Source organism: Diadema antillarum, unplaced genomic scaffold, assembly GCF_040938485.1.
Source record: "Diadema antillarum isolate AM-2024a unplaced genomic scaffold, OU_Dant_1.0 seq00000649_RagTag, whole genome shotgun sequence".
NCBI classification, from domain to species: domain Eukaryota; kingdom Metazoa; phylum Echinodermata; class Echinoidea; order Diadematoida; family Diadematidae; genus Diadema; species Diadema antillarum.
In genome coordinates this window covers 1,151,322-1,223,410 of record NW_027271563.1, presented here as the reverse complement: position 1 = coordinate 1,223,410, position 72,089 = coordinate 1,151,322, and the positions used below count along the sequence as shown (strand labels likewise).

General features: G+C 36.7%; 1 protein-coding gene across 1 annotated transcript; it reads left to right on the top strand.

The window, feature by feature from the left end:
* The first annotated feature begins 14,673 nt into the window (after positions 1–14,673).
* LOC139736501 (uncharacterized) lies at positions 14,674–47,202 on the top strand. The gene is made up of 2 exons (XM_071647251.1): positions 14,674–15,541; positions 46,949–47,202. The coding sequence occupies exons 1-2, from the start codon at positions 14,674–14,676 to the stop codon at positions 47,200–47,202; spliced, it is 1,122 nt and encodes a 373-aa protein (XP_071503352.1).
* The last annotated feature ends 24,887 nt before the right edge of the window (positions 47,203–72,089 follow it).

The following is a 72,089-nucleotide window of genomic DNA, read 5'->3' as shown; positions in this document are numbered from 1 at the left end:
CAAACATACACACGCACACACACACACCCACACACACCCACACACACACACACACACACACACACACACACACAAAACTTATCCATGGGCAGCCTTTATTCCATAGGCTGCATATTTTGTCAAAAAATATTTTAATTATTCTCTTCATTTTAGTAGTTGAAGATGCAAAATGTTATTTTTAAACGTTTCTTTCACTGTCTATTGTACAAAAGCCAACGGAACTATAATAAGAATCATTGCGTATATGAAAATGTAAATATCATTTTTGAAAAATATTGCATAATTTGTGTAAGTATGAAAATCGATTCTCCTTTAAACATAAAGAGCTAATCAACTGCTAATTTGTCTCTCTCCTTTGGTAAATGACTCCTTTGGTATTTAGTGTATCCTGATTCTTCTGATATAAATCATAATTATGCAGATGGTAAGACTGTAAAAGATGCCCAAGAAGATTTAATTCCCTTACCATTGTAATACTCATAACATCGACAGGGTTAAGTCGGAGAAGTAAAGAGCTAAGACTTTGCAGAATCGAAACGGATTTGCAGAAAAATTCCCTGTCTTGCCTGTTTTCCCTTTGCATGTTTAATAGGGTTGGAGGAAAGACTGATTAAACCTTTTTTTTTGAAATCTGTGTGACACTATTTTGCTTATGCTTTATATCAAAACTTTTTTATCGTGGTAGTGAGTATGATGAAATAACTTAAATACCAGGAAAAAAAATCATTGAAATGCACTCTGCTGAACGAATGTCATAGGATCAAAGAATTCGTGCAGTAGAGATTAGAGTACAAGTTAACTGCATGATTATCAAGACGCGTGCGAATACGAATGATAATGGCATACGATTTCATCAGAATGTTACCAACACATTAAAGCTTTAAAATGTTCATGATACATGGCGTGATGCCTTTAGCATTTTATCTTGATCTTTGTATTACATCGCAACAAATAGCTTCCTTTATTAAGGGAAGTGACCTCACTCTTTCCCATTACTTGATACATTAATATCTTTCATGTGAAACCTAGTTTTGATATTGTATCTTTATAGTTTAACCAAACCAAACAAAAAAATGCACTCTAATGTTTTATCAGAACATCGCCTTGTGCCTCAGATTTGTATCAGTTTTACTGATATATATCCCTTACATATCTGTTACTCTACACTGTGGAAGATAGAATGGCACGTATTCAAAACTCGTCAAAATTGGTAATACGAAATGACGATTAGTGAGTGTGAATAACTCTGCATAACGCATTTTGACTTTGGAAAAAAAAAACATGGCTTGTAGACTATTTATAATCTGCAGTTGGTGTCATCGACATGACATTGAAATGTAGTAAAAAAAATATATAACACGTTGAATTACCCCAATCCTGATACACATTTTGATGCTCAAGTAGAATTTCAGAAGTTTGGGTCAATACCCACTAGGCCAAGCGCATGCCATTTAGCGCTGACATTATGAATGAGGGAGAGAGAGAGAGAGGACAGAAACATATTCTGATCTTGGATTTAAAACAATCATAGTACTTGCTAATATGGTCCTGATGAAAGAATTAACATCCCCCGGGCGGGCAGGCTGTCTGATATTGGATGAGGCGCTAGCTAGGCAAAACGTAGGAGAAAGAAGAAAAGAATGTACATGTGTTTCTAAATCGTGGCGATATTCGCCTTAAGTTCATTAAGGGGCAAAAAGTACATTTTACGACCGTTTACGACCATGTCGACATTAACAGATGATATGGATCATAAAACTGGAAGAATAAATCATGCGGAAATAATTTGCATCCACCGAACTGAATGAGCTCTCCCGTCGGGGAAAAATATACCTCTGCGCGCAGTGCCGAAAAGAGGAGGGGTCGGTGGGCGTGACATGCTCACAATGTGAGTAGACAAGATGAAACGTTTATACTAACTGTACACACAAGAATTGGAGATATATCAGCAGTATGCAAATTCTAATCTACTATCTGGAAAAAAAATTGTAATAGGTTAGTCATTGCACTGGAAATGTGTGTAAGCCATGTGCAAACATTAAGAACAATTTACTTGTCTTGATGAGAACAAGTTAAATCTTCGTCGCACAAATCATAGTTTCTACTACCAATGTTGTTTGTTCCTCCGCGACTTAGTTTGATCGTAAATACTGAACACTGTCAATATTTACTTTAAAACATGAAAAAGTTTCATTATATTTACTCCTTTGACAGATTATGATTCGGTGATGACAACTGTCGTGGACTTCCGATTGCGAACACCCTCGCCCACAACATTCTGTTTTTGTATGTATTTGCTTTAAAAAAAAGATTTACAGATCTTGTTGACATCATTTTTGAAGTTATTCATCTTTAATAATGCAATACCAGAATGCAGAGTGGTCCATTTACTCACTCCCCCCCCCCCTCAATGAGCAACAATTTTAGCCTTTGCAACCATTATTGTGTTCTTCTAAATTAGATTAGTCACTTGCTGACTAGCTTCTTTTGTAAGTTTGGCGTCCGACCGTGCATTTTCAACATTTGTTTGGTTTTTTTTTTGGCTGCCGTGCCAAATATGTTTGACATAAGTTACTACATGGGTGGCTATGCATCAAAACGAACAGAAAGTTAATAGAATGTCCTTGGAACATCATGCCCCTACCCCCTCTCTCCCTCTCTCTCTTTCTCTCTCTCTCTATCTCTGATTTTATGATATGCTTTTTATGACACGGCATCTATATGCTGCCCGATAGATGATGCTTTACACAATAGGGAAGTTTAGATGCTTATCAAGTGGGGTATAATTCACAATTTCTTGCTTTTTCCTCAGCACTGTAATCTGTGAATCTCTCTCTCTCAAAAATATTGTTAATTGAGTTATCCTGATGATCTAAGATTCATGTTAACACGTAAATCACAGGAATTTCCCAGGATGTAGGCCTTACTTGTTTACCTCTATAAGACAGAAGAAAACACCCAAACAAATTCAGATTGTAACGAATACATGTCCACAGTTATTGACAAAATATTATTACATTTCTGTGTTTCTTATTGCCTCAAAACGGAGCATGCAATTATTAATCTTTGGTTAGCTCTTAATCTTGTCTTGCAAATTAAAATATGTGTTTCTTCATCAATTTTACCTTTATTTTTCTCAGAGGTTTGTTCATGCCTCCGTCCCAAAGTGTACATACAACGTTTTCTTTTTTATACGTTATATATTTGGAGAAAAACAAGTAAAATGACATATCCATGAAATTGTACAAGAAATCAGAACATTAGAAAACCGGAAGGATAAGTTCCCATTTTAACTATTAACGACATAACAATGATTCTCTTGACATTAAGCAACTTACCATACCATTAATATTTTGATAGTGCTATCGTGCACGCATTTATGCCCTGAGGCTCAAACCCTTAATTGATCACTTTTCTGAAGTTATTTAACCAGGAATAGCATCATGTTTCAGACTTAAATGACAGAAACATTGAATTTTTGTCATTTTTCTGTACACGAACAATGTAAAATTATGGAGGTTATGACATGTTAGCTCACTCATTTGCATATTCATGTCCTCCGTACAAGAACTGTTTTGCAGAAATTAGCAAGCCTTCAAAATGTCATAACTTCCTTGTTTTCATGCGATTTCAATGAAATCTTTACCTTTGAACTCGTAAGATTTTACTGTCTTTTTTATCAGACTAACTTATATTTGGACTGGATTTCCCATTTAAAGGGATGGTACAGTTTTGGTTGAGATAGGGCTATAGGCTTCCAAAGTTTTTGATGATAATTTTATGAGATAATGAGAAACCGCTTATGAAATTTCGAACATATGGTTCTAAGAAGAATTCAAAGTTTATTTGATGAAAATTGGTTTTGAAATGGCTGAGATATCCAAAACAAAGCAAACCTAATAAAAAGCGGGATCCACCTTTTGTTAGAATTGCTTTGTTCTACATTGTTTTTTGGATATCTCAACCATTTCAAAACCGATTTTTATCAAATGAACTTTGAATTGCTCTTAAAATTGTATGCTCTTTAACATTTCATAAAGTGGTTTCTAAGTATCTCGCAAAGAGTTAAAGGCTGAATCCTCATCTCATCCAAAACTATACCATCCCTTTAACATTAAATATTCACAAGACCAACAAAGGGAATTAGTGGCTACCAGGATATATTTGCTTCAGTGACTTTGGTACAGGACAACACAACTAAGCGGTTAGTATGAAATGGGTCACGCCATTAAACATTATTCACCGTATGAAACGTTTACGTATTGGAGCCGACGGCGTTTTTCGCGGCATTAAACTTTCGTAAATCGCAACTAGCGTTCAATGTTTGTGTATACGTGCACTTTCGCTTGCATTTTACTTTTGCGAATCTTGGTTCCTCGCGAAATTCGCGAAGTTTCATGTACGCGAACATGTCTGGTTTTACCAACTTAAATGCGGTCAGTATATTTCTTTTGTGACTGGCTGGTTGAATCCTTACTGAAATATTACCAGTTAAACGAGATTGGGGACAGATATCACAGCTATATGAAAATTAATCAAGATCTCATTCATTCTCCGTCATAGAAAGACTAGTGGACAAAAAGCCACACTGGCCGTATCATCTGTCGAACACTGAGTACAACACCACTCCATGACTTATCTAAACTAAACACAGACAAACTCAACAGTTGGGGATTAACTAAAGATTTCACATTAAAAAAAGAGAAGGATAATTGACGTGTAAATATAGCACAATTACATGAAAGTGTTAATAGTCGCTACCACTTTGGAAATACCAAGAACAATCAGTGACGATAAATGAACCTATAAGACCTTGGTTTTGCTTACAGTTTTGCGAGTCAAACGTGAGTGCCTTGTTCACTCGCGTTATCATGATACGTAGTACTGTATTACGTTTATAGTGCTCTCGCGGAAACGTGCCATTTGATCTGAAGCGCATAGACAAGGTTCACAACATATTTTGTTAAAATACCATAAATGAACGTGAACGAGGATGGTACTTGACAAGTATGTTACCATGAAAACTGTAAATGATCACGGAGAATAGAATATCATCAAAGGACGTGTTTAAACACGGGTTGAAGTTTCAGCAAACAGAAGCACGTAAATGAATCTCCGGCCCTGATATCTTTAAGGGCCGAATCGGACTGTCAGGATGTTTGTTTGTGTGTTCATTTGTTTCATTGTTCACAAGGCGTTGATGGAGGAACAGATAATAACCATGTGCATAAGGTAATCTCTGAAAAAAGAGAACATTTTTAGACACTTTATAGTTACTACACCAATGTCATACTATGAATGATACAAGAAACAATGCTAAATAAACACAACCAATTAGGTAGTAACAAATGCGAACTATGCCGAGTAATGTCATATAAGGAGAGCCCTGATTACCATCAGATAATTAGTGAAATGACAGACGAAAATTAGATATGAGAATTGTCACAGTTGTGTCAGAAATCATTGTCATGCTAATCATGCAAGTACGCATACAACTTTTTACAAGTTCATCATGTGGTTATACATGAGAGTTAAAGTACAAAAGACTCACATACATGATAAACCAAGTTTCGACGCTACACTACTTAAATTAGGCCTACTTGTTGTTTCTAGTATTTAAGATGCACCGTGATGATCATGAGAGTTTCGTTGTGAAATGACGATATGAAATGAGGGTAGTATGAATGAAAGCGAATACGTGTGTTTACTCAGTGGAGTACTAGTAAGTATTCCAAAGCAAAAAAAAAATCGTTTATATTAGTCATTGCATTAGCCGTCTCATAAAAACTGAAAACCTGGCTGGCACTACTGGGTCTCTTTGTTCTGTGGCTAGTATTCTTCGCCCAAGACAATCTGTAGGTAATGATAATGATATGCATTGATATCCTGAAGATACTGATGATGACGTACCATTACTTGAAGGAGCTCCATTTTTTTTTCGTGATGCACGCACCCTATAGGCCTACATAGGCCTAGGCCTTGTGCGTTTTACCTTCACAGCTTTTCCGCGGCAGCTTTGCGTCATATACATGAATTTCAACCTCTTTCAACGGATGCAAAGGCAACCATTACATGTATGTATCACATACATTGGTAGAAAGATATCATGTGATAACTTTAAAACACAACCTAATAAATAATGCTGCTGTCATATTGTAGTTTCAGTAACGATTCAATTATGAAAAAAAAAATGTCACTGTTTAAGTGGCGAATTTTCTACTGGACAAACATTGCATACCACGAATGAGGTTGATTTAAAGATCTTTGCTTACATTACTATTGACTCTTTAAATCATTTTTTTTCTCTCTCTCTGTTCTATTAGACCTACATTATTACCATATCGGCATATTGGCCATGAATGTACACGTTTTACTGTCCAATTATTTTGTGAGATTCAGAAAAGAGTTCGTTTGTGTGTGCAATATATTTTGCATTGTCACAATGCACTGTTTATATTTGGGAAATATGAAACTAAACTGACCTAAAACTACACTAAATCTGTTAAATCTAAGGAAAGCTAAAGCTTTTAATAAGGAATTGCAGATTTCCGAGGAAATGTAAGTTCTGACTCTGAGCATAAAAATCAAGATCGGAAATATCTTAAAGCTGATCAAAACCAATATTGATATAACAACACCCTTACTGAAGCACAACTACGATGTACAAGTATGACGTTATGGTGAGGTCACTCACTACTATACACAATGATTGCATAAAGGGCAATATCATTCCCCATGATAACTCTGTGGAACCTTGGTATTTGAGATCTAAACTAATATCACAGAATAATGATGCAAAGAAAATTATTTTGATTAACATTTGATAACTGACAATGTGCTTAATTCTATTTGTTTGATTCTATATGACTCTATGGAACTTTACTACTTGAGATCTAAACTAATATAACGTAGTAATGATTCAAAAAAAATTATTCTAATTTATACTTGAAAACTGAAAATTTGTTTGATTATAATATTTGTTTGATTCTATGACTCTATGGAACCATAGTATTTGAGATCTATACTGATATAACAGAGTAATGATTCAAGTTCAAGTTCAAGTTTGTAAACATTTACTTTCCATCTTTTCATGTTGTAAATCACATACATAAAGTTGTACAAGGAAGGCAGAACCTCAAAAAGCAGAGCTTGTGGTGAGCTGCCTAACAAAAACAGACTACATCACAAACACAAGAAACAACAAAAACACAATATAATAGTAGCTCCCATGGCAATATGAAGATGAGATATTCAACGAAAATTATTTCAGTTCATACTTGAAAACTTAAAAATTTGTTTGATTCTCTGGCCTACTTCTACATTTTTAAAATACAAACAAAATCATACATAACCTGATATTCGCATATATAGATTGACTTGATTTAATGAAATTCCATCAGTAATATCGATCAAAGGACAAGAAAATGAATTGAACTCGATGGTAAAGCATGATGGATGAGCATTCGGAATCAAGCTGTTTTTCTCCTGTGTTCTTTGGCTATTATCTGCCGTAACTACTCTGATACGAGGGATGCTAGCTTCACCCAATCGCCTATTGAGGATCAATGTGAAACTTGCACACTTTCCCCCTCACCCTCCCCATTCCAATGGAGCTTTCTTTTCATCTGTCAGTTCAAAATCTCTAACTGAGCTGAGAGATTTATTGTATTAAAATAATATTGTGGAGGTTATCTGAGTGCATGCCTGTATGGGCGTGCTTGAGTGTGTGTGTGTGTGTGTGTGTGTGTGTGTGTGTGTATGTGTGTGCGCGCGCGCGGTGGGGTGGGGCGGAAGGAAAATACGGGAATGTACAGTTGTATTACCAAGTTACAAATACACGCCAATTTTTGATAACATTTCTATTTCAAAAACAGTGAGCAGTGTTATTCGAAAATGAACGATAGATTCCCTTATAAATGATAAAAAAAAATCAGCGTGACATAAAGTGTACAATGAATCCTCGAGACATCTTAAGAGCTACCCTGCTGCGATATCTCGACATGACTCGGATAGATGGGCGAGTGAGACTTTTTGTTTTGTTTTGTTTTGTTCTTTAAGAACGTCACCTGGATGAAGTGAATAACTAATCAAAGCTGGCTTCGTTACCACTCAGTAATTGCCAATTGACCAAACAGAATTTTTCACTTTCAGGTCATTGAAACAAATCTCAATAACACGACTGATCGAGTATGATCGAAGTCATATTGACAGCAAGTGTCTTGATTTTTAATTCTGTCTGTTAGCGGTAAGAACCGTGTTCAAGTGTACGCTGTCGCGCCTAATACAAGAAGCCTTCGGTAATCGAACAACTCGCAGTGATTAATTCCTGCTATAGACGACAGTCGTTGAGAATATTAATCACGGCAACAACGGCATAAGGTGGGAGAACGTTCTACTTCAAGCGCTTAAAGTCACACAGTCCTCAGTGACCATGAACTTATTCAGGCTGATGCAAATGATATAGGCCTAAAGACTTTAGAACCTATTATAGATAATGTCCTGCAATTTGGGAGAACGGAATCATGAATGGAAATGGTGTCATTGGTTAGTTAGGGTTGGGTCAGGGTTTCGTTGAAAACATTTGACCAATCGTTACGGAGACAACGGTGTGTGTGTGTGTGTGTGTGTGTGTGTGTGTGTGTGTGTGTGTGTTTATGCTTCTTGAATTGCTTGAGTAAAATGTTCATGGCTGCTTTGTTCGAATAAATTGACACTTTCGCTGGTTAGTTCTCAGAATATGCTAGCACTTTATGGACTGAGGTCTTTGAATAGGTAATATTCTTGCTGCTTTGCAGTCCGTGTCCATAGATGGAGAAACAAAAAGCTTGACCTTAGGGCGCATTGATTTAAAAAAAACGTTCAAGATATCGCTTTTGATGCATATGTGTAGGTCAGTTGTATCACAAAACATTCTGTCAATATATATATATATATATATATATATATATATATATACAATATATATATATTTCTCTCTTTTTTTTTCAATAAAGCCTAAGATTATAACTCTACATGGTTTAGTCTGGAAACATTCGTATTAAAATTATTGTTCGCATTTTGTATCAGTGAAAGTTTGAGGAAAATAGGGCAATCGGTTAAAAAGTTATGAATTTTTGAAAAACGTGTTTAATTTTCTTATAATATAAACAAAATATAAAGAAAATTAAACATACTTTTTTCACTTTTCTAGCATACTGAAAGAGCAGTAGACTTACCTCTTTCAGAAAGCAGGGGGAATAATATTACCCTTGACATATCATGTCAGTAACAAGTTCAGGAAATGTGTACTTTTCATATGAAATGATATTTTGTGGAATTTTCTTCATACTTTCTTTATATGGTAGTTATTATGTGATGTCATGATCCGTAGTAGTCTTCTGATCCAGCGGTCTCGTCACCAAAACTTCAAAAATTCATAACTTTTTGACGGATTGCCCGATTTTCCTCAAACATTCATTGATTAGGCCTATTCTACTAATATTGCTCCATCCACTCAATTAACATGTATTTTGGGGGTTAATTTCCTTTAACAATACTTAACATCAATCATACTCGTTCAAATTTGTACATTGGTTGTTTCTATCCTTAACTCACATTTTAGAACTATTTTAAAGCATTAATGTTATTGTTTTTTGGTTTCATCTGCACAAATGGTAAATTATGCCTTTAATCTATGACGAGAGAGGCAACTATAGGTACATTATCCTGACATGTTTAACCCTGTAGAACCACTGCTTACACACCGTGACACGGTAGGGCGGTAAATGGCTGTAGGGAAAGGAGTTGGAAGTTAGCATTGCCTACACCGCGTGTGTCGGGCGGAGCACAGAGTTGAATGCCGCGAGTGGAATGTAGGTAGTGCGCAGTAATGTATTGTATACGCATGTGCCTGTTCAAAACTGAAGTGAGTTAAAGAGGAATTCCAGACCAGTTTATAAATTAAAGTAACAACAGTGAATATTTAGTCAAAACAGTTCTGGGACAGTTGGTAATTATGCATATGCGAAGGAGTGAGCTGATGACGCCATTACGTCACAATTTTCCATTGTTCGTGCACACACAAAAAAGTGATAAAAATTCGATTTCTCTGCTATGAAAGTATTAAACCTAACGCCATCTCTGGCTGAATAACTTCAAATTATTGATCAGTCGTATCAATAGAAGGATTTGGCAGAGGAGTATAATTCCATTAATTTCGACCAAAAGAAAAAATGGAAATTTCAAGATATTTTGTACAACAAGGCAAGTTTTCAGGCATCATCAACTCACTCGTTTGAAAATTCATATCGCAGCTTCCCACATGCATAACTTCCTTGAGTTTTATCTAATTTTGGTCAAGTTCTTTGCCATGTTTGCGAAATGTTACACTTTCTTATCATACGTCCTCTTCACTGTTCTGGAATTTCCCTTTAAAGACATTATTTACCAATATTGAAGATGAAACAAAAACGTAGCTTCAGCGATTGAAAATAGTTCTAAAATGTGATAAGGGATCTAAAAAACAACCAATATAAAAATGTTTGTTAATACTTAAGTATCGTTGAATAATATTCTAGAAACAATTTTATTACAACTATTCTTCACATTTTGTGGATTATACAAAGTGTGAAGAATAGTTGTAATAAAATTGTTTCTAGAATAAACCGTCTAAAGTTGTGGTTTAGGGAGAAAAAATAGTGTATTAGGATGTTTGTGACACAGATGACCTACACATATGCATCAAATGTGATAACTCGATTTTGTTTTTTTAATCACTGCTCCCAGGAGTAAACAATACCTTTATTCCTTTCCTTACCGGCCATCTGAACAAGCAAATCGCAATCCAGCTCAATGGGATTGTGCAGTCCCTTGTCGTGCGGTACGGATATTTTGTCCACTTTGTTCGATCCCCTTGACCCAGGTAGAAGATAGCAACAACAAAAGCAAAAAACAATTAATCAAACAAACAAACAAACAAACAAACAAACAAACAAACAACCAAATCAACAAACAATTAACAGCTCGAGTATTTCAAAGCACTGACTAGGTTGTTAACCGTCAACGGTTTTGTAAACGCCAAACCTTGTCTAAGCTGGCCAATTTTAACGGATACTAGTATATGTTACTGCATTATGCGATCATTATTCGTGTACCTCACTTTCATCTCGGATGAGAGTAAATGAACATACCATGTAGACTAAAGTTTGTGTGTGTGTTTGTGTGATAATATGCTGTGTGTGTGTGTGTGTGTGTGTGTGTGTGTGTGTGTGTGTGTGTTTGTGTGTGTGTGTTGTTTTTTTTTTTTTGGGGGGGGGCGCTTTCATGAATTGCATGTGGGAAGCATTTGTTAAACATCCTATACTGTTTACCTTTGGGGACAGTGAATTTAAAAATGTTCGAGTTATCACATTTAATGCATATATGTAGGTCAGTTGTATCACAAAACATTCTACCATATAAAAATTTTGCAATAAAGCCTTAAATATAAGGAGATACTCACTATTTTTTCATTAAACCATAAATGTAGACGGTTTAGTCAAGAGACAATTTTATTATAGCTTTTGTTCACAGTATGTATATTTAACAACACTTATTATACTGATTAACTTTTATTTACACTGGTTGTTTCTATCCGTAACTCACATTTTCGAACTATTTTGAAACACAAATGGTGGATTTTTATTTCATCTGCCAATGGTAAATTATGCCTTTGATATGTCTGATTGCCAAATGAGCGCATGTCCATAGGCACCTACACTTACATATAATAGGTAATGAATAAAGAAGTATAATATAATAATATTGAAAATAGGAGGTAGGGCTTAATGAGTACGAAATGATGACGGCAATGAAGACGACGACGATGACGACGACGATGATGATGATAAAAATGATGATGATAAGAATAATGATGATGATAATAATAGTAATAATAATGATGATGATGATGATGATTGTTGTTATTATTATATTATTATTATTATTATCATTATTACTATTATTATTGAAATGTTAATGGTAACATCGGCTATGATGCGAGACTGTATGATTAATGAAAGAAACAAACCAGCATGCTTGCAAGAACACCCAGGGCTCTAATGTAATTGATAACGACAGGTTGTGAAGTTATCATTAGGTCTACAATATTCCTCTTTGTCTTGGCTGTGATGCAATAGCATCATAGCATCATAATAAAATTCTCATCATTATTCTAGCCTATATACTGCACATGTATTATGTGATTATGGAAGTATGGGGGTATAGACTGCGCTTAATATGTTAATTTGAAGAAAAAAAAATCGGAATGTCGTCAGAAAGATATTTGCCACAAGATGACTACCCTTTAACACTTTAAGCCGTGAATGGAACACACTTGCAATAACCTTTTCAGCCGTTAGTGTATTATAAGTTGAAGTCAAGAGGGTAGTTTAAATGAAATAAACAACAAACACAAATCCATTCTCATGTGCTCATTTTCTTATCATCAAACAAAACAATAAGAAGACCCAAATCAAGTGTGTAACTATAACGTAAGCTAAAGATGTATTCATTCATGTAGGCCCTATTTGTAAAGCTATGTATTTAATTGCTATCAAGTAGGCCTACACTTTGTATGTACCATTGTCAAGTATGAAACCAAACTACGCAGCTCCTACATTTCAAGGACTATTTCAAACAAACAAGCATAAATTATCTAGTGAGCAAGGAAAATCTAAGTAAAACGTAGGGTCCTATCTGTCAAGATCGAAATATAATGTGCATTTATACCTGAGTGTATTAGCGGGTATCTTCCTGACCCCTTTTTTTCTGCATAATATAACAGTATATCAAAAGAGAAAGGGCAAGAAATCCCGGTAGATAATCGGGCTAATACTTGGCTGAGATGACCACATTTGTCATTTTCACTCTTCTTTTTATCATTACGATTATTACTACTCTTATTATCACCATAATGATTTTTATTCACATTTTTGTTATCATTAACATGATAAATCATTTGATGGATTCATCATTTCCGTCATTAGGACCCGTATAAAAAAGCCAAACAAACAAACAAACAAACAAATAAACTAACTAAGCCAGCTCATTTATGTTACTTGGGCTTTTGATGCGGGTGAGTGGATACGTGAGATTATCTGTTTCACTTCATGAGTGTACTCGGCTTTAACGGTATCGTTTGAAGCCACTTCTCAGTTGGGTACCTTCACCCTGCAGAAGTACGCCATTTGAAATCAAGAAATGAGTATCGCACAGGTCCTCTGACGAGTGATATAGTGTCTGCACACCTCGAGTAATGTCAATGGATGGGAGGTAGAGGCCATTGCCGCTTGACTCACAGGTATTCATAGCCTGATCGACATCGGGTTTGTTGCTCGGGAGGCAGGGGGTAGACTTATCTCGTACGTGCAGCGGACACCGTCACCGCGTGGTCTCTAGCGACACACGCCGCCGCGTTGGCGTATCTCTGTATTTGTGTGCGTAAGTCTGACCTTAGCCGTGTTTTATGTCGAGATCATCACCCAAATACTTAACGAAGACCGTGACCCCTATGTTGTGGTTGAGACAAATAGGTGTCATCCTCGCAACATGAATCTCTGCAGACGCATGCACCCCCTTGACTTTGTCAAGCGTTCGGGAGACACACAAAGGAAATGTTTGAATGTTATCTATGCATTCAGTGATACGGTGACTTTCGAGATGTTTATTTTCCCAGCAGCTGTGCTAAGACACGCGAGAACTATAATTTATCTCATTCTGATTTAAATAAAAGTTAGAGATGCAGTTGTCGGCCTGATTTTATCCAAATTAGTCCAGAACATCATTCGGAATACAGTCCTTCGTAAACCCTATTACGAATTAATTGGTATTTTCAGATCGAATATTGTAATATTAGCATGATTAGTTCGTGGTGTAAGTAATGATGCCCAGTCAGAGACTTAGGTAAGTACAGAACGCAAGGTGCAAAGACACACGTCACGGGATAAACCTATCTTGGGTAGTCAGAATACCATATGATAATTTTTCTGGTCATCATCACCATCACTATTATCTCATTGGTAACAAGTCGTTTTTTCTTCAAAGATTTGAAACAACACAGACACTAAACCTTTGTGAAAACTACCCAATCCCTTGTGGCAATATTTTTCTCGTGTTTTTGCTTTGCTCGTTTTGCTTCCCCCTTTTTTTTTTGTGAGCGATTAATTTTAGTTTATATGCCTTCTTAGATAGATCAATTTCTGACGCTTGATGGGTGTTTCAAACAATAGCCTTGTCAGAATGATTAGAAGAGAAGACAAAGCAAGTAACAATTTTACTGTTCAAAGGAAAAGGGAGGTGAAGACAAGTGTATCAACTTGCACTAGGAGAAACACTGATTAGACAGCAAAATAATTCTGTTTGTTATGGGTATCATATTTTTTCTTTTGTTTTACGACTAGGTTTAGCCTCGCTCGTTCTAATTTCAAGCTACCCCCTTTTTCCAAGGATTTGATTATTACCAATCGCGTCTTTGTTGACTGGAGTAGGGGGAAGCCTGATGAAACGGAGTTATTGGCCTAGATGAGTCACGTGACAACTTCAAGGTTCCACTCTCTCCCTCTTATGTTTTATGCCTGCAGGGTCGTCGAGGGTTTATCACCGTCTCCGCCGGACTTGCCGTCATAGCTCCGACGTAAAAATACGACCGATATTAAAATGTCCACGTCAACCTTCTGCGTGAATTCGCTGATAAACGCAGGTGATAACGGCTCAGTGGCTGCTCTCAAAGGCGCTGTGCAGGCCGACCTCCACTCGCACATCATCCACGGTTCGGCAAAATGCTCCCTTACCCCAAAATTCACGGACTCGTCGTTACAAGCCGCTTCGGTGGTCGCTGCAACCACCGGCAACGGACTCGGGCCTACGCCACAGGTTTCGGCGACAAACATGTATCCCATACCGGGGGATCAGAGCACAAATTACGCGTCCCCGTGGTTCTACTCGGCTGACCATCACCCGTACTCGTCGATGTCGATGCCGCCCGTGGCCGATGATTTCGACAACTCGGCCTACCATTACGCCATGGGCACACAAAAGAACTTCGAGACTGGGCTTATGGCGGCTTCAGGTGGGGGGTTTTACTCCATAGGTAGACATCAGGCTTATGATCGGTATCCAAACCATGCTAATACTATGTACCACCACCATTCATCAGCAGTGACACATGCCACCGCAATCCCGGTAAGCATAACAGCAGCTGGGACTCTGCCGAGCAAATACCTCACCAGCGATGGGGGCGGCGGCGGAGGCGGGACCAGCCCGCATGCCGGCCATCATCACACGCTGCTGGACGAGAAGCAAAAATACGCCAGCACCGACCCGGTCAGCGTCGGGGGCTACGATATATTTAGCTGCCCGAAAGAGACTCTAGGAAACTCAAAATCAGCCGGTCAAGGTGTGGCGGAAATTAGCCCGACTTACCCTACATCGGGCTCGGCGGCCGGATCGCCCATACCCATCACAAACAGCAAAGATTCGCCAGGATCTGATTCCAAAGAAAACGACATCGGGGACGACTGTGACGGTAAAACAAACTTCCTTGTTATTTGAATGCACATACCTTAAACTGAGAATGAAACAATGTCCTAATGCTGAGCCAAATTCAGATGATAAACATTGTTTAAAGTTGTTGTTGTTGTCTCTTTCCTTTTTTTTTCTCCCGGAAGATACAGTGATTGAATAAATGCCCGGAAGTGGAAGCGAGGAAGTGGAAAGGAACAGCGGCAAACTTCCTCACACTTTCTTTCCCCTCCAATAGTCAGTACTGTATTCTTGCATGTGATAATAACGATGATAAATAATGATATTACAGATTAAAGAAAAAATTGAAGGGAAGACACAGATGGCCCAGTGGATATCTCGAAGGCATGTTACTCACTACACTGGCTGCAGTGTGATGTCAAGAGTTCTTCTTCCGTTTCTGCGGTATTAGATCTGTAACGTCTTCCTTTGTCTTCAATGGGAAGCAGTGGCAAGGCAAAACTATGTGAATAAATGCTATTAGATGAAGAAGATAAAGCTGAAGATGGTATAATACAAAGTTAGGGTCTTGTTGACAACGAGACAAACAATTGATAGGGCAGGTCCAATTTCTTGAGAAAGAGAAAAAGAAACAGAAAGAGAGTGAGAGAGAAACAGACAGACAGACAGACAGACAGACAGACAGGCAGGAAGAGGGAAAGACAGAGAGAAAGAGGGAGGCAGGAGGCGATGCAATAGTACTCCCATTAAAAAAAAAGTTTCCATGCAAAAAAGTAAGTACATGTAAAAGAATTATCTTCATGATTTTACAACGTGTTGTGGTATCAACATGGCTGACTGAGTTTAAACCTATGCGGGGAATTGAATTCAACTGTGTTTTTCTATAAGGAAAATAAAACACAACTTATGAATATTTATCATTCCTTGTCATATTATGTGAGAAAAGCAAAATGGTGTATTATATGTTTGTTTGTGCGTTTACATGTCCCCAACAGCTTTTATTCAAACCAAGGATCTTTAAGAAGCTCCCTGTGAAAACGTTACTTGTATGATGAGAAAATAATGGTATATGGCGGCAAAGTATGTCCGAAACCCCACCATGTCTTGGAGGAAAGTTTAAAAAAGAAGTCAACTCAAACTCGAAACAGCTGAAAAGAAAAAAAAAAATCCCACCAACAAAACACTCAATAGTCTCACCAGCAAGCATCCTAAATAAGGGAGAATTATAGTATTCAACTCTAAATAGCATTATAACCTAGTTACTGTCCACGACGCATTTGATGCTAAAACGATTTGGTATTCAAGGAGAGTTTGAGTGAGTGAGTGAGTAAAAGGTTTCGTTTCTTTTCTATGCGGCATTGTCGAATGCAATGGCAGACTGTCTGAAGAAGAAGGAGGAAAACTAGAGGTTACTGAGTGTTGAACAAGACATGGTCCGACGGGTCCTTTGTCAACTATGTCTGATTAGAGGTAATACACGTGTCCTGCCGTGATTTATCACTGACTAGTAGTATGGCTTAAGATCATTACAAGTCATATTCCGCTTTGTTTGCATCGCTGTTTGCTCAGAAGTAAATGACTAGGTATAGACGGACGATGAGTGTTTCAGTGTTTCAGTTTGGCGTTTGGCGGTGTTTAGAAGAGGAACCGTGCTTCTGAAGTGGCTAAAGTGTAGGGGTTGGTACGGTTTCCTTTATCGCTCGTTCAGGAAAGCAATGCACGCCGCCAATAGAGAATATAATATTGCCTGGGCAACACGTGTGTCAGATTGAAATTACGACCGCTAGGAGGAGGTGGATGTATCGTAAAGTGCAACCCTGTCACTAAAAGGAGGGAAAAGAAAAGAAAGGGGAAAAAAGACAAAAGACGTGCGCCCTCATGAATTAAAAATATGAGTAAACGCGCGCGCTCCGTGTGAATCCCCACCTTCGTGCATGAAGTGCGACGCACTCGGGAGTGTCGTCAGCCAGCCCATAGAAACATGACATGCTTTTGAATGTATAACCATGAGGGTCATAATTGTAAGCTGAATAAATGGCGTAGCTAATGTGATGATTAACGGTTGCTAGGTATTTCGCCGACCCAACTCCTTCCATTTTTGTAGCTATCACTCTGCGGCAACCATAAAGAATAGATCCCTTTCCCAAATAAATGGCCATGATGCTTTTATGTTGGAAATCAAAAGGTTTGGGGGCTTTTCCCATCAAAGCTTGTTTTACCAAAGAAATATTCGCCTTTACTTTGGTCATTGTCTAGAGGATGGGAATGTTTGTTTTCATCAGAAATGTTGAAACCATGCAATATTTCTTCCCAATTTTCCCCTGTTATGGGGACCATCACCTGTTATGTTCGCCAAAACTCGAGGGACGGAATGTTCACCAAAATTAGTTTGTCTGAAAACATGCCTCGTGATAATTTCAGGTTCGTCCTTCATAATATCAACTACCTTTTATAGTACATCCTTGTTTTTGCCAAACAGCAGTACACCATTGATCAATCATGTCCATTGATCAATACAAAACATTCCTTAAAGGACAAGTTCACCTTCATAAACATAAGGATTGAGAGAATGTAGCAATATCAGTAGACCACATCATTGAAAGTTTGAGGAAAATCGGACAATCCGTTCAAAAGTTATGAATTTTTGAAGTTTCTTGTGCAGTAACCGCTGGATGAGAAGACTACTGCAGTCTGTGAATAACTTAGATGTCACATGCGTACAACAATATAAGGAAAGATATAAAGAGAATTTCACAAAATGTTTCCATGTTTCTTGCATAACAAAAGTACACATTCCCCCGAGTCGTCTACCGACAAATGTTATGGGGGAATATTATTCCCCTTAATTTAGGTCAGTAGGCAAGTCGAAGTGTGTACTTTTATTGTGCGAAAAAAGTGAAAATATTGTTGAATTTCTCTTTACATTTTCTTCATATCTGTTGTGCGCATATGACATCACAAGCTGTAGTAGTCTCCTCATCCAGCAGTGATCCAACACAAAAACTTTTAAAAATTCATAACTTTTGCATCAGATTGTCCAATTTTCCTCAAACTTTCACTGATGTGTTCTACTAATATTGCTGCATTCTCTTCAATCCTTATGTACATGAAGGTGAACTTGTCCTTTAAACAACCTTTCTGATTCTGAGTGTGTTATTTGTCGCACCTGGTTGACGCGACTCTATGGTTGCCCTCAACTCCTCCTCTCTTTCAGGCTACAGTATTCATTATTATCCATAATGATGCTAAAAGCGACGACTCTTGCGTATTAAAAGAGAGCTCAATAATTGTCCCCTATGATGCTCCCTCCACTCCCAGCTTGTTTAGATTGGGTTTTTGCTTTTGTTTGTTGGTGTTTGTTTGTTTGTTTTTTTTTTTTTGCTATCGTCAATCGTCAAGGACAAACATTAATGTCCGTTGCTTTAAGTTTTGGATTGTCTTTCACTCTACCCTAGGTAATACTCGTGCTCTTCATTTTCAAGGTGGTTGGACCCATCAGAACACAGCTACATGAAGATGTTTTATAAATCCATGACTTGTTGGGTCAGTAATAATTATACCAGCAAACAAGCGAACGGTGATTACAGTCATCACATAGATCAGGAATCGTAGCTTCGATCACGGCTATTAAAGGTCGCATAATTATGCCTTTGTATCACAAAGCAAGAATAATAATTATAAACACCTATAATTCTGCAAAATATTCTGTAGAGTGAAATGGGATTGCTCTGTGTCCGTTCTCACACAGGAAGTTCATTTGTTTGATTGGCACACTGAATGACCAGAAATGGTCAATACTCAGACGGCTAGGATTTACTTCTCTCCCCTTCCCTTCCTTTCACAGAAATGCGTTCACGAAATGACTCTTAATTGATGGAAACCGCATATTTCTGCAAATTGCCCATTCAAACGAAAGACAGTCGTTGTTTCAAGACACCATAGCAGACGTTAGTCAAGTATATATGATTAGGAAGTCCGACCTAGATTTGTTAATTTTACAAGGTGAAGAGCAAACAAACAGGCTACAATATCACGCCGAACGTGTGCCTGGACGCAGCCCACGTGAGATGACCGGCGAGTTGTTTGCCACAATCATCCCAGGCCACTAGGCGAGGGTCATCGGTGAACAATTAGCATTGGAGGTTTGGAGGAGATTGAGTAAGAGGTGGGGCGCAGTTCCGGGTATCTTGTAGTCTTTAGCCCAGGCTCAATTTCAGCATTAGCAAAGATTCACCGACGACGTGTCAGAACAACGAATTAAAGGCTCGTTAGCAGCTCGAACGAAATTTTTGGTCGTCATCATATTTTCTCCAAGTGTCAGGAGTCAGAGAGTGAGTGAGGGAGAGAAAGAGATATAAAGCCAGAGATTTATGATGATAATACCCTTTGACTGGAGATTACAATCTAAGCATCGCTGTAATCTGAGCACTTTGACACCTAACTCGCCAATAGTTGAGGTCAACGGACTCTAGTTAGGTCTGTTGCATTGCCAGAAAACTTTCGGAGCATAGTTCTCGGATTTTCTTTAACCAGTCATACACGTCTATAGGCTCAATCAAAACCGGAAAAGGGGCAATTGCAAAGGGAAGAAACCTGACAATTTGCATTTGATTTTTTGAAAGCGAATGAATTCATGAGACACTGGAATGCGAAAAAAAAAAGATGTTTGAAAAATACGTCTTCACAGTTGAGCGTCATTGCATGCGATAAAACATTGTTCTATACAACTCAACTGCGTATTGTTTTTGCTTCACTTTGATCACTGTCGTTTTCATGATAATGTATAATTGTTATACATTCCACAATTATTGTTTTCCATACCAAATAAAGTGCTCTTGTCGAAAAAAAATTAAATGAAATTTGAATTGAATTAAATTGACTTGGTCCTGTGAAGATATCAAAAAGACCGAGTATGAAAATTCTGGTGGAAGATATCGCCGTGATTATGTTCATTTTTCTTCTATTGATAGGAAAATAGAAGCAATGTAATAACAACTCGAACTGGACAATGTTGGTATAATAAGATGAAACACGATAGAATAAGAAGAGAGAATTTGCCATTTTGAAGATTGCGTGTATATAATCAAATGTTTGGGCTTACACAAAATGGTTCTCTTATTGGTGTTAATCACATTTGGCTTTCATATGATCATACATTAATGTGTAATTCAGCTACATTTCCACATGAAGTGTGAAATGAATAGATGTAATTCATTCTTTCTAACTTAATTTTGGGAGGTTTAGTGATAATTTTGAGTGCAGGTACATTGGAGGATACTTACGAGGCAATATCGTCAATCTCTATCATAATTGTCTTTTGCCAATATCACTCGTTTTTAATGTCTCATATTAGTGAGACCTATGCCATTGTCTTTGCTAAGTGGTATTGCTCATCAAAAACATCTTGAACATTGAGTGCTTTGATACTCTCATAGAGTCAATGGCACAAAACAATTGATTTTATTAAACAAGGATTTTTATGTTAATGAAGTTCATGTTTCAGAACACCGAATGGTAATAACAGAAATAGAAACAGAAAACTGACTCAAAACTAATGATTATGGTCAAGATTTTGATTATTTAGATAAAGTTTCCTGCAAAAACTGTCGAGGATTGAGATTATCGCAAAGCATTTTACATTTTGCAAGAAGGAGGGATAACTCTCTCATTTGAACTTTATCTATTTACATGACAGTAAAAATAGTTTTTTTTTTGTGTGTATTATTTTTGTTTTGTTTTTGCAGACTTATCTTATCAGCATTATGAATATGATTATCATTTTTGCTTCTCATTATCATTTTAATAGTTTGGTGCGTTGTATATTTGCTTTTCCCCTTAAAGGTTAAGGGCAAATGATACATACAAATCTATATGAAAAAAAAAGACAATAGGTAATGAATGAAAAAGGTATAATCCATTTTACATCATTATTACATTGACGTGTGATGTTAATTGTTCAAGTTCAAGTTATTTTCACAATCTATTGAAAGCATGACTATGTAATAACAGAGAACGGATTTCCTTTCACTTGGTGAAACAACCTCGTCAGCCAATGGTCGGTTTTTCAGAGGGGTCCACCCTGTCAGGTGAAAAAATTCAAATAATAAAGAATACAGAAAGCATAACAAACAAAAAGTAATTATTAGAATAATAATCATATAAACTGCTTTTTAAATTCAAACACAAATCAGAACCCCCAATTCAAACGACAACAAACCAAAATTCCAAACAAAACAGAATTTGGACAGAAAATCGATATTTCTGGTACATGGCAGTGCATTGGTGAAATCTTTTTCATTAGATTGTACATAAATTGTTACTTTTTCGTCGTCCTTTAGCATAAATGTCATCAAAGAAGATTATGGACGATATCTAATACTAAATAGTGCCATGAACAATATTTTGATAAAAACTTAGCGATCAAGTTCAACACAAGTAAGTTATATGGAAGTGAAAGTGAAAGCAAAGCAAAGAAATACAAGAGACCGCCATTATAAGCATATCTGGAGTCTGATAGCGGTCTCAACAAAATAATTGATTGAGGGGAGATATCTTAAACATTGAACAGAAGGGCAATTCCCCCAAAATGAAACTTTTTTCTACAAATCAGACATCTGTAATAATTTGAAAAATATATGAGCTACAGGGATAAATGTAGGATCAAATGCTAGAACTTGTCAAGTTCTTTCATATTAATGGTATTTTGATACAATTGAAATACATCAATTTAGGCATTCTTTTCTTCAAACCTCCATTTTGGGGCAATATTTTGACATTTTTGGTAACAGCCAACAGTTTTTGACTCTATTTGTGACCGTGCATCACAAAACGAACAAAAAGTCGCACACACTGATTTTGTGTGAGGACTGAAAATAGGTGAAATGGGTCAACCTACTCGATCTTGACTTTTTCATATTTTCTGAAAGAGCAAGTCTTCTTCTACATTATGCTAAGATTTGGGATCATAAAACGGGCAGGAAACTATGTTTTTTACCAGTTTATCTCGAACATTTTTTTGGTAGAATAGTGTGATTAGGTGTGTCTTTCAGAGCTGCCAACTAGTACTGATTTTCAGTAATTTCTACTGAAATTGGAGAAGAATACTGAAGGTTGCAAGCAAATTACTGATTTTAGACATCATTGTCTGTGATATATTCTATTACACCGTTAAGGATTACTGATTTGCACTCAAAAATGGTGCAAATTACTGATTTTCAGCCATCACAGTACTGAAAGGCTTTTACAAATGTTGGCAGCTCTGGTCTTTAGAGTCCCCTTTTCCTTTCTTAAAACCTTGTACACACTCTACACTTTCAACTCTAATAACTTTTTAAAGGATGATGCCACTGCTTTAGAAGTTGGTATTAATAATGGACAGAATGTGTTGATAAGGCCTGCTCAATTTCAGTTTAATCTGATAATCCCTTCATTCTTGTTACTCTGGTGGTTTACATCCTGTTTTTTGTCCCATTCATCGCACAGCCAGCACAGCTTGGTAGAGATTAAACGCTTAAATAGACACTGCACTGCAGAGCCTCTATTCTCAGTTCACACTTTTCCTGAGTGTGTGCTTTCTTTCCAATATTTATATAAGTTAGGAGAGTCCATTTGATTTGAGTTACATATCATTTTAAAGCTGAAACTCTGCTCTTTCAGAATATGCTCTTAACTAAATTTCATGTCTGGCGACTTTCTATTTGTTTTGTGATGCAGGGTCACATTTACTCAAAATTCATCAACACTTCATAGACACTATTCGTCAATTGTATGTTTATATTTTTTCTTCTGTTTATATTCTCCGATTATTAGTTTTATCCATTGTTATCTGACTTTTGAGGCTGCAGGTGTATTAAATTAATTTTACAAATTTATCTTATCATCGTTGCCTTTAGAATTATCATAATTACTTCTAATTATCATTTAGTGTAATTCAGTTCCTTAAAGAACCAGACCAATGTTCTGATGTGATTAAAAAGAATGGGTAGTTTATAGGACCTAATACCTGTATAGGAAAATGCAATTTTATATTGTGAGGGCGTTTGTAATTCATTTTTCAATTTCAAGTTATTTTCATATCTATAAAAAAAAAAACCGACAATGCAATTGCAGATAATTAATGTAAATCCGTTGTGTTGATCACCATCGTCGGCCGAAGGATAGTTTTCAGAGGGGTCACCCTGTCAGATTAAAAATTTAAAATAGTGTACGTAATGAATACACAAAGCATAGCAATAAAAATGAATATAGGCTTATAAACTAATTTTTTTTATTAAATACAAGCACAATAAAGAGAGAGAGAGAGAGAATAAAATATTGAGAACCGTAGTATTTGTACTTGACAGTGCATTGATTATTGCAAAGTTGATTATTGTGTAATTATATTACGCTTTTACAAACAAACCTATTTAATTGAATTGATCTTGTTGTTCTTTTTGTAAGTGTTAAGCGTCAGGCATAAATCATCAAAGAAGGTAAGAATCTGGCCAAAAAGTGTTGATTTTGGTGGACGATAATAATGAGAGTGCAAACCAAATAGAACACAAAAGCTATCAAGCTAAACACTAGTAGATAGTGATATGGACCCAAGTGAAAGTGAAAGGATATCAAACCATTACAAGAGGCCGCCACAATTTATAGCAAAGCTGAAGTTGAATGGCTGTCTTAACAAAATAAATGATTTCGGGAAGTTATCTTAAACAATTACAGAGGCTGTACGCGCGCACACACACTTAACTTTATACAAAGCTGCCTTAAGAAGGCCGTTTGTGCAATAAACATGCATTATACATTGTCTCTGTCATACAAGGTTATCGTAGGTTTTTCCAATCAAGTTGGAAGTGTTCGTTTATGATTTCTATCATTCCAATTTAATAATATATCATATTGTATGTTTGGGTTTCCTAATATTTTACATTGAACAAACTGCCCTTCTAGAAGGACGTTCATGTGCAGTCCTCTCTGGCTTCTCTCTGGAAAACAAAGACAGATTGCTGGAATTAAAACCACTGCCTTTGAATAAAATGGGTGCATTTCTTTTTGTTCTGAACACCATTATACGTGTATTGTTCTTTTTATCGCACTCCAACTAGTTTTATCTGTATGTATCTAATTTTCGAGGCAGCATGTTAACAGTTTTCTATCATCTCGTCAGCATTGTTATTATGATTAAATCGCAATTCCTTGTAGTTATTGTATTGGTGTATTTCGGTTTGTTGAATATCTGATTTCCCCCTTAAGTTCCCATATGATACATTCAAATGTAAAGACATGATACATTCAAATATAAAAAAAAAACTAGGAAAAAGGATTCGAATATTCCATTTTAGAGACGGTTTTTATTAAACATTCCAAATCTGCATCTTTCCAGTTTTTTTTTGTTGTTATTTATACAATGAAAGACATTGTAATAGCAGAGAATAGGGCCTAATTTCCATTGATTTGGTGAAAAACACTCGTCGACCGAAGGCTGGTTTTCCAGAAGGGTCTACTCTGCCAAATAAGAAAAAAAAATCAAAATAATTTTACATACTAATTACCAAAAGCTTAATATAAAAAGGAATATAATTTCTTAAATACAAACTCACATTCTCAAAAAAAAAAGTTGAATAAGTAAATCTATATTTCTGGTACGTGACAGTGTATTCATTACTGCAAGGTTGATGGTATATACTTTATTGCGCTTGTATCACATACATGCGGATCTATTTGATTTGATAGTAGGCATTTAGGCCTATATTTGATTATATATATATATATATATATATATATATATATATATATATATATAATTCATTATAAGTATGTTGGACATAATATTCTTTATCAAAGCACGGTGGACGACATGATAGTTCAAGAGGAATATCCTGCTATCAAGCTGAACTGACAGTAGTAAGCTATATGGAAGTGAAAGTGAAAGAAGGCAAACAAATACAAGAGACGGCCATCGTAAGCAAAGTTGGAGTCAGATTGCGACGTCAATGAAATAAATGATTCCGGGAGCTTCTCTTAAACATTTAAAGGGGAAATCCAGTCCAAATATAAGTTAGTCTGATAAGAAAGAGTAAAATATTACGACTTCAACGGTGTAAATTTGATTAAAATCGGATGAAAAATAAGGACGAACTTTTATGACATGTTGAAGTTTCGCTATTTTTGGGGAAACAGTTCTTGAACAGTAAATATGAATATGCAAATAGCAAAGTTAGCATGTCATTCCCTCACAACTTACCATAATTATGGTTCGTACATAAAATTTTGAAATTTCCAGTTTTTCATTCAAAAGCAATTATGCCCGAGACTCAAATCCTCATATATCTAACTTATCACTATTCTGAAATTATTCAACCAGGAATAATGTCATGTTTCAGACTTCAATGACAGAAACATTGAATTTTCCTCATTTTTTGTACATGATCAATGGAAAATTGTGAGGGTATGACATGTTAGCTCACTCATTTGCATATTCATACCCACTGTACAAGAACTGTTTTGAAGAAATAAAACTTCAAAATTTCATAACTTCCTTATTTTTCATCCGATTTCAGTCAAATTTTTATCGTTGAACTCGTAAAATTTTACTCTTTTTTTATCAGACTAACTTATGTTTGGACTGGATTTACTCTTTAACAAAAGCTGAGCGGGTGCTCACACACTTTTCATTATACATGGCTATCTTTCTATAGGAAGGCCGTGAAGAACATGCATTACACATGTTGTGCAGGTGTGTATTTCTGTTTGTGGTTGATGTAGCGTGTAAGTGTATTTCGAGTTGATATAAAAACACATCTGTGTTCATGTGCGCCTATGTGCTAAGCGTATACGATAATTATCAGCGCAGCAAAAATGAATAAATGAAATTAATTGAAAACAACAATGCTTCTGCGGTATCCAGGTATCTGTTGTTGTATCTTTTTATTTCATTTTGTTTATTTGTTTTTTTTTGGGGGGGGGGGCTTGGGGGGTTACTTACTTCATGCTTGTGTAGTGACAGAACGCATGTTTTTTTGAGAGGCTTGTTGTGCAGACGATCTGCGGTCTAAAGCGTTACTCGAACGCTCTTCAAAGGGATGTATCGCGTTGAGATGTGGCGGGATGATGAATCGATGCTCTTGGGGGAGCGCTGTTCGGCACTCGGAGTTTGTTGTATTTTCGCTGCTGTGGCGTATTACAGCCAAATTACCTCGCTATCAGTGGCAAGTGTAGCATTTTTTTTTTCTAAGGGAGCAGGAATTAGCAAATGGGAGAAAAGAAGAGGACGGTAGAGAAAGGTCAATGACAGAGTAAGGCAATTATTTACCTCCGAGATTTGTAGACGCAACACTCGTCAGGCAGCTGAAAGACTGAGTGAGTGCGGTTGTGTGTGTGTAGAGTTGTAGTGTTGCCCATTTAAAACGTGGGTCCTGTCACAACAAATGGAGGTTTAAGGTCAGACCGGGGCTGCTCCCACATTAATAACCCGCGCCCGGGTTGCTGGGGAGTGAGAAATCCGTCAAGACGGCCATACATCTCACCGACCGAGATGCTACGCTGCTGTTTTTATGCTCCCCTTGCTGTCACCTTCACCCAAAATAAAACCTAGTTTTTCTTGAATGAATGAAGGGAGTAGAGTACAGGTCGAATCGAACAATGCCCCACTGGATCTTCCACGTGCAGGCGTCACTGACCTGTGGTCATCGACCTTGCAAATATGGTCCCATTTCCAGCCGATAGTAATATATATAACGGGTAGTTATACATAAAGAAACAAAAACGAAGAAGAATTAATGGACGAATAAGATATTGGTATCGAAAGTATCCGACTGGTTGTGTGCCATTTGCTCTAGAATAGAGTATCGCCCCTTTATTATCTAATGACTCGTTGATGGCTACTTTGCCGATGTCTGTATTGTTTCTCTTTCATTGAAAATGACAGCATCTTAGTCACTAAAATCAGATGCGCACAAGCACCAACGGCAATGATTCAAGTATCCAAAGTTTAGTGATATCCAAATGGAACTCACCGATTATGATTATATTCCAAGTTAAAATATTTGGTCTGCTCTCTGTTTTAAAGAAATATGTCTGTTTTAAAGAAATATGTAGGCCCTTTTTGCTGTTTCCTTTCCTTGAGGGATATTATGATCCACCAGCTGACCTCAGGTAAATACAGCAATAATACAAACGGGTGTCATTCTTGACAAAATGCATTTTGTATTTTAATAGATTGATTCAGTGAAAGGTTTGTGCTACCGTAAATAATTGTCAAATACAACAGAGTAATGACAGAATGAGTCATAGGCTCTTGTTCATTTGTAGACATGTATTTCTAATGGAAAATACAATTACAAATATTATTTTACTCAGTAATCGAATATGTTTGGGTTAATCTCAGGATTTAAGCACATTTGTTTTTTAATTAACTGGAACAACTTGCACCAAAGGAACGTTCATATTTGTAAAAAAAAAAAGAATAGATATTATGATATTTTATCAAATGTTTGAAAACAAAAACTACTGAACGAGTCATTATGTGTTCATACATTTATAGTATCGCCGTTATTCAAAAGTTCTTTCAAATACAGTTTCCTACATTCAATAAAATCAAGGTGTTTTTCTCAGGACAAAAATTGCCCCTTTCCATGCAGTTAACTTAAAGGGGAAATCCACCCCAAAAAATAAATAAACTCTAAAAGAAGGAGAGAGGGAGGGAGAGAGAGAGAGAAAAAAAAAGAATCCGTACAGAATGTTCCAAAAATGACAGAAATTGGATCGCATTAAGGAAGATAATATGATCTTTTGAATTGCACATTTCTTCGGAAAACATTTCTTGACCTGTCCTTGTTAATATTTAAATGAGAGAGAGTTGATAATGTCAAGCCCTCACAATTTGTCCAGTATGTTAAAAATGAAATTAGATTTTAAAATGCTATTCTTAGCTGATACAGGTAAAACAGATTTCCATACCTATATAATTTATCATGATTACATGTTGGTTAAAATTTGTTAATTTTTATTTTGTGTGCCTTAAAGGCAAATTTTAGGTCTATACAGCTAAAATAAGAGATTTTTTTTTTCGGTCATTTCTGTATATGTGACCGTGCATCACAAAACAAACAAAAAGTCGCACCCCTTGACTTTACGTGAGGACTCAAGAAAGGTAAAATTGGTCAACCAAGTCAATTTTGAGTTTTCTATATTTTCTGAAAGACCTATTCTTCTTCTACATGATTCTTGAGTTTGGGATCATAAATTGAATGGGAAAGTGGGTTTTCAGCAGTTTTTCTACAACCCCTTTTTTTGGTAGAGTATTGTGATCAGGTTTTTCTTAGAGACCCCTTTCATTTCCTGAAAATCCTTTGCACCCTCTTCACTTTCAACTCTAATAACTTTTGAAAGGGTAATGCTACTGCTCTGCAAGTTGGCATTTATTATGGTCAGAATGTGGTAATAGACCGTGCCCAATTTCAGTTTAATCTGATAATCCCTTAATTGTTGGTGCTACAGTGGTTAACATCATGTTTTTTACCCCATTCATGGCACAGGCAACACGGCTTAGGGAAGATTAAGCACTTGAATAGACCCTGTACTTCAGAGCCTCCTTTCTCAGTTCACACTTTCCAGAGTGTGTGCTTTATTTCCAACATTTATATAGGTTAGGAAAATCCATTTGTATTGAGTTATACATCATTTTAAAGCTTAGACTCTGCTCTTTCAGAATCTGCCCTTAACAAAAAAATCATGTCTGGCGACTTTTTGTTTGTTTTGTGGTGCAGGGTCACATATGAAATGAATAAGAAATTGTGAGAGCATGACATCATCAACTCGCTGATTTAAATATTCATTACGACTGGTCAAGACGTGTTTTCCGAAAAATATTGAAATTTCAGAATGTCATAACTTCCTTATTTCTTATCCGATTTTGATCATTTTGCATTGTTTGGCAGAACTTTTTTTTCTCTTTCTTATGAAATTGATTGAATTCTGAAGCGGCTTTCTTCTTTATGGTGTATTCTACATGGTGATCAAGCAAAAGAGGAAAAAAAGAGAGTAATATCCAGTATTAAGTACATACTTCCCCCTTTTCACATTAACACAGCATGGGACATTTACAGCTGTTAATGAGTGAACAAGTAGAAACTAATGTTTAACATATAGGGGAGACTGGGGTAATAGTGGCCCTGGGGTAATTATGGCTCCTCAACATAAAATGTATGATTAAACCATCTTCTATTTGTTGAAATAGCTTATAACTGTAGTATGTGGAAGGTCACTTCTTACCACTACTTTGCTCCAACATCCATTCATTTAGCAATTAACATCTTGATAGGAGGACCTGTTTTGTCAGTACATGTCAAAATCACTGAGTAAAAAGTGAACTCTTCACTTTATTAAATTAAGTGTCACATCTTCTATTCGTTTCCAAATTCTTTTTCATAATGTTATTTCATAATGACAAACCTTGTCTGAAGTGATTATGAAGCAAATCATAAAAATTTTTATTTATTCTTGAAACAAAGGGCCATTGTTTGAGACATGCCCATCGGGGTAATTGTGGCCCCCCATAGAAAAGCACTGTTTTGCTATGAACATTAATGGATATATGCAAGGAAATCAAAGATCTAGTTTAAAATCACAATTAACATGGTTCATTACTGGGATTTATCAAATGAGCATACTGTGTAATTATATTATTATTGCAGCTTTGTTTTGGATATTTTCAGGAGAAGGACTCCATCTCTCAAGATCATCATGCCACAAAATCCAAGGCCAAATCTCAACAAAATGATAGACTCTGACTTACACTTTTTATATTCAAATAATTAAGATATAAGAGATGCAAATAATGCTTCAAAAGTGAAGAAAATGGGGCTGAAAAGGCTGTTAAGCCTTTGGAGCCTTTTGGGTTATTGGTTTTTTTAATCAGCCATATGTTGTGGAATTGACTTTAATAATATTCATTGTTTATGTATCATGTTTAGATCACAGTTTTCTGTTGTCCAGCATATCAGGACCAATTGTGAATTGGTCGAAGTTGGATGAACTTGACTTTCTACATTAATTTAAATGGATAAATGAGGCATGCTATGATTAAGAAATCATTCCTTTACATGCTCTCATGTAGTTCACATTTTTATTCATTATATCTTTATATAAAAGGGGGCCACAAATACCCCAACCCACGGGGAAATTATGGCCCCACAAAGTCATTAAGTTAATTGTAATTGATATGCAAACGGAAAGTTTGAGGTTTATACTTTCTTTAGGATATTATAGGTGTATTCATTGACTGTATATTTGCATAATTAGAATATTATTGAACTTTCTATTTAATGGTATTAATAGAAAATATGAAAAAGGGGGCCACAATTACCCCAGTCTCCCCTACATGCTTCATGAAATTATGCTGCACCTGTTCAAAATAATATAATCGATGTAAACTTTAGCCATGCACACAGAAAAAAGCAGGAGAGTATGTTTTCAAAACAATTCCTGATAAAACAGTAACACAATAATTTTTGTTCAGCTTGGCTTAGGTTGTACACTTGCCTATTAGTCTTGGCAGCTTTTGAATTTATGAACATTTATTTTGTATCATTTTGACTTTTGGTAGTTATTGCATTTGAAATAACCATCCTGATTGGTATTTAACTCAACTGAAATGTATTTAGAGTTTGGCGATTATTGCGCATTGTTTTAACGACTTTCGAAACCTGCATACGTGCAGAGTAGAATAGCATTTTAACGTCAGTTTTCTAAATGTGCAATGAGACGTCCTGTGGCGATCTGCTATCACTTGCTCTAACTCCATGTTGGATAGTGAAATAAAGTAGCTTTATTGGCACTGGACTATTATGTTGAAGTATACTCTATGTGTAATATCATGAATTCCCTCTGGATGTTGATTATAGTGAGTTGTGTATACGGTGCGGGTAATGTTCAATAAAGTTTGAAGGATCTTTGTGATGTTGCTGGCAGTTTTGTCTTATATAAATTCTGTGCAATAGATACTGAATACGCGATTGTGAAAATGATATCAATGACTATTAGGCCTACACTTTAAGAAACGCAAGTACGTTTTGTGTGTGTGTGTGTGTGTGTGTGTGTGTGTGTGTGTGTGTGTAACTCTTCTATAGCCCTTTTTACACTTGTGTTTCTTAACCCCGTACTTTCTCTGACCCAGGACTATCGTTAGTCCCGTACCAATTTTTTCAGCTTTTTACACTCGCCAATAAGTCCCGTACTAAGCTCTTCTCCGGGGCTAAGGAGAAAATTGACCTTTTTACACTCGTATTTCTTAGTCCCGTACTTTCCAAACGACATGAATATTCATGATTACGCTGTGCACTGTACACGTACACGCACTTACCGGCAGCACTTGATCACCTCGTTTCTGATTGGTCAGTGGGGGTCGGACTTCGTCTCCGTCGCTTAGCCCCGGATTATTTTTTCGTTCTGTTTACACTAGCTTGCTTGGCACCGCAATTGCGGTGCTAACCCTGCTATTTTGCAGGGCCAGATAGTACGGGACTATCGGTGGGACTAGCCCACTTTGGCAAAAACAAGTGTAAACAGAAAGTGGGCTAAGGAAAGTCCGGTACCAACGGTGGGGCTAAGGCCCCCCTTAGCCCCACCGTTGGTACGGGACTAAGCAAAAATTTGCAAGTGTAAAAAGCCCTTATGTAGGCCTATATGCATATAATATGTATGTATATAGGCCATGTATGATTGCGTGTGTTTATAACGATGTATAATGTTTATATGCAGAAAATATGTAGGCCTATACCTATATAGTAAAATGAATGATTATAATAATGTTAATGAAACAAACCACAGAGAAAAACAATGATACTGGGGCCTAGCAAAAGCAGTAAGTACAGAACAAAAACATTAGTATACAATAGCCGGTATGCTCTTTGTTCGTTAGGTTGGTGTAAGCCATGGCCCAGAGAAGTAATAATGATAATAATAACAATAATAACAATAATGATAATAATGATAATACTACTACTACTACTACTAACGATGATAATGATAATGATGATAATAATAATAATAATAACAATAATAATAATAATAAAAATAATAACGAGAAATGCAATGTGACAATTAAATGAATGGATTAAAAATATAATAAAAAATGCTTTGAAATGTGTAGTCCTATAATGTTTCGGTGGTTTTGTTCGTATCCATCGAATAATGATTGCTTAATCATCCACATTCCTACAATACCGACGTGTACAGCAGACAAACTTGTCCAAATGCCTGATGGGAGCAGAAACCATGTTCGCGTGTGCTGATTGAGAGTTCAGCTATCAACATAATCATTGTTTCCTCCCCCTCGGGCAGACTACACCAATGTTCATTTCCGATCGCGTTGCCGTTTTAGATTATTCCCGAATTCCCCAGTGGTTTGAGGAATGCATCGATGTCATCACAAACATTGCTGACATGCGATACAGAGGTACTGCATTACTGCGAGTATCATCCAGTTTTAACGACATATTTTTCGTCATTCATTCTCGTTTGTCATGAGGCCAAGACATAAATTGCCATAAAATGTGGATTGGAAGAACATCCAGTCTACGAAATTCAGTAGGGTCCTATACATGTAGACATGATACATATTTTGATTTTATTACAACAAAATTATTAGTATGTTTGGTGGTTTAATATCGATGCATAACCAACCAAAAGTATTGCTTTTCATTGATCCATCGTTTATTTGAATCAAGGAGCTTTTGACATCATTGACAAATGCAATGTCAATAAGTTTGAGACATGCTATATCTAGCGAGCGACTTACCCTATAACATGTAGGCCTATTTCCTTTGTCAACAATGAAGCCCGATCTTCCCGTTTGAAATCTTTGACATGCACACAGAAGGCGAAATAGTCCAGTAAATGTGTATATCGTGTAAGAATTGTGCCTATGTCAGCGTGTCCTTGCGTGCAGAACTTTGGTATTATTATTATTATTATTATTATTATTATTATTATTATTATTATTATTATTATTATTATTATTACCTTGGGCACATGAAACATGTATTGTCTCAAATGGCGAATTCGTGCTTATTTCGAAGAGTTCTGATGTAGTGCATGGTTGTAAATTATCTCGGACAGAAAGCTAAGAACTAGACCGTAATACGCGGACTATCAAACAATTTGACATACCCTGTTCGAGTCTTGTGATTATGATTATGATTAACAAATAAAATGGCTGAAGTGTGATTAGTATCAGTAGCACGATATTACGCTAGGCATACTGTATCATAATCAATTTGCTGTATACGACCTCAGAAGATTTACTCTGTCACCAAAGTAATAGACTGCAGGGTATTTTATCATTATTGCGCAATTAATGACCATTTCTCACAGAAGTCTTACGAAGTTTTAAGGTGTGTATATATATATATATATATATACCTATTATATATACGTGTATGTCATATAGGTACATATACGTATGTTATATGACTATATGTACGTTATATGTACATAAACATTGTACATAGGCCTGTGCATAAAAAAATACCTTGATTGTACGACGTATTTTAAGGTATTTTAACTGTGCTTGAGCATCCGATTCAAGTCATATAGTCCCTATTTGGTAATAATCTAACATATTGGTGAATGGTTTATAGTTTAGTAACTTTGCTCAATATGTGGGTAAGACTTATTGTTGTTGTTCATTTTCCATCTGTGAAGATGGCTGGATAGCCCATATTCAGCTACACTAAGCTGGTCTTCCATGGGGTCCAGTTGGATGTGGGGTAGGACCACTTCACCGGGTTAGACACCCTGCTCTTTGCGATGAATGAATGAAGCGGGATCTTTTACGTGCATGAGCTGTGACTCTCTCATACACGGGACCTCCATTTTATGTCCTATCCGAGGGACATTTTATGTCCTATCCGAGGGACATACAGTGTATGTGCTATTTGTGTCCAAAATTTAAACAATAGATACTTGTACTTCTTACTCACATCTTGATAGATTGTTCGAACTGACGCATTTTCTGTGATGTGGAGGTTTTTTTTTCTTCTTTTTTTTTTCTAAAGTCTCCATTTGCTCGATCAATTTCAAGCTCAAAGCGTGTCAGCACCATATTAGTTTCGTCCCATAAAAGTTGTATGTCACCTGAGGTTTTGAATGAAACGAAATATTCTCAGAAGTAAGCGCGAAATGTCGTGAAGGATGAAAGTATTAACGCGAAGGAATTCTACCCCGATTAGCCTGCACAGCGAGCGGTGAGCTGTTGAAAACCAGCCCGCTGATTACCCGGTCAGGCACTACAGGGTCACGTTCGATGGAAGACGCAAGGTTGTGGCCTGAATGTATAAAGCCATAACTTTATTTGCGCGGGATATCGAGATAAAATTCACTGATAATCTCCCTTCAAATTTTACCACTTCATTTTACGTGTCTTGACAACATAAATGATCAATCCAAGACAATAATTTACTCAAGGAACACGCGTTATCTATATTATTTGTATGTTTCCACGGATTAACCCCTCTCAGTCTCAAAAGTACGTTGATATAAGCTGCAAAAAAAAAAAACAAAAAAAAAACATGTAGGCCTATATAACTCAATTGTTATATAGTTATGATCAACGTGGCGGTTTCAAATGCGAAAGTACATGTAAAAATACTCACGAGGCTATTTCAATGTTGGAAAGCTATGTACTCTTTCAAACGGCTTGCCTCACAAATCAATATTTGGCCTTGATCTTACCATTGCTCTTACCATGTAGCTGTAGCTTCCTGATCTCACAAACATCGTCCACCAACCTTCTTTTATCAACTCCCCTCAATTGTCCGATAGATGTTACAGATTGCGTGATCGTTGTCATACAGAATAATATTTGTCATCAAATCGTACAGACATCTTGATTTCGAAAATGGAAAATTAACTAACAGTTACGTTTGGGGGTTGTTCCTGTGTGACTGTTGGCTTTTGTCCTGTCTCAAACAAAACGATGCAATAACAAGTAGGTCTGTAAAGTCATCCTCTGATATTACATTAATCCAGACATTTTTATTTTAAGTAAAGATCTCATATCTGAAATTCCCCTTTACTTGATTAGAACTACCTGCATTTTGATTTTTGTAGGCAATACTGTAAATGGGAGCTAAAAGAGATAAAAACGTTATATTACATTAATCAAGACATGTTTATGATAAGTTAAGATCTCATATCTGAAATTCCCTCTTTCTTGATTAGAACTACCTGCATTTTGATTTTTGTAGGCAATACTGTAAATGGGAGCTAAAAGAGATAAAAACGTCATAACCATATTGTAACATCAATAGATCAGGATAGATTGTGATTTGTGTTTATATTCATCTGTAATTATATGATTATACTTATTATAAATTGTAAACAATGCAATGGTATATCAATAAGATACGAAAGACACCGTTAAAGGTTTTGGGGGCTTGATGTCTCAAAAATAATGCTTACTTTTGGTGACCGAGGCTTACGATGATAATCATCGCGGAAAAAAAGAGACAAATGATATGGTGCTATCAAAACATTTATTAAAACATATCTCCTTATCGAGTTTGATGAATAGTCTGTTCTACCACCACTGTCTTTGGTAAATATTAAAAGTGGTGAATCCAAATTTTGACAGGTTCTAATTTTCTTGTAGGAATTGATGTTTTATTTTAATTTTTTTCCCTTTCAAATAATTCCAGAGGATGTGAAAAATACAGAATGTACTTCTCAGGTTAGTGAATAATTGTTTTGATATAGGCCCTACTTTTCTATAAGACCGGATGTTACTGCCCACTGCGGTATCTATCACTGGCTTGTATGTTATTTATCATATCATTCAATATTCTATTTTGACGAACAATGAAGGAGACTTCAAGATGAGTTCAGATTTTTGCATTTGAACATCTTTGAATTGGTCATAGGCCTGCTGGATACGGAGTATCAGAATTTATATTGATTGGGATAAGGAATAAAAATAATTTCAAAATTCATAACAAATCACAATAAACAATGAAAGTGACATAGCAACTTCACATAAGAACGAATGTTTTGGTTCTCAACGAAGCAGAACGAAATGAACAAACATGCATAAATTCTACACAGGTGAAGTTGATAAGCAATGGCATTACACTGCTGCTTATTAAGGAATATCTAAGCCTGCTATGTCGTCATCCTTGTTCACTCAGTGTGTTATGTTTTGGGTTGTTCAGAGTGTTGGCTCCTCTGCTCAAGCACGACATAAATTCCACTAATCTATACGTGGCATTATCGATTTATGTACTTCATGATATGAAATTATATAAATCGTCTGGTATGTCCCTTTAAGATTATGATCCTATGCTTCTAGACCGGGCGGGTTATTGCATTATAAGGCATGCTAACGTAGATGTATGGTATACACTTTGCGTCAGTAAGCGCCGTTTCGGACCCGTGTCTTTCCTGAGAGAAGATTAAGAAAAGACTAGTAGAACTATCACCGTCAAGTGTTGCTCCTTAACCCATCAGAAAGGAAACTTGACAAGGTGAGATAGAAAGCAGACCCTCGGGACGGGCATTACAAAGCCATTGATTATCACCAACCAAATACATCTCAATTAATTGTGAGACTCCACTCGGCTCTCCCTCTCTCACCGGTCTCCAAAAATTGCGTCGAACATCATATCACATTTTCCTTGCTGCTCTTCGCACTCGCAGTTTTAATATATAAATCTTACTTCCGTGGATAAATATCGATGACGTGAGAAAATGTACCTGTTTATGTTTTCATCACACCATACCGATTAATAAGGAAGGATTTCAGTCTAAAATGAAGTAGAAACATAAACGAGAAGGGCATGAATAGGAACCCGCAGCAGTGTTGATTCGAAGTCAGAGGGTACTGCATTTGAAGAGAACGCGCTCTTACTCCGATCAGCTGTAATTGAATAATTTCCCCAAAGCCAGCAGTCTGTCGCGAGTCGACGGGGCGGAGGCCCGCGCGCTGCAAGCGATTTGTATACTGTTTGGGTAGCGCCGTATAATTTATCACCATGCCTGTGCGCATTCTTAATTAATTTATATCCAGATATTTCAGCCGCAATGAAAGGGATCTCCCTGTCTCTTTCTCTCTCTCTCTCTCCTCCCCTGCCCGATGTTCTTCTTAATGACTCTAAAAGCTAGCGACCGTTTTGTGTCACATTACAGTGGATACACCGTGAAAGACATTTTGCTTCTGTTGTGTCAATGTTTGTCGATCTAGTCCCAAGAGCAGATCATTTTACTTTTTTTGCCCCTATTTGCCCTATTCAGTTACACATCTCGGCACAGTGCTGTTACATTTCACACGTATGAATACTTAATTTACTTTAAAAGTTTAGTGTTATGATCATGCTTTCCCTAATATATCTTTTCGCTTGCTCCTGATCCAACATTAAAATGAAGGCTTGGGGACAAAGGAAAATGTCCGTGTTGAGCAAGGAAATGTCCTAACCAATACAATTGCTATGATAAAGTTACTGAGTGGTAGTCTTTTATTGTGTTTTTATATATCGATTTTTTCATGCGAGTGAATTCGGTTTATCTCTTCCAGTTTTGAGACAGGGTTTCTTTTTCATTCTTTTTTTTTTAATGGAAGGGTCAGACCTTCGTGAAAACTAGGAATAAATAAAGTGCATAAAACGAACAAAATAAAAAGGCTTGTCTTTCTGTCTGAACCGATGATTATCAGGGGTCATTTCTTAGCTGCGGACATGGAAAGCAAATAAATTAGTGACCCGATTACAGCCGTAGCTGTGGTAGCGCATCGTGAGCGCGATATAAATCTCTAATTTGGCACGTGTTCCGAGAACCATTTCAAAATTATCCTTTAGTTCTTATTGAGAGTTGCACCAAGTTTTTTTTTTTCTGAAAATGTTTGAAATATCCATGATATTCATAGGATAGGGAAGAATATAGATCTATCATGCACCTATAAATTGGCAAAATGTAATAATGTGACACATTGATCGATATAAAAATGACTACAAATTACGTAATGTTGACCAATATAATTGCGATTGTAAGTCGCTTTCCGATTGATGTGATTATGATGGCAAAATAATTGTATTGTTATCCAATGGCACCGAAGGATGTTCTCTGAACGTTTAATGATACAGAATCTGATGATAAAAATCTATATTTTTGGATCAGTGCTATAAAAGAAAACATTCAGCAAATCTGTGAAATTTTTTATTGGATCTTTTTTCAATTTTAGAGGTGTCTTGAATTGTTGAAACAGTTCCTAGATTAACATTATTTTAAAATTACATTCTGTCCGCTCTGTTTAAAAAAAAAAAGAAAAAGGAATCAATAGATAGTGTCAACATGTGTTCCTTTAGACAAATAAATGCATAAATAAACGAATAATACCTAGTAACATTTTGGTTGCTAACACTTCCCCCTCCCCCTCCGACCACCTATTTTTCCTCAAGGTCATTGCTGGCTATTGCCACAGTAGCAACAAAGATTTTTTTTTTCCTTTGTTAGTTTCTTTCAAACGAACTGAGATTAATTTTGTAAGTGTACCAGTATGATACTTGTTCGGCCATTACGTTGCTACCTCATCTAATTTGCATGAGTAATTATCTAATTTTACTATTACTACAGAAAAGACGTAAACCTTCACGTTCATGCTAACTGATCACAATCATAACTCTGATTTGATTTGATTTGATTTGATTTATTGATTCTTGTATTATCATTGTGTATTAACATACTCTGCCACTCAAAACGCGAATTTTACATGATCATTATTTTGTTTTGCTTTTCTTTTCATCCTGTGTATACATCAGAAATGCATTAAAAGATGCGATGTTGCGCATAAGTTTAAAGTGTCGATGCTGTTGGTGTCATGTTATCAGAAGTGGAGGTATGGAACTCTAAGGGGAAGAAAAATCACAAGAAACGTTCTTATCGCACATATTTTTTTTTTCTAATTTTGGGAAACATGAGCATCAGAAATTGTGCAACTGTCTTGGAAGCTAATTTAAGTGTAGGTCAGTTGTATCACAAAACATCATATGAATTATAAACATTTTGCAATAAAAAATAACAAAATAATATAAGGAGATTTCACTATTTTTCTAGATAAACCATAACTTTAGATGGTTTAGTCTAAAAACATTCTTATTATAAGTACTGTTCACATGTTGTATGAAATACTGATGCAAAATTTTACATTGGTCGTTTCTATCTGTGACTAACATTTTAGAACTATTTTGAAGCACTAAAGCTAGGTTTTTGCTTCATCTGTAAATTGTAAATAATGCCTTTAATGGTATCGTTCAATAATTCTGGTGTAATTGAGTACAACAAACTTACCATTTTATGGAAATTAAAAATTAAAAAAAAACAAGAATCACACAGCACGCATTCAGAACATTATAAAGACAATGTTTTCTGTAGCGGTCATATCTTCTTTTCTTGGATGAAATCATTTTTTTTTTTTTTTTTTTTTTTGGGGGGGGGGGTCATGGCGGTTAGGAAAAATCAGGGTTTTTAGGGGGGCAGTTGAGAGATTGTCGGGCGACATGAAAAGGGAGACGGCATATTTTGAAATTAGGGCTAAGCACCCCAAACATGCTGGAATGGCCCATACGCCCTTGGTACGCCACATTAATCATCCATCGAGGCCCTTTCATTATACCAAATTTAAAACGAGGGCGGAAAAGTATTGTGGGGTGGGGGTGATCAGGTACTGTATACCTTTGCATTTTGAAGTCCACTGTGAAATACTTGCTTCATGGCAGTATTTATACTTCCTCTCTCCCTTTCTGTCTCCCTCTCTCCTTCTCTCTTTCTATCTCTCCCTTTCTTTCCTGCTCTCCCCTCTCTCTTGAATAAGTCCTGTTCTTCAAAGACACGAGTTTGGTTTGTTGTTCGCAGAGACGGATCACCGCTTGCCTCCCGAATGATTATCCTAAAGTCATTACGTTCTGAAAAGGCACTTCTTTTTCATAATTTTACCGCCAACGGAAATCAGCGAGCGCACCCGACTGCCCAAACATAATAGATAGTATGCTGAACTACACATTTTATCCACCCTTTATGCATATGTTGTAGTCTCTATTAGTGGATATGACAACAGATTGATATAAACTCAGGCAGACCAAAACCTTAAAAGTTCCAGGTCATTGATAAACAATCGTGTATTCCGCATGCCTGTAGTCTGTAGTCGCTTCCACAAATAGGACCTCTATAGCAGAAATCGTCAGTCTTTGTTCTTATTATTTCGATGAGTAATTTGGAGCTTTACGTTTTTTTTTTGAGACTTGTCAGCTTGGAACAATTTGTGATAGTTTTCGTAGCGAAGAAAAAGGCCGGTATCAAAAACGAAAAGAAGTGGGTCTGATTCTGCACACTAAACGTTGGTCCTTCATATCGTTCATTCGGCCAAGAACAAGCATACAAAGTAATGTGACGTAGTTATTATATTGACATCATGTCTCAAAACATTAAAAAAACCTTTAAAACAATAATCGAAACAGAGAGGCACGTATACTAACGGTCTCAAGGTCTGAATTCAGTTCAGTTCAGTTCAGTTCAGTTCAGTTTTTATTTCTGCATTTCAAAATCAATACAAATCAACAAATCGACAAAATACTTACATAGTCATTTACACAGCTAATATTCGTAACGTTTGGATCTTACATACATTTACTCTTTTTTTTTCAAGAACGAATATCATATATGAAAGAAAGCAATAGGAAATGATAAAAATGAAATGCAGGGGACCATCATCATAAGCTAAGCTTGACGAGGAAGATGGCCCCAGGTAAAGAGATACATAAAGAAAATTCAGAACTGTGGTCCGCGGACATAAGACTCCGTATAGAGCAATCAACAATTGAATATCTGAAAACGAATTCTTTATGTTTGAAAGCTATCTCAAATTGTACATGTTTATGAGTAAGTTATTTGGAATAAATTAATTCGATAATTTACCTGGGGAAAGCAAAACAAACGACTGCGTATACCTGCCCAAATTGTGCACATTTTACTTGTCCGCGAAGAAATTGAAGAAAGAAAAAAAATACCAAAATCAATTCAAATACAATGATAATATTTTACACTTCATTCATTTCTAGTCACGTGTGATTTCGGTTTGACAGTTATCTCTGACTCTCTTAAAGGGATGGTACAGTGTCAGTTCAGATGGTGGTTCAGCTTTTAACATTTTGCGAGATAATTAGAAACCATCCATGAAATATGAATATTTTATTAGGATCGTTTTGTTTTGGATATCTCAGCCATTTCAAAACCAATTATCATCAAATAATCTTTGAATTCCTCTTAGAATTGTGTGTTCTTTCATATTTCATAAGAGATTTCTCATTATCTCACAAAAAAGTCAGAAACCTGAAGCCCCATCTCAACCTATACTATACCATCCCTTTAAAGGCACTTATTTTTATCATTTGCAGATTAAAAAAAAAAACAGTTTAAGTGCTTCAAAATACTTCTAAAAAGTGAGTTAGGAATACAAACAACCAACGTACTGGAAAAGTTAATCAGTTTAATCATGTTAAGGATTGTTGAATATACAAAATAATATGAACAACAGTTATAATAGAATTGTTTCTAGGATAAACCGTCTACAGTTATGGTTTATTGAGAAAAATAGTGATATTTTCTTATATTTTAGGATTTATTGCGAAATTTGTATATGGTAGGATATTTTGTGATATAACTGACCTACACATATGCATCAAATGTGATATCTTGAACATTATTGTAAATCACTGCTCCCAAAGGTAAACAAGACCTTTAAAGACACTATTTATCATTTGCAGATTAAAGGACAAGTCCACCTTCATATACATGTGGATTGAGTAAATGCAGCAATATTAGTAGAACACATTAGTGAAAGTTTGGGGAAAATCGGACAATCAGTTCAAAAGTTATGAATTTTTAAGTATCTGCGTAGTCACTGCTGGATGCGAAGACTACTATAGTGTATGATGTCATATGCGTACAACCATATAGAGAAAATAAAAAGAGAATTTCACAAAACTTTACTTTTTGAATTAAGTGAACATTTCTTCGACTTGTTACTGACATATGTTAAGGGTAATATTATTCCCCCTGCCTTCTGAAAGAGAGAAGTCAAGTGTTCTTTTGTTATGCGAGAAAAGTGAGAATAATTTTCTTTATTCTTTCTTTATATCGTTGTACTCATTTGACATCACAAGCTAAAGTAGTCTTCTCGTCCAGCCTTGAGTGAGCAGAAACGTCAAAAATTCATAACTTTTGAACGGATTGTCCGATTTTCCTCAAACTCTCAATGATGTGCTCTACTAATATTGCTGCATTCACTCAACCCACATGTCTATGAAGGTGAACTTGTCCTTAAAAAAAAAAAAACGGCTTTAATGCTTCAAAATAGTTCTTAAATGTGAGTTAGGGATAGACACAAGCAACGTTAAAATGTTAATTAGTATAATGAATGCTAAGTATTATTACATACACAGCATGTGAACAATAGTTTTATCAAAATCGTTTCTAGACTAAACCGTCTACAGTTATGGTTTGTTGAGAAAATTATTGATATCTCCTTGTATTTGTGGCTTTATTGAAAAAGTGTTATACGCTAGGATGTTTTGTGATACAACTCAACCACTAGATGCATCAAATGTGATAATTCGAACATTTTTTTTTTACTCACTGCTCCGAATCGTCAACAGTGGTTGACCTTGTAAACAGGAAAAACAAATATAATTTCCAAAACAAATTCGGTAGAACATACAAGTCAAATTCGCTTAACTCTGTGTTTGTTTGGTTGTTTTTCGGGATATTACTGGCATTACAAATCCTCAGAAGTATTCCCCCGTAGTTTTGATCCAGTTATAATTTATGATTATAAGATCATGGTAGATCTAGAGTTGAATTGAATGTGCTGTTGTGCTTTAAACACAATGTGGTAGGGTAGTTTAGTTTTTGTCATATTTCGGATGTTGATGCTTGAAATTTTAACATGAATACATGGAACAGATACTTGATACTTGATGAGATATGATCCCTATTGCAGTTCCAAGAAGCTATATTGGGATAAACTATAATGTCAGTGCCGTGGGGAGGTGTCCTGGAAATTATCTCTTATTTACAGTGAAATGTATAAACTATACGTAGATATCCAAACATTTGATTCATTTATAGCATAACCAATTCCTCAACATGGTGACTGTTCATTTCAGCAGTATTTCTAAATATTAGATGGCAGTGGTTGGGTTGCTTTGTGAGACATGTCGTGTATTGATTTTGATACCTCCAAGATGTTCCAGAAATTGTTTGTAGAGTCAGAGCAATTTACTCAGTGACATGAATTCCATACAAATGTACAAGAAGACGTACAGCAGCAACAAACCATGCAAAAATTAAATCCACTCCATGTTTACACTGACTTGTATGCCGTATGCAGAAGATGCAAAACCTAAAGGAATTATATAGTTTTGATTGAGATAGGAAATCATATTTAAACTTTTTGCCAGATATTCAGAAACCGCTTATGAAATATGAAAGAGTACACAATTCTAAGAGGAATTCAACGTTTATTTTGATTTAAAAATTGTCTTGAAATGCCTGACATCCAAAAACAAAGAGATTCTAATAAATTATGGGACATACCTTTCATCCGTTGATGTTGAACTCGCCTCAAGAGACCTGTGCACTTTTTAATATCCAAAATAATGGGATTTTTGTGAATGTGTAAAATCGTAGATGTGTGTCACTAATATAATCATGATTTTGACTACAAAGGTGACTATTTCATGAGGACGTGTGGAATTTTGATTAAAATATCCACCACTTTCTTATTCTTAAATCAATCGAAACTTTCATTCCTCTCTCCCTTCCTTTTAATTGATGAACTATGATTATTTGAATGTTAACACGAATTTTCATTACTTTATATAATTTTGGAATTATGAATATTTGAAAGTAGTCGTTCAAATTTCGCATAATGTCTTTATAAACAGAAATCTCATGCAACTCTACCCTTTTCTTATCAGTGAATGTCCTGTAACAACATCAACTAATACTAGATTAGCCATCGTGAAATATATCTGTTTGGTTTGTTTTTTTTTTTTTCTTCAAATGTGCTGAATTATTATACATTTATACGAGGTGGACAAGTTATGACAATGCATTTCTGGTACTTTCTCGACGGCATTGCTGATTGTGTTGTAAGCGAAAGTGCTAGGACTATAGGAGGCGCTGTTTAACATCTGCTCACACCTCTGCTGCGGCGTCGACGTGCATTTTTCTTTCACCGCGAGGATTTCGGTGGTTGCTTTTGACACCCGCTCATACGTTTTCTTTTCTCATAGGTAACAATACGTACAAAGTGTCCTTTCCGTTACTTTAAATTCAATTCAGTACATGTAAATGAGTTCGATTTTACATGTTTTCGAATCCAGGTTCTGCGCAAAACAAAACAACTTTACAGGGAAACAAAGAGCTGCACTAATTGTTTAACAACTTGGCAAGAGCATATATCAGTTGTCAGTTCTATTTACTATAGTCACCCTCCTACAGAGAAACGAACGGCATAAAAACAAGTATACTACAGCAAATTCTAATTCAAAAACGTATACTCACGTGGTATAAAAGTATTATATCAAACTAAAGCTCCTGGGAATTGATATGGTCACTTAAGCATAGATAAATCTCTTACTCTATATCTTAATTTGACCGCTTTAGTATAACAAAAGAATTTCTTTTTTAGTGACTTGTGAAAGAGAACTAATAGAGAATAAATTCAAATTAGTGTGAACATATAAAACGTCGTTTTCTCAAAATGCACCTTTAAAGAGGTCCTGAGAATCAAAGACGCAAAGGGAAAATTATATGCTAACGACTTATCTCGTCTGCTACTGTGTTGTTGGTTATGTTCATCTCTTCCCTATTTAACAAATATCATTGGTATTCACCGAGGGAAGAGTTTCAGGTAATCTTTAGCTTGATTTCATATATTAAAATTCAATCTCGTATTCGTTCCAAGTTCACGCAACCGTGAACCGTAAATGCTTGTCTTTGTAAGCTCTGACTGTTCGATGCTTCAGGGCCACACGGGCGAACGTGATACCCCTGTGGGTGATATTAGTGGAGACAGTGCGTGGGGAACAGCGAAAGAGTGTACTTCTTTGCTCTCTGACCGGTGAGGGGGCATGACCTGACAGTTCGAAGGACCAAATTCGTATGGTGGCGGTAGATCGTAATTTACCGTGAAAAGCCGCTGATGTGAATTCAGTTGGGTGTCATCCATTGTCGTCTGAACTGCAGTTACCTCTTTCTCATTCCGGTGCCCGCACACACACACATGCAAAAAAAAACAAAAACAAAACAACAAAACAAACAAACAAAAAACAAAACTCACGCACACAAACACACACGTAGACACAAACATAAAACGTACACCCCTCATACACATGTATATTATTTTTTTTTTTTCCAATCATGCTATGATCCAATCACTGTCGTGCAGCGAATTTATTAAAACTTTTTAATTGACACTTTGGACTATACCGCAGTTAGGAGCCTGTTTTTACTACGGGTCTGAGCCCACTGCATACCTAGCTCATGGCACTGATGTACACGTACTAAGCTTCAAATCTGTCAATTTTACCCTTTCACACCAGTGTTATGCAATATTCAAATCTTCTTTGACCAAAATTCGTTGTATTTCTATCTGGTGTATTAACGTATTAAAATGTGTTTGTTTTCTATCTCAAGGAATTTTTTTCATGTCATTTTAAAGACGTACTGCAATCAAATCATAAAAAACCGACAAAATGAAACAACTGTTAAATTGTATAGGCCTGTATCATTTGTGATTATTTGTTGCGAAATGTTGATATCAATGATGATCAGTTTGTATTGGTCTGAAATATCCTTCACCATTATCATACTAGAAACGTAGCAATCCCAAACAGGCACAAGTAATGATAAAGGAAGATTTGATAACCAATTAACGTGATACGCGAATAAATTTGCTTCTTTTTCCTCTCATTACACCGGGTACCAGTAAAATGTGTTTCGCCCGGAAATGGTGAAAACATCCCTCGCAATACATCGAGACTTCCAAATGTTGGAACACGCATCCAGTGGAAAGGGAGTACACACCTTTATGAACACACAATCATGTTAATGACAATTAGACACAGTATTAAAAAGCAACAGTCCTTCGTTTTGTCTTGTTTTATGTTTCAGTTTGAGATAAGCAAACGAAATAACGAAAGACAAAATTCCTGATATCCTCTCCCAGGATGAAATATGTTCCATTATTATTATTTGAGGTTTTATTCATGAAGTCGTGATGTCTATGTACAACAATAAGTCTCAAATGTTTGGTTATATTTAGACGGTTATCGTATTTTAGCTGTTATACATAAAATCCCAAATGGTGTCATAAACACTCAACAATCTTTCTTTCGTCATCTCGATTTTCTCTTCCCAGACGAGGAGAAGCCGAAGAACGGTGACACACCGACCTGGCTCTCCGCAACCTCGGGGAGGAAGAAGCGCTGCCCGTACACGAAATTCCAGACGCTGGAGCTGGAGAAGGAGTTCCTCTTCAACATGTACCTGACCCGGGACCGCCGGCTGGAGATCGCTCGCTTGCTGAGTCTCACCGAGCGGCAGGTGAAGATCTGGTTCCAAAACAGGCGGATGAAGATGAAGAAACAAAATCGAGCCCAAAATTACCCATAACCGTAATCATTCACTATGTTTAGCTGGTAACTCAAACTGCCATGAGGCATAGGTTAATTGTTTTCCCGACCGTCGTGTTACATGTCTTGTTTTCAAAGGCATGTTTCAAAGTACTCTTCACGTTTCCTGTTTTGTCGTCGAAAAAGAGATAGATGTGCCACACTTGCGAAGTGGTCTTGAGATTGGACGTCCTTTGAGAGAAGTCGTGAAAAGACTAGAGCTATCCAGGACGCTTGAACACACGAAGATGTTACGAAAGGATTGAAAAAAAAAGGCTAGACGAATATCAAAGCGAATGGAAGTCATCTTGTCACAGATGGAAGCGATAATTCAGCGAATCAGCCGAACTACGAATGATGATTGATTGACTCGTAATCACGCAATTTGAAGCGTGAAACTTTTGCAGTGCATTTCGACCATGCTGGGCATCTTGTTCCATTCCTTCAGATGCCTCATAAGTAACATTATTTTTCGGTTTTCCTTCTGTCGCTTTTCTTGCCAATGTTGGATTCAGGCTGACTGACCCTCATAGAGCAAAATATCGGCCTTCCTTCTTCTCTTCCCCTTGTACTCTTTTTTTTTTAAGACTGTAACATGTACTTGTTGAAACGTTACCAAAGTCAAATGAGATGTTATAACGTTATTTAAATTCCCGAAGGCATCTTAGGCGATCACTCTTGTTTATCGGCGATGTTAGTGTACATAGTAAACGTTGCTTGTTGCTACTACTAGCATGGTTAGATGCAACGATGTGTAAGATATGGATGTATGATACTTATTATATCTGTTTGGCAGTGTATTCAAACGCGTTCGCCTTGGCCGAATGAGATTCTCTGGTCATTTTATATTTGTTTTCTTTTTTTTCTCTCAATTTACACGTAAATATGCAAATCATGTTGAGTGTGTTTTGTTGAAATGTGTACGGTGAAAATTAAAGTACTAGTCTGTTAGTGATGCGTCAAGGTGAACATTCCCCCACATTGATGATACGGCTTGGTCAAAGGCTAAATATTTATCTCACGGCTATGACGTCTTCCTTACAAAATTCAAATACGATCAGTAATGATTAACTGCCTTTTGTTGTTAAGTTAGTTCATGTACTACAAGGAATCTCTACTATTTCAGAATTCCTGTTTTGGCTTGTTTGTTTGTTTGTTTGTTTGTTTTTTGTATGGGGAGGTGTGACAGCGGTAGGATAGGTATAGTGAATGCTATGAACATGGCCGGCGGAACCGTGGGGGGGATTCTAGGTGGGGACTTTTTTTTTTTGTTTTGCTTGTCAGCTGAAGAAACCCGGAAATGGAAGGGGAGAGATGAGCTGAGGACCTTTTTTTTTTGCTTGTCAGCTCATGAAACCCGGAAGTGGGCCCCCACACTTTTGAAAACGTTCCGCCGGCCCTGATTAGTATAACTGTGTAACATACCCAAATTAACAACTAGAGACAAACTCCCAGACAATTTGAATTGGGAAATATTTCCCCCTATTGATGTGCATGTATGGCACGCGCTCCATGAGCCCTAAGCCCCCCCCCCCCCCAACCCCCATGATAGATTGCTGAGTGTCAAAAGCCCTGTGTCAGTAATGTATTGACGAACTTATTTCATTAACAAATTACCTTAAACGGAAGCATCTAAACGAGGAATGATATAAATGCATAGCCGAGTGGTGTGATCTGACCTCCGGCACTACCAAACAAACAAACAAACAAATAAACAAACAAACAGACAAATAAATAGATGAATAAATAAATAAACAAAAAAGGCAGGAAGGAAGATGCAATCTTAACTCGGCTGAGTCGACGATACAAATCGTGTCGACCATATGAACTTTATCTTTCTTCTTTCATTAGATATAGTTACAAAAACAAACAAACAAACAAACAAACAAACCTTTGGACTAAAGAAAGTACAAATCACTGGTGCTGGACCAGATATAGTCCTCTACACATCTTACGAAGTACCTTAACTAATCTACAGTATTTCTTCCTTCAGATGTCTTATTAACAACAGAAGTCATCTCATGTTCATAAACCACAACAACAACAACAAAACAAATATTTTCTATTCTTTTGAGTATCTTATCAGAGGTTGTTTCATACGAATTGCAATATTTACGCGGGGGACCCACCAAGGTTTAAATTGCGGAGATTGATGTTTGGTTGATCGGGTAATCAAGAGTGGTAACAAGCTTGAAACCAGTTCGACAAGACAATGTATAACGCACCTTTTTTTATGTTCTTGTTTGCTCCTTTTGTTGTAAGAATACACGAATGTACTGCTATGTTATCCTTTATATGGCTTTTCCCTTTGTTTGTGTCGTATTGTTTCATCTGGTATACCTCGCTGACATTCTTGTCATTATTTGAGCAAACAAGGGTTCCGTTTAAGCTCTATCAGTGGGGAGAGATGGGCTGTAACTGCTAAGAAATATGATCGTGGCAACATGAGGTAAACATCGAGCCTGACTTTAAAGGGGCATCAGTTGTGAGAATTTGTTCAGCTACCCCTCCCATAGAAAATGTTAACACCCTCAAAGTCAAATATTTTTACTTTTATGTCAATCTACAATGTTGATACAGGCCTAAGAATAACTTTCTGTGATTGATCAACTAATGATTCGCTAGTGTCCTGTCTATGTAAAAAAAAAAAAAAAGAAACAACAACATGGAGCTACTAATCATTCTGAATAATAATCAAACAAAACATCAGTATTCGGAAATTACTGACATGAGTTCGCAAAAGCCTAATATATCATGGATGTTGAACGTTGTGTTCTGTACGTGCGTATGTGTGTATGTATGTATGTCTGTGTGCGTGCGTGCGTGCAATTGATATGCGCGTATGTGTGTATAGTTACCATAACTATGCATAACTTATGTATACATGTATTCTGAACTAAATGTGTCTCGATGTGATACACAATGTATGTATTACCTCCCCAAACCGATTCTAAACGGCACGTCCAATGATATAGGCCTAGCCTACCGACAAACCGTTTTGCCATAACAATTGATAATGCATTTTTAATGCATATTTAATGCATAATTGTTTCAGTACGTTATAGGTACAGCTGTATACGTCACAACACCGTCATATCAACTTGTAGAAATAAGCGTGAACAATAATTATATGATATACATGTTGTACAGATACGTTGAATAAAATGTCGTTGTTCCAATGATACGTTACTTTTAGTTTCCGAAGTTATGTGTCTGTCCAGACTGTTTAAAATTATTAAGATAAAACATTTGCGAACAAGGTGTCTAGAATTGATTGTATACAGTGCCTTTGAAATTTAAAGCTGCTGTTATGATAATGAAATCACGTGATGTTTAATCAAATGACGGCAGGCAACACAACATAGGCCTACATGTCATAATACACACAATTATAATTTAAAGATAAAGTAAATGGGTTTAGATTATATCATTGCACTTCTTCAATTCTCAACTGTGCTTGCTCTTATTCTACAAATAAACAAACAAACAGATTATAGAGTTGTCTTCCGAGCTTTGCAAAGCTCGAAATTTCACTTCTGCATTAAACACATAATGAAAATAATAAACTGGGGTGCGTTGCATTATCATTATTATCACTATAATTTTTGTTTTCGTCATCAACAGATGTATCATTGGTCCTATAGCTGTTACCTATCAGTTCAATAATGTATCCATTCTTCATAGTAACTAAACATTTGTTCATGAATACAGAAAATGCTAATATTGTACACCTATTTGTAAAACTTATCATTTCGCTGTGATAACACGAGGTGTGATTCACGGCGGGGAAAAATACGGCTTTCTACATAGCAAGGTGCATAGCGCCATCAACGTTTGACCTGAAGTTGCGCATCACCTTCGACCTGACCTCGATGTAACCGCCGCCGTAATCTGTTGACAAAACTGGCCCGACAACATTTCTGATGCCATCATCTCTCTTCCCCCGCCCCCGTTCGCTTTTTCTGTCTCTCTTTCTATCTCCATCATTTCTCTTTCTCTCTTTTGACAATCTTTTCCCCCCTTAAGTCTTCAAATAAGTTCTTCGTCTAGCTATGTGTCCTCGCTGCAAACATGTGACACACTCACCACCCCTCCCCCCCCCCCCCCCCCACCCTCATCTCAGAATATGCTGTCCGTCTATTCTTCTTATCCTCCCTCCAATCGGCTTGACGTCGGCATTTTGGTAAAGGACGAAGTCCTGGATGATTTACGGCCGAGCTCGGTCTGCCTCGAAACCAGAGAAATGTGAAATATTTCTAAGCTCGGCCGTGGCCTCGGCCATGTGCCCCATTACTTCAGGACCCTCCCCGCCTGATGAAAGGTGGCGTAAATTGACGTGTTGTTCAGAAACTCGGACCTTCTCATTTGTTTTTCGCCAGACGAGACATGATGGATGTGACGTTTTGGTTACGTTTCCTAACGAAAAACAGATCCGTGACTCTCGGTCCTAATATCGGTCCGTGGCACTGAGAAACAGCCAGAAATATGTGACCAGAGCCGAGTGAGATGTGGTGCAAACTAGGCCGAAATTCTTGGCCACATACGCTGTCTTATGACGTATCAGAAAAGAAATGTGAAGGAAGCAATTTCTCTCAAATACACACACACACACATACACACGCACACACAAATGCACACGCACACACACATACACATTTTCGACCAAAAACCCCGAATTAAGTATTTCTTCGTATCTTTCATCAGAAGGCTTATGCGAATGTCACAAAACAAGAGCAATAAGAGAAAAAAGGCGCCATAATTTACTTAACCGCTAAACAAGCATAATCTGCCATAGTTATACATAACAATATCTATAATATATCAATAGATTTGTATATGTTTTATATATATATATATATATATATATATATATATATATATATATTTATATATATTATATATATATATATATATATATATATATATATATATATATATATATATATATATATACACGTGTGTGTGTTTGTTTGTGTGTGTGTGTGGTGCACATGAAAATGTGTTTGTCATGAAAATGTAGTAAGACAGAATCCATACCTCAACAGTATTTCCACATTTGTTGTGAACAGATAGAGATATAGAACAATTATTTTCCCCTTTCTTTGCTCCTACCGTATCCTAGCTGGCATTAATGATTTGATTTGAATTTATTTTATTTCTGCTTCTGTTTTTCATACAAGATCATAACACGAAGTCAACGGGACAAAGTTATTAAGTAATATTTGAATCTAATAATGAAAGAAATAATTGGACTTCGTAAATTATTAACTTAATTAATGTACGGCATTATTTTTCTTGATGATACAAATTGAAGACGAGCAGGTTTCATTTTACACAGATTGAAACTTGATGATTTCACGTACCTGTCGTTCAAGAGCAAATGAAGGAAATTCTAGCGTAACAGAAATGCAGGAGACATTAATATGTACGTGTTTATCAAGTTCAGTTCATTTCTGTTTATATTTTTCTCCATTCCAACATAATCAATAACATATAGGCCTATGCACAATGTACGTGAAAATGAAGAATTTCAACATAAGTAATCAATAAAAAAGGGGGTACATTATACTTCAGAAGGGGATCATACAAATAAGCATTATAGTGATAAATCAATCAGAGGATGGATATGGGGGACCCACTGAATACTAAGCTTGTAGATTGTGGGCCCCCAGTGTTTAATACATCGAACCATCAAGAATTGTAACATCCAAGTACAGCTGTATTAGGAATGGCCATTTTCAGTGTGCATATTGCATCTTTATTGTAACTGATTGACAAACTGCCCTACATCGATGTAAACAAGCGCTGAATTGATCAATGTTTTAGTATACGCTGTAGTGTACATGACAAAAATTACGTCGATGTAGGGCACTTTGTCAATCAGTCGCAATAAAAACAAATCGACACCAGAATTTCATCAGTTTTGATAATTACGAAGTGCCCGCTGCATGCTAAAAGGAATAGAACCAGCACTATAGCCATCGGGCTAAGGCGCCTGTCCGGTGATCCGGAGGTTGTAAGTTCGAATCCTGCTCTAGTATTTATTTCGTCATGAGTACTCCTAAAACACTGATCAATTCAGTGTTTATGTAAGTCGATGTAGGACAAATGTGTCAATTAGATGCAATAAAAACAACCGGGAGCAAGAATTTCATCAATTTGAATATTGCATATGTTACGTATTTCTCTGAATACACACATCCACGCACACAACCACACACACACATTTCCCAGAAGGGAGGACACACGAAAGACCGTAAGACAATCGCATTCAGTCTCAAGGAACAGAAATGTAGCAGACAGCCAAAGCAATAAGAGGGAAAGTATGCTAAAGGGTGATAAACCTGATTTCAGAGATTTTTTTTTTTTTTTTTTTTCAGAGAGAACACCTCCATATTCCAACTTTGTGTGATGGTTCCTTCATTACTCATTGAGAAAACCACAATAAATTGGTCTTTGGGGATGACACAACCGCCCGTTATTGTACTCGTTAGCACTTATCGCTATAAATTATCACTATGCATTTACAATGGACCAGGGAGATTGATACACTGAACAGTGAAGGAGGACGACGAGGATGAAGAAGGGGGGGGGGGGGACGGGGAGGAGGGGAGGGGTAAACGGGCTGCATGGACTGGTGCAATGGTAATAATTTACAAATCAGAGAGACTTTAAATCATAGATACATGGTATGAGGGATTGAGGAGCGCACTGCCTCCCGTGTTTGTTTGGATGAGCGGGAACGTGTTTTGGTTTGAAAAGTAAATGTTTACCCGTGGCCAGAGATGCTTTGCATTACTCCGGTGGTGCTCCTGGCGTTGGCGGTGGTAGTGGTGGTGGAGGTGGTGGAGGTGGTAGAAGGGTGTCATCCCACGAGCTAGACACCCACGAGTTATGAGTCATAGGGTCTACATACACGAGTCACACAGCAACCCACGAGTAATACCATCTACGAGCTAGACACCAAGGGAAACACGCCCACGAGCTAGATACTATAAGCTAATAAGCCCCTGTGTTTAGTTCGTGGACCGTAATATAGCTCGTGGGTCTATTTTACTATTTTTATCGACATCGTGGGCCTTGTCCGCCTCGTGTCTAGCTCATGGGCTGTACTCAAGAGCTGCATTACTCGTGGGCTGTTACTCGTGACGTGAGATTTATGATTCGTGGTCTGTATGACTCGTGACGTGCACCAGACGAGATAATGTGCGTGTCGGGGTTTGCCTGCGTGTTTGTGAGGATACGTTTGCATTTGTATTTGTGTGTGTGTGTGTGTGTGTGTGTGTGTGTGTGTGTGTGTGTGTGTGTGTGTGTGTGTCTGTGTCTGTGTGTAGGCACCTTTGCGTTTGTGTGTGTATGGTTTGTTAACGATAAAAGACGACTTTTTTCTTTTCAGTTATACCGTTTCACTGCGCATTTGGATTGCATTGTTCCGAAATGACTAACACAAGGGCATGTTTTACAGTTCAGCGATGTTTCTGACATTATCGTCAATTTTTGATCGGCAACATCTTCTGACAGGAATGTGCTCTTACTGTGAATGAAAATATAGAATGAACCCAATCTGAAAGAAATCCACATCATTTTGTTCCATATTCTCGACAAAGTGAGCAAAAGTTCACTAATTTTAGGAAATGTAATTGATAATGTGTGAGTTCATTACACATTTTTAAATGTTGTTCTCTTATAAACGAAGAAAATCAGTAGAAAAAATATCAACAACCAAACATAAAAAGAAATAAAGAGAGAAAGAGCTAGTTTTCACATTTCCATAACTGATAATTGTGCATATATATATATATATATATATATATATATATATATATACTCTCTGTGGGCATTTAGCAGTTGAAATGTGAATTACGTGTATAACAATACACGAATCATATATCACCATACATAAATCCTAATTATGCTACTATAAGTATGTAAACCACTTTGTTAACTGCTGGTATTTATCACTGATGCTGCCAGAGAACGTAGTAATGATAAGCTATAGTGGCTGTAATGATAACCAACCAATATCGTTTCATGCAGGAAAAGGATTACAGGTAAATTATGATCCCTCTCCAGGTGCAAAATGATAACAACAATAAATGTAATATATCGGCAATACAAAGCTAATGGTATGAGTGTCTACAGGTTCTTAAACGGTAATGAAAACAACAATGATGAAAATATGCATGGCAAATCAATGATGATAAAACACGTACAACAATGATGAAAATATGCATGGCAAATTAATGATGATCATAGAGACATACAACAATAATGAAAATATGCATAACAAATCAATGATGATAATATACAGTACATACGGCGATAGGAATATACAAATATGAATAGTAAACACACTGAAAACATGATCAAGTCAATTCGAACCCCAAAACACCCCCTTCCCCCCCCCCCCCCCCCCCCCGCCCCCTTCCCTCCATGCTGCCGTTACACGTTTCCTCCAACCATGCATATACCCAGCGTTCCTCCCCAGCACTCGGGCGGGCATTCGACAAGCGCCCAGACTGCTCAGTGGTGGAGCGACCAGCCGACCCTTTGCTCTTTGTTATTTTCATCTACCCAACTCTCGTTTATTTTCCAATAACAAGCTGCTAGTGTTGTTCAGCTATCCGCCATAAATCACTGAAAAAAAAAGAAGTAAAGAAGCAGACGAGAAAAAAAAAAACTGTTGCAAAAGCGTACCTCTCGGTAGCACACAACAAAAAACGAAAAGACAACTAAAGAAGGAAAGTATATGTTTCTTTTTGGAAGTAATAAATCAAGTTTCGTAGAGGAGAACGGCTTTCAAATTGAAAACCACGGTGTGAAAATTGCCGACAAAACTCCTGTTTCGAATGTGCAACTGAATGGCACCTATACCAATTAACATTCATTCCCCCTCCTACATCTAGTTTTGGTATAGTATTTCTGAATTTCAGAACAAAACACGAACAATACTCATGTCGTCTACCATAACATAGAGCAAAACTAAACAGGGTGACTGACCGGCATACAACAACAACAACAACAACAACAGCAGCAGCAGCAGCAGCAACAACAACAACAACAACAACAACAGCAACAACGACAACGACAACGACAACGATAATAACAACAACAATAACGACAAAAACAATACAACCCAGCAATCACATAAAAACTGGATGGAAAGTAAAAGAGAGACAACAAAGAAATATGAGCATTTGTAATGGAGTTGTCTCTCTTCGTTTAGTCCTTTTTTTAGTTATTTTGCTGTCTTTTCTTTTCCACAAGGGAATCCACAGCATGATATCGTCCTTTAATCAATGACTCATTCTCGATACACATGGCATTGTAATCCATTCTTCTTTTGTTTTTCATTAGTTATGGTTTGTAACGTACATAATAACGTCGTCACAAGGCATAGCACATTCAAGAATACATTATGTAGGACTCTATGCATACATCACCTCGTAAGGATATTACAGAAAGGATGTGGCTTCTGCAATTTTGAACTATTTATATATAATGTGACAATAGAGTGTGAGGAAAAGAATGTATCTTCTGAACATGAAAGTTTAAAACAAATGAAAGCTAATATCATGAATATCTTGTACTAAAAAGGCTTTCGTTCGTTGATGCTTCGATGTTGGTTGTCCTTGCCCTATCCGTTCAATCCAAGAAGTGTATGATACCTCCTTGGTTCAATCTAAAAAGTATAAGAATCGCAACGGAGTTTTGTCACGATATGTCGGCAGCGCGCAGTTTCGCCCGTACCCCCTGTTCGCCCCCCTCATCATACAAACATTGGCGGGTTCGACGGCGGAGCGCGCGGCGGAGGAGATGGAACAGGCGCGCTTCCTTCGTCAGCAGCATAAATCAGCTGCGCGCATGACATTTCTAATCAACCACAGGCCCCTTAAAAATGGTCTCGTACCGAAGACGGCGAGTCACAAAGACGAGCCGCCGAAGTTGGCGGAGGTCTCTAGAAAGAGGAGGGAGAAGGGAGAGACAGAGAGCAAAGGAGAGAAAATGAGTGAGATGGAGAAAGGGAATCCGGGGAGCCGAGGGGAGAGGATGACAGGAGACGGAAAGCAAAGCGAGGAGAGAAAGAAATATGGCGAGATAGACGGGGAAGTCGGCGGAATCCATTACTGAGCTCCGCGTGATTTACGCGACGTGCCCGAGCCCGCGGACCGAACAACCTGTAAATTTTCCGATGCGGGAAAATTCCCCATCCGCCGCATTTCATCTCGAGAGGACCGAGGAAGAGAAGTCGGCGAACTCTCTTCTCTCCCCACTCTAACCTTCCTCACCCCTAGTCCTACTGCCTGCATCATCATAATCACCAGCTTCCAAAGTGGAGGAACATAGCAGATTTTGGTCCTGGGAGGATGGCCGAGAGTTTTTACTTGCCGCCTTACTTTTTTTAATCGTTTTCTACAAATATGCAAGTTGAAAAAATTATCTAAGGTGTCATCACTAAAATAATATCTTTCGCTTCTTACATCATTTATCTGAAGAAACGATCTTATACAAAATGACACATCCAATGCGTCGACTTCAATAACATATTCTGGCGCTTTTAACGGAAATATTTAAACCACTCCTTTACCGGTTAATGGAATTTGGGTAGCATTACATAGTCGTGACAGTTAAGCTTACAGCTTTTGCGCTTTAAGTAATGTCTTTAGAAACCGACCAGTAATACAGACGTCATCAAAGGTAGTTTTGCTCACATGAATATAAATGTTGGATAGATGAATGCGAACATAAGCCGAGCCGTAAACTTAGATATATAATCCCTGAGTGAATGTATTTTATACCCATATGTATATATTCATATCCACGAACATGATAAACATATAAACATAGGATTAGGAATATGATATAGAAATTCAAACTTAAGAAGTGAGCATAAACGCTACACGTGAATGTAAACCAAGCTGATATATACAAATATAAATGACATATATTTCTTTAATCTATGTAAATATTATCGAAATGAAAATGTGAATGTGATCATGAATGTGATAAAAGTAGATACCTTAATCTATTGCACATCTTTCTAGCCACTAAGTTTTCCACAAGGATTTATGGCATCATTCACGTTACCCCCTCATCATTTAAATTCTCTCTAACACTCTCTACCTCTTTCTCTACCTCTATCTCTCCTCCCCTCCCCCTTCTCCTATTTTTCTCTCAACTCTCAACCTTTTGCTCTCTTCTGTCTATTCGCACGCTGCGCGTGGGGTATAAGTCAGTGTATTTAGACTGCACTCGGTCCAAACAGCCAGAAATCACCGGCCGGTATACATGACGGGAGGTGGACGTAAATTTTCGTCATCGCTCTGACTCAAACCTGAGTCAAAAGATGTTCCCGCGCTAATCACTCCTGTCAGGCTCATCAAAAATAATTGAGACGCTCGACCATGTTTCTGACACTTTCATGTTTGCCATTCATCAGCGCTGGTTTAATAGTAAAACATCGTTTCTAATATGGCAAATCGGTGATTACACGTTTAACGGAAAAAAAAAAACGGTCACGTAGGGCCAAACATCTCAGATAAACCCAATCGATTGTGCTTGCATCATTGATTTCAATTTTGCTATTTCCATTTTTATTCTAAATGACACATAGGCCTACTTATATGCGAATCAAACTGTTACTGATATAAAGACTTGTTTATGAATAAAAGATGTAATTTCAAATAAACATTTGAATACAATAAATTACACAAAATCAATGCAAAATCGTAATCATGGAAAATATATGAATTGAAATGCAATAAATGGTATGTCTTTTATGACAAATACAAATTCAAAATCAAATTGATATGGAGGGAGGTCCATTCATTATATTTCTTTACTGGACATCTACAGGGTGAACAAAAGAGGTGTGTGAGATTAACTTACGTCATAGGAAGATTTGAAGTTCGTGAGAAGGGTCGCAATTCTAATACGTTGTACATGAAGTCTAAATACAGTGTACTGGTAATCTGCAAGAACTCAACGAGGGTATCACCTGTGACTTTCCGTAGTTGTACACATCGCGTCGTTGAGGGGGTGCTGTATTAAAGTCCTCTGATCTCGTTCCGAGGAGCGTGGAAAACTTCTGAAGAAACCTGGAATTTGCTGATTTTTAATTCCTCCGAATTCCATTTCTCTGTCTCGATTTCTCTCTTCTTCATTCCCTTTCTTTCGCTTTCTTTTGCTTTCTGCCTCCCTTTTCATCACTCTTTCTTGATATTCATACGAGAAAAACTCTTCAAGAAAGCGAAATGAAATCATTTATTGGGCAATGAGTGGGCGTCAAAAAAAAAATGGTATTTACCCTTGAACCATCGTTTATCCGCTTTAATCGGTCGCATACAGAATTCCCTAATTCCTACAACCTCTTAGCAGAACACGCAAGGATCTTGTTGGCAGTAAGTTACATTTCGTTTTATTCCAACAGCTGTCCTTGAAAGCTCAACAGAATAAAACAAAGCAAAAATGGAAAAAAAAAACACCAACAAACCAAACAAACAAACAAACAAACTCCTTCAAAGATAGTCAAAGACCGTGAACACGTTGGCTTAATGAAACGACATCATCAGCTCATTCAAATTCAAAATAACCCCCTCTCTCTATAAAACATGGCGTTTGTCCAATGAGAAGGAAAAGTTACTATCAGCGGCCATGATGCCGTGCTCAGTGAAAACTCACTTCATTGAGGTTACGACGATAATATTATGCCTACTCCTTTCCAATTAGGGTAATGATTACAAACATAATATCACTTTAAAATTGTTACGAAAAAGGAGACCTGAAACATGAACTCTAACGCAAGTGAGATTGTATATTATGTTATTGTCGAAAAACGAAAATGAACTTGAGCATGAACTCTGATATAACAGCATAATCAATATGTTGATATCTGTATTACAATCCTGTGATTCAGAGCATTTCCTTTCGGCAATATACAATTACTAATTAACCCATTAGTAACTAAACAGACCGTCCGGGTTTTTGTTGTTGTTGTTGTTTTTGTGTTTTTTTTTGCTACAGTTTGATGTTTTACCATCTGTTATTGTTTTCATGATATAGAATAGGCCTATATAAATACGTGATTTGAATGAGGCTAAAGGTCAAGAAGCGTATGTCAGATGGTTGCTTCTTTGACACACCCTTCTCTTAGTAAAGTGTCGATAGACTTTCAAATAAACATAACTTATATTACAAAAATAAACATGCAGTGGGCTATTTTACATGATTTAGAAAGTTGTCGAAATGAGAGTAATATTGATGTACCTTCTATGGAACAATACGCCATAATGTACATACTCTTCCGTTGCTAAAGGGTTACCAACTCATGGAAATTTCAATAAAGTAAAACTTGTTATTTGGCTATTTAATTAAATGATAAATGTATAATTGTTAACTAAAATACTTCAAATTACTGAGTACGGTGTTGTTCTGTTACAGGCGCATATTCACAAGGAGCTTGGGACAGGAAGAGGGGGGGGGGGGCGGTGTGATATATCTTTTTTGAATGCTTCTTATGATAACCATAACTTCAATTGTAATGTGGTCGAATTCACCCGGAATGGTATCATCAGTGCATATTTGCCATTACTTCAGCATTAATACCCATTCATTCACGGTGGCGGTCGTGAAACATTGGAAAAAAAAAAGTTCCATCATCTTGTTAAACGTTATGTAAGCGGGGCAAGATTCGAATTCAAGCTAAGGGGTTTGCAAGACCAGAGCTACAAATGTACCACATCACCACATCATTCAGCTTTCTAAACTATTTTAGGTCGTCTATAATCGCTGCTTTATTAGAACCGTCTGGGTTTTAGAAATAGTACATGGGGCACATTTAGGAACAGAAGGAGGACCAAAGACAAGCAAGCAAACAAACAAGCAAACAAACAAACAAACGAAGCACACAACAAGGATACGAAAGAAAGACAATATCTGATAGCCATAACACGTAGTGATCTGATGGTAGAGCTACATATAAAAGTGAAAAACACGAAGATGTTTAAGAAGGAAATGAAACAGGGGGAGAAGGAAGAGGATGAAGAGGAGAGGCGTGGTGAGTATCAGTAAGAACTTTTGTGAATTATGAAAAAGAATTACATCCGATTGTTTTGACACTTTACTTTCTCTTTTGGCCTGCACCAATCCTTCATCTTGATGTTTAAATGCAAAGAAAAGTGAACGTCAAAGCACTCACCATACATCTGAAATTGCAAAACCTGTCGTTATCAACATCCACTCTTTGCCTGTTGCAAGATGCACTGCGTGGGGTATGAAAACAAAAATGAGTATCGCATTTCACATTGTTAATTGGACGAAAATTTATTTCAGAGACATACGCTGCTACGGTATGGTATGTTATGTTATGTTATGTTATGTTATGTTATGTTATGTTATGTTATGTTATGTTATGTTGTGTTATGTTATGTTATGTTATGTTAGATTATATTAAATGGGTTAGTCAAATACCAGTTAGTGATTGGCTGAACACAGTCACGTGATGGAGGCACATTGGTTATGTTCGCCCATGGGCAGAACATTTTTGTAATGTTCTCCAATGGAAAATATTTTCACGTAATAAATGACAAACGATATCAAACGATTGAACGATCATATTTTTCACGCAATCAACAGGATAAATTTGCCTATTCCGTACAATGTGAAAAAGCAGATTTGACTAACCCATATAACATAACAGATGATGACTTTTGTTGTCGGGAACATGTACCAAACGTTCCACCCTCCGGGTTTGAAATGCTATTTCGGGAGGCTATAAGTCCCTCGACTTCGTCTCGGGACTTATAACCTCCCTCAATAGCATTTCAAACCCTTCGGGTGGAACATTCGGTATGTACCCTCCCCCGCCAGTCATCATCTATATAATGTTATGTTATGTTATGTTATGTTGTGTTATGTTATGTTATGTTATGTTATGTTATGTTATGTTATGTTATGTTATGTTATGTTATGTTATGTTATGTTATGTTATTTATTGTTACAGATCACGTGATGGCCAGTAACGACGAAACGAACTCCGCTAACCAATCATTTTATTAGGTTCAACGCTGAATTACTGTAACGGATTACAATGTAGGTATAGTGGCATGATAGACAATCGTTTTGATTGCAATGGATAGCACTTCACTCGAGAATATCTCTAAGCGGGCGTTATTGAAACCAATGACATCCTGATAGATAGTTGATGTGTTTTGTTTTCTATGTTTAGTTTTGTTTAGTGTACTGCATTTGTTTTATCTCTGAGTTTTAGTTTTCGTTCTGTTCTTGTTCAGGATTGCATTTCGCCTTTCTGAGATCAACGAAGGCAGACTAAATTTTGGTACAGACTTCTCATCTATGCCAGCAGAAATTAGGACTGATAAAATTGAAGATTCTCGGAAAAAGATTGTAGCGAATTATCCATTGAATCTCGGTGGTTCAGGAAGTTGCATGATACCATTCAATATTACTATTTGTTTTCCTGTTCTTTTCTTTTTTTTATTTCGGATAAGAGGTTCTTGGAAAAAAAAGTAATGATGCATTGTATTTCGGTTATTAGCGAAGTTGCAACTTAACAGCCAATATTAATACTTGTTTTACAACATGACGTTGTAGTGGAAAGCTAAAAAAGTCTTCCGTTATGATTACTTTCGTATGTAAACTTTTCACAGTTGTAAGTTATGAAGAGAGTGGTTTTTTCTGAGCGTACTACTTCCAATGAGCCAATGTCGACCGACCGACCCATGATTCAAAATATGCCGATACAATAAGTTTTGAAAACCCGTCACTCTGGCCAAGGATAACACATTAAGATCCAAAACATTCAGCTAATGGCTGCGATAAATCTCAACCGACCGCACCTTCTTTTTTTCTGGTTCTATTTTCCACCAGGCCCATTATGCAACGAAAGTCTGAAAGAACAGAGAAATTCTGTCACATTCTTCGTCCATTTTCATCAATCTTTTGATCACTGCAAGAAGGCAGACTATTATTCATTCTGAACCGTAAATACGAACCAGCCTATCGTCACTGTCAAATGTTTTTATCCATTGATTAAGTGTTGCATTTACCAAAAACTAAGCGCTATCACAACAATGTTGAAAAGTGTAAACAATGTATTCACCATCGCTGAGATGCTGCCTGGTTAATACGGGAAAACTCCATTAATCATGTGGCCTCGTGTTTGTGGAAAAGGAATACCTTAACCTGAGTGATTCCTAATTGTTTCAACATGGATATTACGCATTAGTTTTCCTATATCCGTCGTTAGATAAGTGTCATGTGTTGGCACTTGTGGATAGGAAGTCGTTTCCTTCAGTATGTTTGGTCCAGGTTTGCGAAGACTGGAACCGCTCCTGATGAGACCACGTTAACTCCGTTGAGATTGTTTGCAAATGCTGGCTTTGAGGAATGTTACTGACTAATAAATTGTCGCCTGTCTTCCGTTGGAGACGAATCGCGCTGGTCAGTACGGATGATAACGCTCACTCATCCCTCGCGGAACATCCCCCGGTGTACTCGCAATTTTTGTGTCGATGATCTTTGCGGCCGCGCCATAAATTTACGCATCGCGCAACAATTACACCCGACACCGTTCCGCTGTGTTGCTGGCCACAAGATCTGGCGACCACTGGAGATGCCATGTAACTTTCGTTTGTGAGCTCTTGGGTTTTTTAGGGAGGTGCATTGAAAGTACCAGCGACCTATCTCTACTCGTCTTTCCTCTCCTTTTCAAGCGGTCCTGTGGCGTACAAACGTGTGGATTTTACGATTTGTCGTCATCGTAAATGTCATATTAGATAGCAGCAGGTAAGGATTTACCGAGGTTGGGTTCCCCCGCAGTCGGCGGGCTACCGGAAGATCAAACTTGTGGTAGTTCGATTGGACCACAGTCCCATCCATATTGTTTTCTGTTTGTGTTTGAGACAGATTGCACCTCGGCCAATGATTACCTTCATACTCTTAAAATAACGAAGCATGTAGTTTTTGTGAACACCGTATCAGATTATAATCCCTAGGCCCAGCTGGTATATTACCCCCTTTCTGATAAACTAGAGGCAATCTGATTTGTATGCTTGTGTGTTGCTGTTGTCATTCACTGTGTACGTGATTGCTTTAAATTTCACTTGGAGATTATCCACTACGAAAGTGTATAATAAGGAAGCAACATATGATATTTTCTTTCTGAATGATTTGTGCTTAAACATGCATGATATAATTTAAAATGGCCTGCGTCACTGCGTGTACCTAATAGGATGTGTTCAAAGACTATATACCGCATCGCCAAATCCCGCAGGGATCATTTTATATAGTTGAGTTAATAGACGGAACAGTTTTCGAATTACTTCAACAGTAATAGTGTTCGATTTGACCTTAATTCAGTGAGATGTAAGGCAGTTCAATACAAAAATAGAAAAAAAACATCTCCGGATGATGAGTGTGGCATATCAACTCGACAAAACGTACTTAGTAACCTACTCCGATGCCCAGAGCAGTAAATCAGTGAATAATACCATGAGATATAATCTGCATTTCATATGTTCATATATATCATTCATGATGACATTTTGTCATTCATTAGATTGTGCAGATTATAATTCCATTGGCATCGGGTATTTTACTCGCATGACAATCCAGTGGCATTTCAAGCACGGGTGACTGATAAAGAACGTTCTAACTAATCAAAATGATTGCGTAATTTGATGGCGATATGCATTTTGACATGTCACTGCAATACACGTTCCTGTATGACTACTCCTTTCAATAAAAAAAAAAACAAAACAAAACAATGAAACACGAAGAGAAGAAAAGGGATGCACCAGACAACAGAAGAAGGGAGGATAACCTAAAAACGTGAACAAAATAACATATTTTAGTATTCAATTGTACTATGAATGACTACTACTATGTACATAAATAACATGCACATCTGCAGTTGACAGCAAACTGGAGGTTCGCAAACCTCGCAACTTCGAACAGATGCGTGTTGTTGTTGTTGTTTTAAATCAGAGATATTACATTATGTTGTCTTGCAGGCAATGGCAGCTCACCTTCCGTTTTCTGCTTGTTAGAGCAACACAATCATCACTTTCTGTAGATTACGTTACGGCATTGTTGTTGCTTATATTATGTTAGAAAAACTTGTATTTTCGGGTACAGGCCTACATACTAAATTCATGTTATCCTTAGATATATGTATCGCACACTCCTGTTGTGTGAGAGACACGTTTAAACACCCTGCTGTTTGGAATATCTCTGAATTATACCTTTAAAAAATGGATACTTTACTAGATAAATTAATAATCAATTATAAAAGCGAGATGGGTGTGACAAAAGAAAAGAAAGCGAATGAAAAATATATTTAAGGACACTCGTTGTTTATAATTGAAAGAAGCTGCAAATATGTATCCGTGTATCATCGGTCATGATGTACACAAGGTCAGTGACCTCGTCTTTCACGAGACATACATACAGTTCAGTAGTGTAGTCAGTTTAATACTTTCAATACTTCATCAGAAAAGAATGGTGATTATTTCGTGCACCATCGTACAATGGCGTCCATATTATCATAGTGTCATCAGCTGTTTTCCATGTATCCCCCTCCTTTTTTCCCCGTGCACGATCACTAGGGGCTATATACAATCTTTGGACTATATCGCCATACACGGTTACTGGGGAGGGAGTGTTGGGCGTCGGCTATGAAGATAGTGTTCAATGACTGTGAAGGGAAACTGTATTTAAGTGAAAGAAAACTATCCACATTTATACTGCTCTGTGTGTTATTTTCATAACCCGTCCTTGCACAGATACATCTTTTGCAAAGGTAGCCTGCAAAAGTATGAAATTATGAACTACTGTCACTGACTGTAGGGTCTATATATTTGAGTGGTATACCATGGTATAGTACATTGCTTTTGGATAAACTCATGGTGTGTTACGTTTCATTATCGGGTGTAATCACAACTTAGAGGGATATTAGTGCTATTTCATAAAGTTAAAAAAAAAATATATATAGGGCCTAATCCTCGTCAGGTACTTTCATGGCATCTACCATACTTTCAGCGATCATGTGTTTCACACCGGAAGATATCATGATTGAAGTTGCTCTTAAGTTGACATCTTTGTAATTGTCAATTGTCATGTAAAGGCAATGCTTTGCCATACTTTCCTTTCATATAATATCGATTTTGTCAATTATCCACTGTTGTTGTTGTGTTTTTTTTAATAATTATCAATAAGATTATGGAGCGACGTAGCTCAATGATAAGGTGTTTCTCCACCAGTCCAGTTTTTGTTTCCATTTCTTACTTAATAGTAAGCCATCATATTTTTGTCAAAACCAGCCATCTCTTACTTGCCAGTCAATCTTCCAAATTTTGCTATCTCCATATTATCCTATCTAATTTCAGTGTAATACATTTAATATAGATAACGAATGTCATTTTAAACGTTCCGCGCCTGACACTCTGCGTTATCCTTATTTAACACTTATCTCGCCACATGTAACCATCTTATTCAGCATGTAACAATCTCATTATATAATTATGTAAACATTTCTTCTTTCTGTATGCAACAAATAATGATCTCATGGACATTATTATGACTTCTATTTTAAGTTTACAGAATCGTTACGGTCAGAAAAATAAGGACAGCTTAAGGATGATTGACTACATTGAAAAGTGATTTACGTGATATGATAGGCACTATAAATGAAACTAGGGTATCATGGAATTCATTTCACTTTGTCATCACACCTCGAAAAGCACAGAGACGCTCTTTACAAAGATTGAATTATAAATTTGTGAAGATAAAAATGAAAGCTTTGGTTTCGAATAATGATGTTCTCATACTCAAAGCCTCCAACCAATCGAATGATGAGTTCTCAGAAGATGTGTTTGAAAAAAAAATCAAAACTGTAGTTTATAGGACGACACATTACTTTACCACAAAAGCAAACAAAAACAACAACAATAACAGAATGCAGTGATGAAGTAGAGAAGATAGACAACGGATGGACAGAAGGGGTAGAAGAATACCCATAAGGCAAGCACTTTTTTTGTACGAGTCAAGTTCGTCACGGCAAGCTGGGCACGGCGCCCATTGAATAACCTGTATTAGACACGGTTCGTTTGCCACGCCGGCAGTTACGGCGACACTCGCAGGGAGAGGACCGATGTGCGCTGGTTGACGGCTCGTCCCTGCCCTACGTGCTCCCTTACATCGGCATCTCTCAAAATTTACGACTTTGACGATATAAAGAAGGGCTTAGAAAATTAGCTTGAAAGTAAAGTCGAATCATTCCAGCGCATCCATGTCTTTTAATCTTTAAAGACCGTTTCTTTGAAGTGATCTAATAAACTCCGACACGTTCCTAATTTCAGTTCTTTGTTGTTTAGGTCGGAGCCAGGAAACTTCGCACCCTGCGGGCTAAACTCACCTTGAAATGTAATAATTAATAAGCGATATTGAGGACAAAAGAAACACATTTAGAAAACAAGAACAATGAGCCAAAGAAAATAAAACAGCAACATTGTATAATGAAAATGCCCGTGCAAATGGGCAATGGAAGTGGAGATTCACAGAGATTTGAAAGTGTGTATGAATTGATGATGCTTTAACTGTATAACGTTTGGGTTAAAAAAAAAAAGAAACACCACCGATTTGAAAATAGACGTCTTGACAAGTTGATCTTTTAGACAAGATTTTGAACGAAACTGCACCATGTATTCAGGCATTCGTTGCATTCATATTTGCTTTTTTTTTTTGCTTTTTCACATTAAAATGAGCTTTCTTTTACTTATGATATATGGCAGTTTAAAAAGATATTGTGCTTCTGATGCTGAACTGAAAATTAAACTAATTTAACTGACGAATGTTGAAGCAAGTTTTCTCCCGAACTTGATGAGATTAAGCAAATTGATGAAAATCAGCAAATTTGAAAATAAGTTTGTTGAATACAATTCTAATTGTAAATTGACTTACTCGCAAACTTATTGCCAATTTCTTTCCTTTTGTATGAATTATTTCGTGAATATAGATTCCCGCGTCAAAAACATGTTGAAACTTCTCAGTCTCAGAAGAGGGCAAACCTTAATAGCTTGTTTCATCCTATCCTAAAAAATTTATTGGCTACCTAAAGACAGTAGATTATATAGTAAAAACATTTGAAACAACAAAAAGACAAATCACCACTGAAATTATCAATAAATCATAAAAATACAGTCAATAAAAGACTGTATAAGATTGTAATAAAAGCCCTACCCGAAACTGTCTCCCAACAAGGCAGAATCGCTCAAATTCAGTTTCCAATTCCTCATCCATTTCTATGTTTTAAAAGTACTAGGACACAAGGTAATTTAATTCAAAGTTAAGTTTAGGGTTAGGGTGTGTGTGTGTGTGTGTGTGTGTGTGTGTTTGTTAGTAGAAAGTACAAATTGTAAATTAAATGAACGTACAGCCGAAAAGGTAATAATTAAAAATATATGACGTTCAGCATCACATTCGCCTGAGAGAGAGAGAAAAAAAAAGTAAAACATGCATAGACATTTCGATAGAATGGATTAATCCTGAACACCATAATTTCTGGCTGATGGTATAGAAAGTCTCATGTTGTAATGTGGGAGGAATCTACTGAAGACACATTATGCTCAATGTTTATTTCCTTTTAATTCCTATATCCATTCTCTTCTACATGTATCTTGGTAAGATGTTCGTTTTCTAATGTCTGATCTCAATCTTTACTTATTATTCATTTCAAACATTTTATAAAATTAATCACTTCCCTATATAACTGAAGGGGCTACCCTATAAAAAAAGACTGAATAAGTAAATAGAATATTGGGATCACCATACACGGAAAAGATAATAGCTGAAAATTGCATTAAATTCATGTCTCGATTGCCTAATATTGTAAAAGCAAAAGGGATTGGGGTCATAGCCACAGTGTCCAACCAGCCTAAAAGAAGAAAAAAAATAGCAACTTGCACTGAATTATGAACTGGACTAACCAGTGTAATACAGTTGTATACGGTTCTCATTCTTGACTAACTCGTTGTCAGGAAGTAATGAAAGTAAAGTCCATATTATTTGCACAAGTTAGCACAAGTTAGAGCAGGTTCCTGCAAAGAATAGATTAACTAGAAGTTCGACATTGCAAGTGTCTGTACTACTCTTGAAAGTTCTTAAAATCCAATATGATGCTGTAAAGGAGTGTCATTAAATCGCCCTGTTACGCTATTTATACAGGAGAATTGCATTCATCTCATGGGCGTTTCAAATATTTGTGAAATACCGTATTACTTTGATATACTAGTAATACGGATATGCAATATCAATATTTATAGAAAATATCAATATAGAATATTAGGAACTGTGGACCAGTCAAAAGTTTGCTTGAGAAGAATTTAAGACCATTTAAAGTTTATAACATGACCTACAGAGCTAATTTGATCAAAATGGGATGAAAATTGTCAAAGTTATGAAAGTGAATTTTCGCTGATTTTCACAACACAGTTTTTGAACAATCATTTTGGATATGCAAATTATATTTCAATTACATTGTACTTCAATTTGTATGCATTCCCTTTTCATAAAGTATTAAGAATATTCCGATGTTATTTGTATATTTTTTTTATTTTCTCTGATTCTCTCTATCCTTTCTAATCCTCTTAAATGTTTTTTTTTTCTTTCCTATGTTCAGATATTCAATTTTCTCGGTCATATTTTTGAACTTAACAAGCTAAGAATAACACCTTGAAGCTATAACACAAATTTTATAAATCTTTAAAGCATGCAGAGGTATTGATATTTTCGTCAATCTTTTGTGCACGATCGATGAAACATGTAAGGCGATGACATCATAAACTCACTTACTGTATTAGCACATGCGTATCAACCGTTTGAGAACTAATTGGCAAAATGTATTCCTTTTTAAGGCAATTTGATTTTCAATTTTCATTGTGCGTGTACAGTGTAAATTATGTATTTTAAAGAAAATCAAGTTATTTCTTTTCCAGAATTATCCTTAAAAAAAAAAAATCTCGTCGATTATATGTAGCAAGAGAGAGAGAGAGAGGGGGGGGGGGGAGAGAAAGGTTGAGCTGAATGTACACTCAGTGGTCGCAATCCAAAACTGCACGTATAGCTGAAATTGAAACGTAGTTAGCACATGCCGGGCATAATTGACAAATGATCGCCATAATAAAGGTCCATTAATGCCATCAAAATATTGATGGATAAAACAGGGATAACGACCCATTCCCCCTCTCCATCTCAGCTATAAATCGGCCTATTGCGTTGTGGTGATCATGAAATATTGCCCTGGAATAGGTAACCAACTTTACCCCTACCGAAATCAATTTCAAATCCGTCACTGGAGGTCCACAGAGATTTTTGTGAACGAGAGCCATTTTGAGAACATTATCTCCGAGGTTACGAGAAGTTATCGCAAAGCGTATCATGTACACGTAGCGGATAACGTAAAGACCCGAGTAAAGCGGAGCTTCCACCCCATCCCTTTCCCGGCTAAAAAATATACACATGTGCAACACATGTTTGTGTATATAGTGAATAGATATATAGGCCTATATATATATATATATATATATATATATATATATATATATATCTTCATATGAGTTTCTTCATTTTTTCCAACTTATAGGCCCTACAGATTTCTTTTTAACTTTGACAAATGCTGTTCTTATATTGTGATTTTGAATATCATATATATTATGATTATGATAACAAATGATGAATAGGCCTAGTTGTTTTGTTTATATCGTATATTCATGAAATTTACTCGCTTTCTTTCTTTTTTCTAAAAATCTTTAGTGTTGTAAAGTGGAAACGGAACGAAAAAAAATCAATTCTAATATATTCAGTGTTATCTTGTTCTAGTATGAATTCTCAATTGTCTACGGCACCATACGAAGTCGTTTCATTGTATTGTTTGTTTGTTTTTCCTCCTGTCTTTTTATCTTCCACAGTGTTGGAACAGTGAAGAAAGTGGCAGTATTTACAACAATAAAAACACACTTACAGAATATTATAAAATTGCGTTGCAAAAACAATGAAAACACAGGTGATTTTGGCAGTATAAAGGCTGCTTAGAACTCTTCCTCATACATATACCTACATGCTTCTCAGTAAGATTTTCAAAGTCATTCTCCCAACCCACGTTTGCGACAGAGTAAACATGCACGTGTATCTAATTTCAGCAAAAGAGATTATTTCTAATTTCTCGAGGTGGTGCTTATATCCGCCATGACCTCATTTTAGGCGAGAAGGAATCGTAATTGTGATTCTCAACGTTGGTCGTTTATCCAATTACAACCTCATGCCCTTGAAGAAGAAACATGTAATTTAAAGAAACTACACAAAGTGCCCACAGTTCTCGCTGATGTTGTTCTTTTTTTCTTTTATTTCATTATATGTTTTCTTCCCAGACTATTGGAGGAATGCATATGTACAATGAAAAAAAAAACACTAAATAAAACTGATGTGTGTGTGTCTGCAGTGCCTACTCGAACTTCAATACCACAACATCCTTTATACACACACACTGTATGTTAACCCGTTCCATACGGGAACCTGGTGGCCTGTGTATTAAGTCTATGGGGATTTCAGAATCCAGTAGTGAACGGGTTAAGACAGATGTGAAAACTTGTTTTACATATCTGTAATGATCTCTTTGCAACATCTGGTTTAACCACAACGTCATTGTTATAGTACTGTAGAGGTTAATTGCACAATTAAGTCCTTGAATGGTGAGCAAATGATGACTGGATCGCTGAGAGCTAATCAAAACTGCAAGCAGGATAGGCTTAAATATTTCCATTCTCACATGAAGATAAGGGTATTCTTAGTTTTCTGGCGAACCTATAGTGAAGA

Excerpts from the sequence above, each read along its gene's own strand:
- LOC139736501 (XM_071647251.1), top strand. The coding sequence starts at position 14,674 with ATGTCCACGTCAACCTTCTGCGTGAATTCGCTGATAAACGCAGGTGAT. Across the intron at positions 15,542-46,948 it reads CATCGGGGACGACTGTGACG|ACGAGGAGAAGCCGAAGAAC; the intron begins GTAAAACAAACT and ends TTCTCTTCCCAG.